Source organism: Balaenoptera acutorostrata, chromosome 16, assembly GCF_949987535.1.
Source record: "Balaenoptera acutorostrata chromosome 16, mBalAcu1.1, whole genome shotgun sequence".
In the NCBI taxonomy this organism is placed as follows: domain Eukaryota; kingdom Metazoa; phylum Chordata; class Mammalia; order Artiodactyla; family Balaenopteridae; genus Balaenoptera; species Balaenoptera acutorostrata.
Window position 1 is genome coordinate 63,104,388 of NC_080079.1, and position 70,625 is coordinate 63,175,012.

The 70,625-nt window shown below is 50.3% G+C and overlaps 1 protein-coding gene across 1 annotated transcript; it reads left to right on the plus strand.

The window, feature by feature from the left end:
- Nucleotides 1-5,938: 5,938 nt before the first annotated feature.
- Nucleotides 5,939-31,982, plus strand: SPOCK2 (SPARC (osteonectin), cwcv and kazal like domains proteoglycan 2). Its single transcript, XM_007167713.3, has 12 exons — nucleotides 5,939-6,211; nucleotides 6,352-6,847; nucleotides 19,189-19,197; nucleotides 19,575-19,620; nucleotides 19,879-19,993; nucleotides 21,497-21,611; nucleotides 23,230-23,344; nucleotides 23,764-23,883; nucleotides 24,381-24,599; nucleotides 26,099-26,161; nucleotides 27,648-27,785; nucleotides 27,881-31,982. Exons 2-12 carry the CDS (start codon nucleotides 6,659-6,661, stop codon nucleotides 28,021-28,023), a joined length of 1,272 nt encoding a protein of 423 aa, XP_007167775.1. The 5' UTR covers nucleotides 5,939-6,211; nucleotides 6,352-6,658; the 3' UTR covers nucleotides 28,024-31,982.
- Nucleotides 31,983-70,625: the final 38,643 nt, after the last annotated feature.

Sequence of the window (70,625 nt, forward strand, 5' to 3'; positions counted from 1 at the left end):
TGAGGCACTGAATTCACCTTCAACTCCTCTAAGAGGAGAAGGGGAAAAAAATCTCTCACCATGATTATTACACAAGATCTGTGTTATTATATAAGGAACTTTGTTATGGAGAATAATATTGTTGTTTTTTTGAAGGGGCACAATGAGTTACCCCCAAATGAACTCCATACCCTTGGTAGAAACATGATAAATGTTTCTTATAATGGTTATTTACTTATTTTTGGCTGTATGGGTCTTCATTGCTGCACGTAGGCTTTTCTCTAGTTGCGGCGAGCAGGAGCTACTCTTCGTTGCGGTGCACGGGCTTCTCATTGCGGTGGCTTCTCTTGTTGCGGAGCATGGGCTCTAGGCACGTGGGCTTCAGTAGTTGCAGTGCGTTGGCTCAGTAGTTGCGGTGTGCAGGCTTCAGTAGTTGTGGGGCATGGGCTCAGTAGTTGTGGCTCGTGGGCTCTAGAGCGCAGGCTCAGTAGTTGTGGTGCACATGCTTAGTTGCCCCATGTCATGTGGGATCTTCCCGGACCAGGGTTTGAACCCGTGTCCCCTGCATTGGCGGATTCTTAACCACTGGACCACCAGGGAAGTCCTATAATGGTTATTTTTTAAGTGAACTTCAGAGTTTACTAAATTGGACTGATGAGAATCCAGCTTCATAATGACACAAAGCTTGGTTCAGGTTTGCTCTTGCACTGTGTGCTTTTCCTGGTGCCAAAGAGAACCTGATGGTACCAGAGGGGTATTGAGTTAAGGAACACCTCTCAGATTCTGTCTTGATGCTTACAGGGAGACGGATAGCAAAACCCAAGGATGCTATAGGTGAGAAAAGGGACTGCTGTTGTGGTTGTTTATCAATAACTTTTTTGTTGTTATTAATAAAATGATCTCTCAAACAAAGGTAAATTAAGATTACTGTGTGAAAAATCATCAAGCTATCTACTTTGTCTTATGCTTTTTCCAGTGTTATGCTTCAATTTAAATATTTGTTTAAAAAATAAATTTCCTCATCCAGAGGTTACTACTTCCTATGCATTTAAGCACATGTATCATGTTGCTAACTAATTTTTCACAAATGATAACAGCTAATATTAGCAGAATGCTCACATTTGTCATTTATTTGTGAATAATGTGTATTTATTCATTAAATCTTTACAAGCCCACTTAAGTTGGTTTTATCATTAACCTCATTTTAGAAACTGAAGTTTAACAAGGTTAAGAAATTTGCCTGAGGTCATAAAGCTTGTATCTGTGGTTCTTAAAATGTGGTCTTTGTACCCCTCAGAGTCTCTGAGATCCTTTGGAGAGGTGGGAAGGTCCTACTATTTTCATAAATATATTAAGGCATCATTAGCCTTTTTCACTCTGATTCTCTCCTGAGTGTACAGTGGAGTTTTCCAGAGGCTGTGTGATATGGTAACATCATCACACTGATGGTTAATAGAATATATGTTTGTATATTTTTGTGTTTTCTAGAATTTTGTAAGTTGGTAGGTTTAGGTTATAGAATCACGTGTTTAGAGGTAAACTCAGTTTGCTCTCAGTACTTCTGCTGTGCTTTTACTAGCTACTTCCCATTATAGCTACTATTATGGGCTGAATTGTGTCCCCTGAGAATTCATGTGTTGAAGCCCTCACCCCCTAGTACCTCAGAACGTGACTGTTTGGAGATAAGGCCTTTAAAGAGGTGATTAAGTTAAAATAAGGCTGAGGCTGTTAGGGTGGGCCCTAAGCCAGTCTGACTGATGTCCTTATAAGTAGAGGAAATTTGGACACACAAAGAAACATTGGACCCCTGACTACTGAGATCAGCTCCCTGGGTCTGTCTCCAAAAAAGTTTGGTTGATGATATTGCCTAGTAACTGGTGATTGGAAGGGTCCGAGAATGACAATGAAACTGACCAATTCAGAACAGACAGGGGCAGACTGAGGAAGTTCCTTCTGCCTCTGCCCTGATCATCAAAGCCCTCAAGGAATGGCCAAGAGACAGAAAGAAGCAGAACATTAAGCACAGTGGATATACAATTTTTGATGATATTGTCAACATTGCCCAACAGATGTGGCACTTATTTTTAGCTCAAGAACTATCTGGAACCATTAAAGAGATCCCAGGGACTGCCCAGTCTGTGGACTGCAGTGTTGATGGCTGCCACCCTCATGACATCATGGATGACATCAACAGTGGTGCAGTGGAATGCCCAGCTAGTTAAGGACAGCAAAGGAAAATATTTCAATAAAGGATCATTTGACAACCAAAAAAGAAAGAAAGAAAAACATCAGATATGTGCATGCACAGAGGAAAGACCATGTATGACAGCAAGAAGGCAGCCATCTGCAAGCCAGGAGGAGACAGGAGAAACCAAGTCTACCAACACCTTTTTTTTCTTTTTTTTTTTTTGGCCTTGCTTTGCTGCTTGTGGGATCTTAGTTCCCCAACCAGGGATTGAACCCAGGCCCTCGGCAGTGAAAGCAGGGAGTCTTAACCACTGAACCACCAGGGAATTCCCAAGTCTGCCAACACTTTAATCTTGGACTTCTAGCCTCCAGAATTTATTGAAAAAATAAATGCTGTTGTTTAAGCCACCCAGTCTGTGGTATTTTGTTATGGCAGCCCTAACAAACTAATACACTTGCTATAATGCAGAAGGTAATCTACCTTTCTTCTGAGCCAGACATTAAAGAGATTTGCCAAAGTGTAAAACAGTAACAATACTACTACTCTTATTAATTTGGTGTGTGGGGGGGTGGGGAATATAATTTTTTTCATAAAATATGTTATTTTGTTAATATGGGTTAGGTATTGTTATTTTTAAATAGACTTCTTTTTAATTAAGTTTTTTTAATCACTAAATTTTTATTGATAGACTTTACAACAATAATCCCTTATTTAGATAACCACATTTATACTCCCAATAAATTCCACACCACTGTCAGTTCTTCCCCATGTCCAAATAAAAACAAAATTCCTTGAAGCTCTCATCAATTTCACAGGACATTGCTGAAACAAATGCTAGAGCCAGAATAGTTATAAAAATTAACTGTATATTTAATTAATTGTGCCCAAGTTAGTAAGTTGTCTGCTTAAAATGCAGCTTTAGTTTAAAAATAGACTATTCTTACTTGTCAGTAATGCAGGCTCAGAAAGATGGATTTTCTTGTGTAGGCAAAACATTTTACCATAGCTAGCTAGCTAGCTGGCTGGGGTCTGCTGGCCAACTGAGCCCTGGGCTTCTGATCAAGCAGGAAGGCCTCCTCTTCCAAAGACCTAATCACTTGATGCTAACAAAGCAAAAAAAAAAAAAAGTAGGCAAACTTGCAAACCCCTGAGAATCAGAATTACAATAGATATTAGAGTCTACCAAGATATTAAAGAAATCCTGGGTTTCAATTCAGATTTACTGATTCCAACAAAGTTGTTTTCAAGTTTGTAGGTGGTTCATCATTTCACTCTCTTGACCATTTCACTGCTTGTTTGCAAACTCTTTTGAGGCAAAGATTGAAATCACTGTACTTTTTACAAACTGTTGACAGTTCTTGTAAAACCTTTTTCTCCCAAGACAAATTCTAAAATTTATTGGCTAAAGGGATATTTGCGTGTTATCAATGATCTATCAAATCCTGACCTCAGGATCATCTTCTGCAACAAGCCTCCCTTCATTATTTGGGAGAGAAATTTCCATTTAAGCATGTATCTTCCTTTAATTAAGTTTTTTTAAAAAGATTTTTTAGAGCAGTTTTAGGTTCACAGAAAAATTGAGAGGCAGGCTTAGTTTTATTTTCAAGTACAGTATATCAATGTCTATACTGTATATCTCACATAAACAAATACAAAAGTTCTTTGGGATCCTCAGTAATCTTTCAGTGTACAGGACTCCTGAGACCAGAAAGTTTGAGAACTGCTGCACTATACTGTCACTTCCTACCAAATGGGATCAAGTGATAACATGGTTTTCTATAATGAGCTTTTCTTACCCAGTAATATGTAGTGGATCACATTAGTTGTCAGTAGATACAGATCTACATTATTTTTAATGTCTGTACCATAGCCTGTTGTATGTATTATAATTTAACTAGTTGATCCCTAACTAATGGACCTTGATTTGGTTTCCAGGTTTGGCTATTATAAATAATTCTGGATTGAACATCTTTGTGTGTTTGTCTTTTTATGTCTGTGAGGTCATCTAGAAATGAGATTAAATGGTTTTAAGATGTGGTTAAATTTAAGTTTCTTATTTGGAAACTGAGTTTCCTTCCTCCATTTTGTATTGCTAAATATTAAATACAAACAGAAGAAAAGCATGAAACATATGTACCATTTATCAGATACACCCAGGAGCTTTGGGGCCCCGTTCATTTGAAAAGGCTGACCTGCCAGTAAGTCCCTCAAAATTTAGGAAAACCTTTTCTTCTTTATAAACAGTAGTTATTGTCCATTTTCTACAGCTCTTTTCTCCCTCATCTGGAAATTTGGATTTTCCCTCCTAAATAGCTTTACTATTGGATTAACTAACAGTCCTGGACTGTTATTGATTTGCTTTAAGCCCAGGGCTAATATTGACCCAGCTTGAAGGTGCTACAGAAGGCGGGTCCCATTGGAGGAGTGTGGGAAACATTTTGACCTTCAGGGGTCTGGAAAGAGCTATTGTCTTAGAGATGGGCATCTTGTTAGTGCCTTTCCAAACTCTTTATTGGGCAACTGCAGTAATTTCAGAAGACCAGGGACTTCATAAGATAGTATTAGAATGGGAGAGCTATGACATCTAGGATCTACCTCCTCAGTGTCTTGGAGACATGTAATTAGGTTTGCTAAAAGACGAGGATTGAAATGGAAAAAGTTGGCAAATGTTAGTAAGTATTCAGAACTATGGGACATCATAGCCACCTCTTCCCAACCTGAGGGAAGAAGACCTAACATTTCAAAAATGTTCACTATGCCCAGGCACTTAGTATGTAATTTTGCATGGGTTTCACAGCAATCTTCTGAGATGGGTGGTATCATCATTAATTTATAGATAGAAGATAGATTAGGTATTTTGCCCAAGAACCCAGCTAGTAAGAGGGATTCCATCCCCAGTCTATATGACAATAGATTGCTCTTCCATTATACACTGTGGCTGTGTACAACTGGGCAAGGCAAGCCAGCTTTATTTACTGTGAGATGAAGACATCAATGGCCAGGGCCTCATTGCAGCACCGCCTCTAAATCTGACTGCAAAGAAAAAGAAAACATGGAAAGGGAGCTGTTGTTTTCTGTTTTCCCAAGGGACCCCAACCCAAGCCATTGATGCATTCAGAATTCCCAGGCAAGCCAGACTCAGGGTGACTATGAACCCCTTTCAACCTGTGTTTCTTTCCTACTGATTAAGATCATGTTATTCATTGCCTTTGATTTTTTATTTTTTTTAACATCACAGCAGCCAAGTTTTTTGTTTGTTTGTTTTTTTAAATAAAAACACAATCTAGGGCTTGGGTCCCAAAAGTTTAATATGTTTTGTCCTGTCAGATTATCTGTTTCCTCTTCAATTTATTTGTGATGTAAACCTCACCCCATTTCTGCTCTGATCCTGGGACTGTGCCCAGAAATGTGTATGTCAACACATTTCTAAAGGCAATGATAAGGATCACAATTTTAACAAAAACTTAAACACCTCAAACAAACCCAGCCTCCCCACACCCCTTTCCCCAGTGGCTTATTAAAATCAACTGAAGTCAAAACCATAGCAAATGTGCCTTTTTCAAATTTACCTCAAGGCAGATGAAATGGCCAGACATTTGCCTTTTAGGGTTGCCCTAAGAAGAGCTAACAAAAAGGGTGACAGCCCTTAAACAGTTGCTTAGGGAGGAGTACATCTGCCTCTGTTTTACCAGCTATTCAGTGCTCAGGCCTTGCCTTGAAAAGAGCATGTGGGGCTGGGCAGCAATAGTTCTCAGGCAGCCAGTTGTTATATGGCTTTTGTCTTAACGAAGCCACCCATTACTGTAGAGCCATAACTCGCAGGAAGCCAGCTGTCAGGGCTATGGCGCAGGCCCCTCTGGGTGGGAGGCAAGGGGAGAGAAAGAGTGTCTGTGGCCAAATTCCCTTTTAGACACCTGAGCCTGGCTATGTAACCAGAGAGTTTCGTCTTTTCCTCACTCCCATCTTCCCTGAGGAGACCCGGCACCCTTCTTCCTCTCCAGCCTTGGAGAGACAGCAGGGACATTTCCAGATCTGGATTCCAAGGTTTGCAACTCCCTAAGTGCTGGGCTGGGCTGGGCTGGGCTCTGCGGCGGCGGCGGCTGGCTGGCGTTTGGCGCTCTGATCTAGCGCTTCCCTTTGAAATCTACCCCCTCCTTTTTTTTTTTTTTTTTTTTTTAAACCAGGTATGATGATGTCAAACGTGATGCTGATGCTACAGTTACAGACACGGCCCCTGCTGGCGCAGCCTCTCTGATTCTCTCTTCCTCTCTACGTTCGGCGCTGGGCTTTTTTCAGACAAGTGCATCTCCTAACCAGGTCACATTTCAGCTGCGACCCACTATCCGTCTGTCACCGAAGTCAGACCGCAGGAGGAGGGCTGAGGAAGACGACGGCGTTTGCTCCCCCAACTGCGGGGTGGGAAGAAGGACATTAAAATACTGCAGAAGTCAAGACCCCCACTCCCCCACCCCAGGTCGAATTCAGACCACGATGCACGCTCCGGGCTGCGGGCGGCTGGCGCTGCCGCTGCTGCTCGTCACAGTAGCTGCCCTGGCCGAAGGCGACGCCAGAAGGCTCCAGGAGGGCGAGACCCCCGGCAATTTCATGGAGGACGAGCAATGGCTGTCGTCCATCTCGCAGTACAGCGGCAAGATCAAACACTGGAACCGCTTCCGAGACGTGAGTCTGCGGGGCCGAGAGGGCCGAGGGCTGGGGATGGGGGTTTGGGGAGGGAGCTTTGGAGCAGAGACCCTGGGGCCGGGAGTGGCGGCTGCACGTCGCAGCCACAGGCTCCCGCAGCCCAGCCAGTTAATTGCACCAAGAGTAAACAACGAGCACCCACCGGGCTCCTGAGACCCCTCCTCATGTACTCCCTAGTCCGGGAGCTGGCGGGCTTGGGACCCCCAGTCCCACACCCGCCCAGCGCGAGGAATTGCTCTGGGGGCGTGCGTAAGCGACGAGGTCTCCCCTTCAGGCTGGGAGCGGAGAGGGGTGCGGGTTGCAGTGGGGCGGGGGGAAGGGGGCGAAGGGGAGTAGGGAGGGGGGGGCGGAGGGGAGTAGGGAGGGAGGGGCGGGGACCCTGGCTTTGCCTGGGCCTCCGACCTGCTCCTCTCTTTTTTTTGGTGAGCCATCCCCAGGTGTCCCCCAGCTGGGTGGATGCTGCAGGTTCCACATACGGGCCACTGCAGAAGGGGCTGGTCTGGGTGGGGCCGGCGGGGACGGTAGCATCGTCTTGCGCTTGCCTTCTATTCTCATCTTGGGCTTTGGGGAAGGGAGAGACAGAAGGGGACAGGGCCCTTGGTTGGCGCTTTGAGTTGGGGTCGGGGGGCACTCTTAGCAATCCTCCTAAGGCGAGATGGTGAAAGGCGTGTCCGTGATGGGGGGGGCTGGTGAAGGCAGTGAAAATACCGGAGGCCACCTCTGGGTGGCCCCCAGAGCCAGGTCTGGGGTCCCCATGCTGAGGGACGCGAGCACTTATGGAGGCTGGTTTTCCAGGACCAACCTTTCATGGGGGAGCGCAGCCCAGAAGTTGGGGAGCTCCAACCTGGAGGGAAGACTCCCTAGCCCAGTGGACTTGAAAAGCAGAGGGGAGAGCCCAGTAGCTGGGTATGGGAGCCCTTCGGGGACGCCCGATGGAACCCAGGCTTAACCTTGTGCCGGACTTTGCGGGGTAGGGGGTGGGGAGGCGGCTGCGGAGGAGCGGGCGTCGATGCAGCACTTTGTTTACGGGCACCTGTAGATCAGAGGGGAAACTGAAGGCTGCAGTGTTCGCAGAAGGGGAAGTAGGAGTGAGGAGGGGCGGGCAGAGGGCGTGGCTGGGACCCAGAGAAGGGTCGGGGCGGGGGTGTGAGGTGCAGGATGGGCCCGGATGCTCCGGAGGAGAGGAACGATGGTACCCCGCGATCTGGTGCTTTCCAACACCCTGTCCCCAGAAAATCTCTCCTACGACCCCAATTCTTGCTCCTCATTCCCCAGATTCTCTCATCAGACCCACATAGTATAACACAGGCCACACCGTGACCTTTCTCATCTTAAATTGTGTGCATCCAGAAGTTCCTTAGCAATGTGTTTAAAACACACATGCTTCATATGATATCCAGCCAAATGATGGAAACTGGCAGAAATATGCATCTTTTTGTTACCCTGAAACAAGTGACTGTTTATCTCCAAAGTCAAACGGGTAGGTTGTAATTCATTAGGACTCGCATGCTGCCTGGTCCTCAGGGCTGAGTGGCCTGGGCCCGAGTGGGCGGTTTGCCCCACCCCACGGCTGGTCCGGTGACAGGAGCCTGGAGCTCCAGCAAGACCTTTTCCACGTCCCCTGCAGGCCCAGCACAGATTAGCTGCAGTCTCCTGCCGCTGCCTGGGAAGCAGCCCGGCCACAGCAGCGAGAGGGTGGCAGCAGGCTGGCCCATCCTGAATCCATGTGTCACTTGTCCAGGCCTCCTTCTGACTCGTTGGCAGTTTGATCTTCCAAAATGGGCCTAGTGAAGGTCAGAGGGAAAAGAAATGCTTAATCAGAACAGTACAGGTTTAAAAATAAAAGGTTCCTACCCACCTCCCTTCCTCCACTGACTTCCAATAGCCAACTCTGTGGGTGAGGATAGATGACTGACTGCATGACCCCCTGGCACAGGGCTGCCCACCTGTCTCCCTGTACTGATGCCAATCACTTCCCCCTTCCTCCCATGCTCATCAGAAGAAAGCCACCAGAATGAAATTCTGCAGGACCTGCCCCCATAGGATTCATGGAAAACTTCAAAGCATGTGTTGGTTTGCGTGGCCTCAGGCATTTATAGGGTAGATTTCCTCTAAAACCCCATTTAAGGTAGCCCTGGCTATAGGAGAACGGGGTCAGGGAGAGAAGGAAGACAAGGAAGGCTGGGCAGGAGGACCTGGCTATAGGGATCCTTTGGCAGCTTCTGCAGAAATGCAGGAGGCTGCTAGCTCAGAGCCACTGCATTGCATAACTCTAGGGGTGCCATAGTGTGACTGGTGCCCCCTGGAGTTGTGCAGTGCACAGACCGTGCACAGGGGCTCTGCCAGGACTGCATACAGTTCTCATTCCTCCCCTGTTAGCAGAGGCCCCACTTCCCACCCTAAGGACTGCAGGCCCTCTAGTTGGACACAGTAACATCAGCTTTATGTACATTTCATCAGGCAAGCTTTCTTGAAAATATGCTCCTTCGCTTCTCAAAAGAGAGGTAGGAGTTTCTTTTGAACCTCTGAGGCATTGCCAGATGGAGTCAGAACCTTGTTGATAATCAGTCACAAAATGGTGCAGGGCCCCCACTCTGCCTCAGTGGAAGGGAGGCAAGCAAGCAAGCAGGGGGAGTGGAATATTCTTGGGGAATAGGATCAAGGAGTCGATAGTGTGGGTGAGGGAAATGTCTCCATTTAATGGTTGGACTGAATTGAGGGGGGAGATTGAGGGAATCATGTCTAAGTGGTCAGGAGAACGAAGAAGAGAAGGAAAGCGTGGGCCGTTGCTCCAGTGTGGAATTGGTCTGAGCTGGTTAGTGGGGAGTTCAGCTTAGCATTCTTCCTCTGAGCGCTAGGATTATTAGGGGGGTCGGGTGTTGTGAAGGATTTACTGGCAGAGTAATCCTCCCCTCCAGTGGGCGCGGGGCTCTCACATGTGTCAGGATAGATCTCTGCCCTGCTGCCGGGAGGAGGGAATTTCAAGTCAGAGGAGATGGGGATCTAGCTGTGCCCTGCTCTGTGCAGGCCTGGGCTTTTCGGAGCCCTACTCCCTAGTGCTACTATCTCCGAATTCACTCCCTGCAGAAGTGGGTGGATTTTACCGCAGTCTTTGGAACAGAGCATCCAGAGCCTGGTAGATAGAGATGGACACTTGAGAGGAGACAGGCCCATTACGCAGCATTCTTCCTGCATTCTTCCTGGCAGCTTCCAAGAGCTGGCTGGACAGCACTGACCGTTCTTTTTCTTCTTGGCTCTTCTCTGCTTTGTACTCCACTTCCATTACATTTTAATGATATTTATGAGTGTCCAGCACAGTGCTGGGCACCCGGGAGGCACGCAGTTAGCACGTGTTGAATCACTGGTTGCAGGGAGTGCTTACATCTGCCAGTCCCTGCAGTCAGCGCTTCATCCCTGTGGCCTCTTGTGCCCTCCAACAACCTGTGAGATAGTTACCGTTACCTTATAGTCCACCCTACATAGGACACAGAGGCACAGAGAAGCTGAGTAACTTATCCACGGTCAAATAGCTAGTAAGCAGCAGAGCTGGGATTTGAACCCAGGTCCTCTAACTCAACTTTGCTTTTTAGAGAACTCTAAGCCTAACCCTTAGTGGAGATGGAAAAGAAGAGTCTACCCTGGCTTGTGCCCTATGGGCTCAAGGATGCCTGGGCAGGAGGAGCACCTCCTAGGAAGGGGGGGGCCAAGGCTCTCAGTGTCTTTGGCAGCCTGCCACCAGCCTGGCCTAGCGACCCTCCAGAGCAGCTCTCTACCCAGGAGAGGCATGAGGCCTGGGTTCAGGTTCTGACTCTGCCACTGCCTGGCGACATTATGCCAGGTAAGTCACATAACCTCTCTGAACTTCAGTTTCAGTCTAGGAGACTGAAACGGACACGTAAACATGAAGACATCTTGTCAGAGGGCTGGGGGGGGGCATCCATTTCAGGCAATATAGAAAGAAACTCCAACCCCATGGAAAAACCACCAGATGGATCAGTGTTTCTGGGGCTAGCCCACACCATGCCTCATGAGAATGACACCGATGTATGTTTACTAATTCACTCATTCACTGCAGATCTGAGCACCTCCTCTAGGCCTGTGTTCACCATGAACCTGGGGTCTGGCCCAGGGAAACATCGCCTGCTGGCTACTTAGGATTCTCATGTTTTTATGAACACCAAGTAGGCCAGTAGCAAGTTTCAGCCACAAAGGGGCTCCCTTGTTACCACCCCTCCCCTCTCCCCATCCCATACTACTGAACCAGTGCAAGTGTGGGAATGAGCTGCACAGGTGTTCGTGGATAAGTGTGGGTGTGTGAGAAGAACCCCAAACTGGGTCAGGATGGATTCCATCATTGGGATTTGGGGATGGGAGGCTGGGTCCTGCCCTGGCCTCCTCCTCCTCCACCTCCACTTTGGTTTCAAATCCTGTCCCACACTGGAGGGGCTGGCGTCGCCCAGAGCAGTGTAGTGCAGTGAGAGACTCTTGAACACCCAGCGGGGCTCCAGGCCTTGGGAAGAGAGGGAGAGAAGAGCACTCTTTGCCTAGAGAGGCCATCTCAGTCTCCTCTCAACTTCCAGGCAGTCTGCAGAGGATGGCCAGCCAACACCACCCCCTCCATTCTCCAGAAGGTCAGAGGGCTGTCTGGAGGAGTGGAAGAGCTCTATCCTACCCTGAGCCCCAAAGGCCCTGGGAGGGTACTCAGCTTGTCTTCCTCCCTGGGGGAACCACTTCCAGTTTCTGGCCCTTGATTTTTCCCTTGGTTTAATGGGCAGCCCTTGTCATTCTGTGACTCCGGAAGATGGCGCTAGAGCCCGTCCACGGCCCTCCACCTGCACACATCCCCCACCCCCCCTAACCCCCCACCACCCCCTTGCCACAAGCTGAGCAGCAGGACTTTGGGTTTAGGAAAAGGATTTTCTTTTTGCTCCTGAGGAGGTATCTGTGGCCAGGTCAGGGTTGAGTATGTATTAACCAGAGACCAAGAAACCTGAGAAATGAGGCCTAATGGCATGCTGGGGCAAACACCAGGCTGAGGATGGCCATACCGCCACTGTGTAGGTTCCCTTGTAAGTGTAATGTGGGTCTTCTTAGGGCTATAGACAGGGAAAATGTGTCTAACCTTGGCAGGCAGACCCAGGCCCAGCTGCAAGCTGTAGGGTGATGTGATTCCTGAAATGTCACAGCCTCTGACCCCCTGAGGGCTCAGCCAGTGTTCAGTTGTACGTGTAGCCCCTTCCTTGGGGTTGCTGCAGCATTTATTGGTCATAAACACATTTGGCACATTGTTGGTGCTGCTTTGCGTCATCACTTACGCTGTGGGCTTGTATCTCAAGAGTCCTCCTGCTGGTGTTTATCACATTCCTCCCAAGGCAGGTCCCTGAGGGTGGGGTCTGGGGATAGACTGCTTTGTGACCTTACCACCCCGTCCTCAGAGCATTGCATGGGGTTTTTGTGCACACAGTAGGTGCTCAGTATGAGTATATGCACCGTGGAATAGGAGAGCCAGGAAGGGTCTCAACTAACCTGTCCTCGGCCCCTCCCTCTTTTCCCCAGGGAGCAGCACTGTGGATTCAGGTGGTAGAGGGCAAAGGGAGAGCTGGGGCTCTGGGCTGAGCCATGCTGACTATTGGGGGTGATCTCTTCCTCTTTCTGGACCCTGAAGGGTTGGGATAGTCACAACTAGAACCTCGGCACGCTGACTCCAATGATTCATTTGTAGGATAAGGGAGTAAATGCTGCCGTGAAGGAACATTATCCCGCAGGCCTCCCTGTTCTCCCCTGTGTCTGTGGGCCTGGACCTGGCTGCAGCCAGCCTTCCCCTTTCTCCTGGGAAGGAGGGGGCTCAAAATTTCCCCCCACCTCAGTGGGCCCACCGAGCAGGTGACCCACCCATCAGACCTGTGGGTGAGTGAGCACAGGGCTTCCTCAGGTGGTGACCAGGTTCCCTGAGGCAGGGCATCCTGCCCCTGTGGCTCTCTTCCCTGACATCTGAGAAGAGGTCAAGGCTGCACACAGCAGGAAGGACAAGCCAGGCCGGGCCAGTGTCTTACTCCTGCTTGGACGCAAGCTGCTGGCTCCTTCCCTGATCCCTTGCTCCCTTGCACAGGTTAGAGGACGTGGAAGAGTCTGAACTTGTTCAGCCTCCTTTTCCCCTCTTCTCAAAGTTCTCAGTTTAGGAGAGTGGGGGAGCAGAACTGCGGGGCCTCAGCAGCATTAAGCACTGAGCGCTGAGCCTCCACGTTTTACAGATAAAGGAACCGAGCACACCCAAGCCCATGTGCTCTTTCACAACCCCATGTCTGTGTTTTCTCAGCTCCAGTGTCTGGCCCTCCTCAGAGATCCCTGGGATTTAAATCCTGCCCCCCACTCATGTTCCAGAAAGGAAACAGAGGTCCTGAGGCAGCTCAGAACAGAACTCCAGGCCCACACTCCCCTATACCTCTCTCTTGTTATCTGCCCTCTATGGACCCCTGGGGCCACTGCCTGAACCAGAAACCCAAGGACTGGGGCCGAGATGCCCCTAGAGCAGTGGAGAGCTCAGGCCCCTCGGAATGTGGGGATGGGGGGTCAGCGCGGGCATACCTGAGGCCAGGTGGAGCTCCTGGCATGCGGGCAGTGATAAGCACATTTTTGTCCTCCAAGGAAATTGCTCCGAGCAGAGAGGAGGTGGGAGGCGGGGAGTCTGCCAGATGCCTGACTCCGTCTGTTTGTCCAGGCCCAACAGCCTCTGCCGCTCCCTCCGAGAGAGGGGCAAATATTTAATGACTGCCCCCCTCCCAGCCTCCTCCATGTGGAGGGTGCCGCCTCCTCAAGATGCCTTCCGCCTGGGCCTGTGACAGGGGTGTCAGGCCTCAGCTGAGAAGGAGCCAGGCGGGCCCCACTTCACCCCTGCTTGTTCCTTTCTGGGTCCCTCCCTCTGTGCTCCCCGGCTCTTTGCAGGGAGAGGTAGGAGGGGCCCCCAACTACAACTTCCCCACTCCTGGGCCTTCTCAGTGGACTGGGTTCCATCAGAGGTTCCCTCGCCTGAGGAATGAGGCCAAAATAATGCCGGCTACGGGGCCTTTCAGAGGTTGAGAGAGGCCTGGCCCACTTCCATTTTTAGAGGTTCTCGATCTATTAAAAAATGAAGAAATGCCATAATAGGGTTACAGAAGTTGTGGTTTCTTTAAAGTCTCATGATGCACATCTTTCGGTCCTGTCGGTGTGCCTCTGGCTGTAGCGCCTCAATTGGAAACGTCAGAAGTCTGCGTTTGGGGCTCCTTGTGACTGTGAGACCCAGAAATGCCTCTCGTCCACCTTGTCCCCCAGACTCCCACCGTATGTGCCGAAGAACCCAGCTTCAGTGCTCCTGTTTCGTGAGTTTTGCAAGTATAGAGCTTCACAGTTTACAGAGTGCTCTCACAGCCGTTATCGCACTGGGTCCCTCCGCAGCTCAGGGAGGAAGGCAAGGGAGTCACCCTTACTTTATAGGCGAGGGAAGGGGCTCCAGCGAGGGCAAGGCTCTCTAGGCCACAGTCTTGTTGGCAGTCAGAGGGCAGGCCAGGCCAGTACCCAGTGCCCTGATTCCACGCCAGGGCGAGGGTGGGGGGTGTCTGTCTCTCCATCACACTGTGCTGCAAAGAGGCACGTGGAGATTTGCCCAGGTGGTTTTTAGCCCTGGGGCGCTGCTCTTCTTTTGCTTGATTCACTGCTGTGTCCCATCCTCCCCACCAGATGGAGAGGCTGGGGGAGATTGGGTTAATTCAAGCTGTGAAGTGAGCGGGTGATTTGGGTGCTAATTAAAATGACAGGAAGTAAACAGCGCTTGGAAACACCCAGCATGTGCCCCCTAAGCCCGACTAGGCTTGCGCACTCACTGCCGTTTCTCCCCCAGCTTGGCACAGTGGGCCCTGTCTCCATGGCAACCGGGCTGAGCTGCTGAGATCAAAGCAGGAGATGGGTTAGCTCCAAACCAGCCAAACCAGGGGTGTGTGAAGAGGGTTCTGGAAATGCCTGGAGAAGGGGTGCCCCCAGGTGTCTTCCCCCACCACTGCCAGTCTCTCTACTCTGCTACAAGACTCCCTGCCTAGGGGTTGGAGCAGAGCTGGTGTGGTGGGAGAAACCACCCATGGGCTGGGATTGGGCCTCCTGGGTCCAGTCCTGGCCTGGGACTTTCTTTATATGTGAAAATTTATGGAGCAATACAGAGTCCTGGTTATAGGGGCACAGATTCTGGAATCCCAGTTCTGGGGGTACCAATACTCTCCTGCTGTGCTCTTGATGTGTGATCCTGTATAAGTCACTTAAACCTCTCCAAACCTCAATTTTATCACCTGAGAAATAGGATGATAATAGTGATTTTCTCTTAAATTCTCATGAAGAGTAAAATGAGCCAATGAGTGCAAAGTGCGCAGCGCAATGCCTGTCACACAGTAATTGCTCAGAAGACATTAGCTATTATTAGGGTATTTTTGCTATTGCTAGGTGCTGGGCGTAGAAAGGTGAACTTTATATGGTCTCTGCCCTCAAGGAACTGGCCACCTAAATAGGGCAGAAGCAGTGGCATTGCTTGGTGTAACCAGAGCAGTAATAAACTTCTACTAGGTGCAGTCCACCTGAAGGAAAACTAGATACGGGGCGAGGTTAGGGAAGATGAAGTGTGAAAGCCAGGTTTTGAAAGATAAATAGAAGTTCAGGGGCTGGACGCAAACATACATTCCAGAGGGGGAAGAAGGCTGTGCCGAGGCCTGGCCAGAGTGAAACATCCACTGGAAGGACATGGGGACAGGAAGAGACTCAGAGAAGATGGACTTTCTTCTATAGGAGACAGGGAACCCTGGGAGGGTTTTTAAATATAATATTTATTGTGGTTTTTTTTCCCCCTTCATTACAAAAGTAATACATGTTCATTGTAGAAATTTTAGAAACTTGGAAAAAGGCAGAAAGATGCCCAAATTCTCTATTCCTCTCCCCCAGAGGAAACCACTATTAACATTTTGATATGAATCCTTTTTACCTAATCATCTTTAAACATTTTTTTTCAAAATGAGAGCAAGCTATATATTTAGCGAAGAGTTTTAAGGCGGGAGAAACATGATCAGAATTATCTTCTAGACAGATTCCTGTGGCTGCAGGGGTGTGGAAGGTGGGCGGGGTCAGGGAGAGCCCAGAGGAGATGCTGCAGTAAGCGAGGCCGGGGTTGCTAGGGTGGGACCAGTGGGCATGGTGAGGGGAAGGCAGGCTGGAGAGAGAGCAGGAGGTGGAGTGGACAGGACTTGCTCCTCTCACTGAGACCCCTTGGGGGCAACTCTCCTCACACCCCACTGCTCTCTTGCTCTCCCAGTGGTGGCCGCTCTCTTCTCCATTTGCAGGGGCCCCTCATGTGGCCTCTCCCTGACCATTTCCTGTCCCTCCACCATTTTTTCCACCTGAAGTCTCTGGTCTCTTCTGCTGTAACAGCTTTTATTTGTTGAGTATTTTGTGGACACCAGGCACCCTTCAGATACCATCTCCTTTAATCTCTGAGTGGTCCAGGCGATAGGTGCTGAGCTCCTACAGGCCAAGGTGCTTGCCCAAGGTACGCTGGTAAGGGAGCGTGGGCTTCTGTGTGACTCCAGGGCCCTCTCTCCTCCTCATCCCCCTCTTTGGCTGGCTGCTCCCATTCTCCTGGAAGTGAGGGTCCTGGGATCCAGAACCACTTAGGCCTCCCCCAACCTCATCCACCACAGCGGAGACAAGGAGCTTAGCTAGAACCCAGGGCAACCCTTGTATACAAAAGGGGCTCAATCCCTGTATCCTGAATCAGGGGGAGTCTTAGCCTCACTTGGGTTGGGGTAGGTGGAGATGGCTCCCCACCAGGGCTCTCACAGAGCAGCTAGATGGTGAAATAGCCCTTTCTTAGAACTCTCTCTTCCCCCAGCCCACTCCCCCCTGGATTTCTAATCAGAAATTCTTGGTATTGACCTTTGAGAACCTTCTTTGTTCTGAGTCCCAAAGGCTTCTGCTCACAGCCTGGTTGGAGGTTAAGGCATCAGGTTAGGTCCAGAGTGAGGGAGGGAATGAGCAGGCATCGAGGCCCTTGGCTAACACCCCTCTCTGCTCCAGTTCAGGTGTGGGTCGGTTCTGGGGCACACAGACCTTGTTGGTGTGCACACAACCTCATGCCCACTCCCCTTCCAGAGGATGATGGAGCAGATGGGAAGACCCCAACTCCATGAAGGCCAGTCCCTACTTTTGCCCCAACTTGTAACCCTGGCCTCAACCACTTGGCCATGCTCAGCCTCATTTCCCATCTGTGGTGAGTGGACACCAGGGGAGGGACCCCTCCACCCTGATGAGTTCCTGGAGAAGAAGGGCTGGGTCTGGGCTAGCTTCCTTTGGCCCTGACATAAAGGGAAATTATGCCACAGTTCCCTGTCGGCTGCCTGGCGGTCTTCTTAGAAGCTTGCCCAGGGGCTCAAGAGGGTTCCAGCCACGTCCTGTGGAATTGGGTGGGTGCCTGAGCCAGGAGCCTGGGCTGGTCTGTGCAGTGTCCAGGGGGCCGCCCAGGCCAGGTTCTCCAGAAGCCCCTCCTGTGGCTTTCCTCCTGCTGCTCCTGGGTCCAAGGACTGCAGGACACTTGGCTGCTTGGACACATATGTGGGTTGTTACTTAGTTTCTAGATAAAAATCAACTGGCATTGGGTGAACTGTCTTGAAGTGTCCTTTCCTACAAACACCCAGCACACATTGTTGCTTCAGGTGTGTGCATGGGTACAGATGCTCACAGACGAGGACACGCATGCCTGCACACACAGGTGCTTTGGGACACACGCCCATGAGTGTGCACGTGTGAAGACCCAAATGAATGAACACACATGTGCGTGTGCAGAAGCACACACTCAGGTTTGACCCCAGCGTGCTCTACCTGGGTCTGATGCCAACCGCTTGATCGGCATGGCCCCTCTCTGGCCTTTGCCCAGGAGGCTGTGTTGATAAGGGCTCTTGCCCCTGCCTGTTCCTGATGCTTGTCAACTTCCAGGGGACACATCAGAGGCCTCAGAGCCCTTGGGCTTTCAAGGCCCTGTGGGTGCCCTCTGGTGCAGGACCCCCATGTCCTCTTCCCCAGGCCTGACAGGAGTCTGGTCCCTTCCCACCCCTACCGCACAGTGTGGCCTCTGCCCTCATCCTTGCATAGTTTTGATCCTTGGGTGGGACTCAGGACGAGGAGGCAGCTGCACGTGGCTTCTCCTGCCCCCTGTCCTCCAGCACCCGGAGCCCCATGCAGAGGAGGCTGGCAGCTGGCTCCTTGGCACTGCCAGCCTCCAGTCCTGAGAAGCCCTCTCCTGCCTGCCTGGTAGAGCTGCTACCGGGAGCACCTTGGGAGCTATTTACTGGTTTTCAGCTGCTGCCTCTGCCCCACAGGGGAAAGTGGGGAAACCAGAAGGAGCTGGGGTTTTATTCCAGTGAGCTAGGCTGGGTGGGAGCTGCTCTGCCTCTGGCCACTGTGGGGTCCACAGGCCCAGGGGAGAGACTTGTGGCCGGAGGAGGGTGAGGAGAGAGCTCCCGTGTGCCCTGGGTGCCCGACAGTGTGCGGTATCCAGAAGAGAGGTCTGTGCTGGGCGTTGGGTGACCTGGGTTCTGAGATGGTGGGACCTGGGTCAGGTCATTTCTTGTCTCTGGACTTCCCGGCCTCCCCTGCACATAGAAGGGGCTGGGACAGATGACCTCAGAGGGCCTTTTCAGGATCTTCTGAGTCTGAGGATTTGCAGCTGGACGATGGTAACTGAGGAAGCTGTTGGGAGGGGCCATGGTCCCCCTTTCTCTCAGTGCACCATCTGAGTTCTGCACGCAAGTCAGACCTTGACTGAAAAACAGGTGTCAGGGGAGGGGACTGCCTAGTGAGGGAGGGACCCTGGTAGAAGGAGAGAGGGTGTTTCTGGAACAGCCAGGGCATAGGCATGAGAATCACTTCCCAGGCAGTATGGGCCCCTCAGACATCTGTCCTGATGTCAGGGCTGGTTCCTTTGGGACCAGCTTCAGGGCCTGAAGTAGAGGGATGGGGCCTCACCCTTAAAGCCATGGGCCTCACCTCTACTGCTCCTAAGGCCAGCCCTGAGTGGACCCAGGCCTTAAGCTCTCTTTTGTAAAGACATAGAAGTACTATCCTCCAGTTGGAGGCCATAGAGGTCAGAGGACAGTAGCAATCAAAGACCATTGCCCAGCATCCACAGTCACGTGATGAGGCCTGGGGAGCCCTGACCACATGGTCTGAGGGTAGGCCTCACCCTAAAATCCTCATCTCTCCCTCTCTCCTCCTGCTCCGGTTCCCATGGCCTGCTGCTGCTTCCCGATCCCCAGGAGGTGGAGGTGAGTACTGCCTGGGGCTCCACTGCGTATGTATCTGCAGCTACACACCCCACTCTCTTCTCTTCTCCCTTGCACACTTACCCCAATTTCTCCTCCCCTGCGTCATCCAGTGTGGGATGGGGGTTGTGGAATAAGGAACTTAGGGGAGAGGCCGGAAGAGATTCTGGACATGGGTTTAGGGGGATAGAGGTCTGGGGGAGGCAGCTGTCAGGGCCTAGGTGGACAGGGGTCATCTGGGAAACCACGAGGATGGTGGCAGTTGGCATGTGGAAGCAGTGGCCCAGCCTTCTCCTCTGTTGGCCCTGGAGTTGAACTTCGGCTCTAGGATGTAAATCTTAGCCCTTCCCTTCTCCCTCACCCCCTCTGTCCTTCCCTAGGACGACTACATCAAGAGCTGGGAGGACAATCAGCAAGGAGATGAAGGTAACATGCCCCTCCCACGTTGGGGAAGGTGACTGACACCCGTGAGGACTTGAGACCAGAGGGCAAGTCCTGATCATGGCTTTGGATGCTCCTTGGGGAGCCAGACCAAATGGGGATGGAACTTCCAAGCCGAGGAGCTCTAGTTATCAAGGGCTGATAGAGAGAGGGGCTTCCCAGCTCAGAAGTAGGGCTGGGGGCTCCTGGACTCTCTAACAGTCAGTCCCAGGTGACCTGTGTCCTAACTCTGTGTACCTGCAGCCCTGGATACCACCAAGGACCCCTGCCAGAAGGTGAAGTGCAGCCGTCACAAAGTGTGCATTGCCCAGGGCTACCAGCGGGCAATGTGCATCAGCCGCAAGAAGCTGGAGCACAGGTGAGGGCCTTGGGGAGGTGGGAGGCCTGGAGGGGGTTTGCTTAAAGAGCAAGGGGTTAACTAATACATAGGAGAGGATCAGTTATCTTTTGCTTCGGAACAAACTACTCCAAAGCTTAGTGGCTTAAAACAACAAATGTGTGTTATCTCACACAGTTTCTGAGGGTCAGGAATCAGATGTGGTTCTATTGGATGGTTCTGGCTTAGGGACTGTCAGGAGGTTACAGTCAAGATGCTGGCTGAGGCTGCATCATCTGAAGGCAGCACTCAGGCTGGAGGATCCACTTCCAAGCTCACTCACTTGGCTGTTGGCCCTAGTCAAGGGGACCTCTCCATAGGGATGCTTGAGTGTCCTCACAGCATGGCAGCTGGCTTCCTGTAAGGCAAGTCATTCAAGGGAGAGAGAGCAAGGAGGAAGCCACATTTATGACCTAGTCTTAGAAGTCACACACTGTTACTTCTGCCACCTCTATTTGTTAGGAGCGAGTCTTAAGTACTGCCACACTCTAGGGGAGGGGAATTAGGTTCCATGTTTTGAAGGGAGGAGTGTCAAAGAATCTCTGGACATATTTCAAAACCACCACACTGTATGAGATCAGACACCAAACTGTGGGACCCAGGGAAAAGCACATTTCCTCTCTGGGCCTCGGTGTCCATATCCGTAAGACAAATGGGTTGGCCCAGATAGTTTGAGGTTCCTTCCAGCTCTGACATGGAACAACTTCATGAAATATTTAAGGTTGTAGCTTCTGAGGCTTGCAGAGGAGGGAAGGAGTGAGGGGCATTTGAGGCCTTAGCTCCAGCCCAAGGAGAAGACCCTGCCTGACTCCAAGACCCCTTGGAGAAGGTTCCATTTCCCTCCCCTTTCTCCTTAATCATAGAATCAGAGACCAGAAACTTGGAGTTGCAATCTTAGATGCCTGTAGGGGCCTGGCAGGTAATGTAAATGCATGAAGAGAGCTTGGTGACAGACCACTCTGGTGAGCCCAGGCCTTGTGGAAATGCAAGACCAGGACTCCCATATCTTCCATTTTAACTAGGCCAGAAATCCAGGTTTTTTTATGTGAACTCTTCCATTTTGCAAATGTTCATGAATAACCCAATTAAAAACAAAAACCCTTAGTGGTCAAACAAAATGATCCTACATTCCAGATGTGACCCATGGGCCATCAGTTTGCGACCTTTGATTTGGTCTTACCCCTTACGCAAGTGTGAGTCCCTTTTACATCTTACACTTGGACCTGGAGTTGCAACCTGAGGGCCCTGCTGGAAAGGGGAAGCTGGGGGTCTGTACCCTGCCCTGTTGGTTCCACCTTTATGAGCTAGAAGAGGGTCTGGCTGGGGGTGATGGGAGGGTGGGCAGGGGCAGGGAGGCAGCTGCATCTACTGTAGATCACCAAGAGCAACTTCTTTTTGGAAACAGTCTCCTGAACCCTCCCTTGCCCTGTCCGTCTCTCATTTTTGCTTCCATCCCTGTGCCCTCCCATTCCGTTCCTCCTGTAGGATCAAGCAGCCTGCCCTGAAACTCCATGGAAACAAAGACACCATGTGTAAGCCCTGTCACATGGCCCACCTCGCCTCCGTCTGCGGCTCTGATGGCCACACTTACAGCTCAGTGGTGAGGAGCCCTGGCCCCAGGTGGGGTGGGGGTGGGGTGCACTGGAGTCCACAGGGAGCAGAGAGGACAGCTCAGCTGGGCCTTCTGTGGGGCTCCCAGTGCTGCTGTGGGGCCGGATGCACTTGTCAGTGCATTCAGCGTGGCCGACCACAGCAGGGCCACCAAGCCCAGGAGTCTGAGCCAGACCCTGCCCCTGACCTGGGCAGGTGTAGGTGGGGGCTGGGGCCTGGAGGAGGCCGGTAACTGCAAGTCAGAGTAAGTGAGGGAAGGGCCTCATGAAAGTATGGAGGGCAATGGAAGGAAGGAGCTCCGTCGTCCAGGTGCTGGGGGTTGAAATCTTCCCATGGGTGGTATCCACGTGGACAGGATGGTTCACCAGCAAGCACCAGGCATTCTGGGGCAGGAGGAAGTAACCTCTGTGAGATGACAGTGTGGGAGGGAACGGTGGTTGGGTGAATGAATTCCAGCTTGTTGGGATTTTTGTGAGGGTTAAATGAGACAGGACTTGTGAAAGCATTTTATAAACTTTAAAGTACTGTAGAAATGCGGGTGCTAATTGTGAATGCTTCTGCTAGCTGTGAGGAGTTGCTTGGTGTTTGGAGGGCATGGACTGTTAGCTGGAGTTGGGTTCTGGGGCTTAGGAACCCTTTTGGGGTGAGATGCGGATTTAAGAGTCACCCGTTGTGGGTGATGATTGAAGTTGGGGAGGGGATGAGGTCACCCGGGGAGAATAAGGCAGAGAGAGAGAATAAGCAAAGGGGCAGAAGCTGCATGGAGGAGGGGTACAGAGGACGTAGGCGGAGCTGGTAGAGAGAGAAGGAGAGCGCTGAGGGCAAAGCGGGGTTTGGGCAGGAGGCTGTGGTCTGAGGCTCCCAGCGCTGCCCTGTGGGGAGGTGGAGGTCATCGGGAGGTCTGGCTTCCAGCCCAGCCCCGTGGCCTTGGCTGAGTCACTGGGCTTCTCTGAGCTTCCGTGTTCTCTGCTGAGCACGAGAAACACAATTCCTCCCTCACAGCGCTGTCGGGGGCCAGGTGAGATCACATTGTAAAATGCTACGAGGACCCGCTTCTCATGAGCGGTCATCCCATGGGGAGAAACCAGACACGACCAGGGGAAAACACTTGAAGGGCGAGGAATGGATGAACCCCTCTCGAAACTGTAAAGGCCAGGGAATTAGCAGATGTTCAATAGCCAGTAGCTGTTTGTTATCAAGAGAGCCCATGGAGGTGACTGTGGGAAGGCCATGAGGGAGGGGCCCACAGCCGGTTACCTAGGGGCCAAGGGACTGTAGGGAGGAAGAGGAGAGGCCAAGAGGGCAAGGAGGGGTGGGTGAGTGGGGGTGAGGGGATGGGGGTTTCCTGGGAAGGACAAATGTGCAGAGAGGCAGGCTGGTGCGGAGTGGGGATCCTGGGAACCTTTGATTCCCCCACTTCTTGGGCCTGCTGCCCCTGACCACTGTACACCTGTGGCCTCCAGGGGGATTAGGAGGGCCGCTCCAGGCTGTCCGTGGGTCTGTCCCTCCCATCTCCAAGGGGGAAGGCCGATGTGGCTGCCGTGGTTGGCTGGAGGGTGCCCCTAGCAGTGCCCCCGTCACCCAGCCCGACCTTTCTTTTCGTGCAGTGTAAGCTGGAGCAGCAGGCGTGCCTGAGCAGCAAGCAGCTGACGGTGAGATGCGACGGCCCCTGCCCCTGCCCCACGGAGCAGGCTGCCACCTCCTCCACAGATGGCAAACCAGGTAATGAGTGCTGGGCCACAGCCAGGCTGGGGCTGGGGGCGGCTCACTGCCAGGGCCCCGGGGCGCCTCCTTCAGGGCTCTGGGATGGCAAGAGAGGTTTGCAGTGGGCAGGGAGAAGTAGCAAAGACAGGGACAGGCCTGAGGGACCTGTGGGTCTGGAGGTCTGCTTTACACGGAGCAGGAGGGCTCCGGCCTCATCACAGGGAGACTGCGCTGTGTGTTTTTAGTGCTAGGGAGTGAGGCGGAGGAGGAAGGTGGGAGAGGAGGAGAGAGAGCCTCTGATTTCTAACTCCCCTTCCCTCTGGCATCCCACTGCCCAGCCGCCAGGCCTGTAGGGCAGCACCCCCAGCTGAGACCATGCTTGCTGCTTCACCCCACCTTCACCCTCCACCCCCTTCTCCCTGTTCTGCCGACTGCAGAGACCTGCACGGGCCAGGACCTGGCTGACTTGGGCGATCGGCTGCGGGACTGGTTCCAGCTCCTTCATGAGAACTCCAAGCAGAACGGCTCAGCCGGCAGTGGGGCCCGCCCGGCCAGGGGTACAGGAGCTGGTGGCTCTGTAGGGGAGGAGGTGGGAGATGGGGAGACAGGGGCACGCTGGGCCACCTGGCTGCACTGGGGAGCACCCACTTCTGCTCCCTCCTGCCAGACCCTGAACCCCTAAAAGAACCTAAACCTCAGAACAAGGGGAGGGAGGCTTGATCAGACAGGAGGGATTTGGGATAGCTAACAGGAAGAACTTCTTAAAATGGGTGGGAGGAAGCTAAACCCTGAAATGGGTAGCCAAGGGAAGGTAAGGAGTTATTTTCCCTGAAGGGCTTTCGAAACAGGGTTCTGACTGGTTTGGGTGCAGTCCTATGCAGAGGCAGAGGGATGGGCCTTCAGCCATTCTTGAATTTCTCAACGCCATGGTTGGATCCTGAGCTGTCCTGACCCTGAACAGAGGGCTGGGGCTGACAGAGAGGTGGAGGGATGGATGGACAGATGGATGGAGCGATTTACCTTGAGCAGGTCTGAACCATGGCCTTCTCCCCAGGGCTGGACAAGAGCCTGGGGGCCAGCTGCAAGGACTCCATCGGCTGGATGTTCTCCAAGCTGGACACCAGTGCCGACCTCTTCCTGGACCAGACAGAGCTGGCTGCCGTCAACCTGGACAAGTACGAGGTCTGCATCCGCCCCTTCTTCAACTCCTGCGACACCTACAAGGATGGCCGTGTTTCTACCGCCGAGTGGTGCTTCTGCTTCTGGAGGGAGAGTGAGTGTGGCCCCTCCCCGGCCCCGGGCCCCGGGCCCCCGGCCCTGCTGTGCGGGCTCTGCGCCTTGCTCCAGGCTGTCTTTGGGAGTCGGGGTGGCTCGCTCTTGGCTACCTCCCCATGCCCAGAACTTTTCCTGCTCCCCCGCTTCCTGCACTCTCTCAGCACCTCATCTCTTGGAGCCCAGGGAAGCCAGCACTTGAACTCCCTTCCTTGGCAGCCTCCAAGGTGGATTTTGTGGGTCCTGAAGCTTATGCACTTTCAGAGGCCTGCTTTAAGGAAGAGTATTAAAAACTACAAATGTAAAATTTCTAGGGCCCCTTGGAGGGCTTGGAAGGGGCTGAGGGTTCCGGAAGCTGAAGCTAAGTTGGCTTCTCAGTGATTCCACCTTTAGGCCCATCTCACAGTACTTGCCCCAAATATGTGATTATGCATGTGATCATGAGCCTTAGAAATATAACGTCATTTGTCAGCTTTATATCTCCTGAGCCAGAGCGGGACATGTGCTTAGAGATCATCTAGGCCAAGTGATAACCATCATCGATGGTTAAACTGAGGTTCCGAGGGGTCAGCTGACCAGCCAGGGTGGGGTAGCCCGTGCTCTGCCTCTGGTGTTTGGCCTGGTCCCCACTGTGGTCGTGTGATGGGAGTATACAGCAGCTGTGGCCCGAGGCTGGGGCTTCCTCTAGGGTTCCGCCATAAGCTGGTTTGGGACGCTGGGCAGGCAAATGAATCTTTCCGAGTTCAGTTTCTTCGTCCGAATGGGGAGATAACAATACCTCAGAGACTGTTGTGAAGGTGAAGTGAGAAAATCTGCGTGCAGAGCACCATGTAAATCACAAATCCCTCTGCCAGTGTGGGGTATTTTGACCAGTTTTACTGCCCGTAACTGCCCAGCCTTCCTGCGCTCTCTGCAGAGCTCCAGCACTTTTACTTCCCAGGCCTTTGGAGCTCGTGCTGTCCATTCTGTGCAGTAGCCTTCTTGGGCAGGAGGCTGGGAGCTGATCTCATTTTACAGCTAGCCACGCCCCCGCTGGGAAGGGCTAGGGGACTTCTCAAGGTCACAGACAAGTTAGATTTGGCTGCCAGTTATTTTCAGCCTTCCATCTAATGTTCCCTCCAGTCTTATGTTGCCCCCCGGGCCCTCTCACCCTGGGGAATCTGTGCATTCACCTCCTCTTCTGAATCCTGTTTACTCATCCCATGAGTCGCCAATACCCTCAGAGAGCCCTGGGCTTCTTGGGGGGCCTCAGCGCGTCCCACAGCCATGGAACAGCCTCTCCCAGTTGGAGCCTGTATGTTCTTATCTGGCAGAGCCCCTGTGCCAGTTTTGGAGTCCTTAGGTGGATCAGTGCATCCCACTGTGGGGCAGCCCTGTGTCAGAGCCTGGGTATTTTCATCTTGCAGAGCCCTCTGACTGGCAGAGAGCCTTGAGGGGGCTCAGTGAGTCCCATCAGCACCTTGGGACAGCCCCCATCAGAGGCTGATTCTCTCCCTGCAGAGCCCCCCTGCCTGGCAGAGCTGGAGCGTATCCAGATCCAGGAGGCTGCCAAGAAGAAGCCAGGTGAGGGGGCTGGGCTGGGCTCAGAGGAGGAGTCAGGTGCCCCGGGGTCCCTCTGAGGCCCAGAGGCTCTAGCCCCTGGGTATCATGGAAGACACTGAGTTCAGAGGAGGCCCTGGCTTAGGAAGACAGGAGAGGGAAACCCCCTCCTGTCTTTATCCTCGAGGTGGGGAAAGGTCTCCCAACCAGCCCCTCAGTAAGTGTGTTTTAAGCACTAATTTTGTGTCCATTCCTGCCGGGGCTGGAAGTAGGGATACAGAAGTTTCCTAGAACCCTCTGTTCAATTTACTTCAGCCAGGGTGTGTGCAAAGCTCGAGGGAGGCCCCGCCATAGCAGATGCTCGTGTTCTCAGCAAACATTTGAGTGCCAGCCCTGGAGAGACAACAGCAAACCCAGCCTAGGTCAGAACTGATGGGCAAGACAGTAGTGGTCCCTGGCCTCATAAAGCACACAGGCTACTTGGGGAAACACAACCCACAAGGTGACACACCAGAAAGGCAGAGCGACCGGTTGTGGCGCCTGTATGTATGGTGCTGAGGGAGAGCTCAGTGGACAGAAGTCGGCCTGGGGTCAGCGAAGGCCTCTCTGGGGAGCTGGTGTTCAAGAGGAGACCTGAGGGATGAGAACGAGGTAGCCAGGAGCAGAGCTGAGGGCAGGAAAACGTTCTTGGGACACAGAAAGGACCCGTGTGGCTGAGCGTGGTGGTTGAGGGGACAGAGGTCCGAGGGGCAGATCCCATGGGGCCTTATAGCTCCTGGTGCAGCTTGGCCTTTAACTGGGCAGTGAGACCAACTCATATGAAACCAAACACTGGAACCTCCCTGCAAAGCCGTATTGACTGAGAACCCAGTGGCCTTTGGGGGCAGGCACTAGTGCCACTTCTGCCAGGAAGCCAGGATCTTCCTCCTGGAAGCAATCCTCTCTGGTCTGCATTCCCCGAGCATGTGCGCTGGGCCTTAGGGCACATGTCCTGGGGTGCCTGGTGTTAACATTTCTATGTATCTCACCCCTACTAAGTGGGCAGAGTCTATCACCGGGTCCCCGGAGTGGGGATGTCAGCAGGTGTCTGTTAAGTGAACAGAGGAGCAGCCTGAGGGCAGGTCAGAATCAGAGGGCTGGGAGGAGAGGCTGGCGTTGCCGGCAGGAGACAGCCAGGCAGAGGGGCCGCTGTAGGATCGAGGGCGTCTGGCACAACGAGGTCAGACTGGCCATCCTGCAGGACTTGGGAACTGTGGAGGCAGATGGGAGCCATTGCAGGGGCTGAGCAGGTGGTTTAGAAAGGCAGGTTTTCTTGTTCCTGGCCAGTCAAGCTGGAATAAATGCTGGCGTCCAACCCTGGACGTCTGAGCTTGTTGGGTGGTCAGTACCTGGGCTGGCTGGGATCTGGTGGGGTCTGGGCCCCTGTGAACCCAAGGTCCCAGGGCCACCTCTGGGAAGAGCCCTCACCCCGAGGCCCCTGCTCTGACCCTGCGGGGCGTGCCCCATTCAGGAGTCTTCATCCCGAGCTGTGACGAGGATGGCTACTACCGGAAGATGCAGTGCGACCAGAGCGGCGGCGACTGCTGGTGTGTGGACCAGCTGGGCCTGGAGCTGACTGGCACCCGCATGCACGGGAGCCCTGACTGCGGTAAGGGCCGGACAGCAGCCGGAGGCCCAGCTCGGTGTGGCAAGGTTTCCTGCTAGCAGGATGCTAACGTGCCCCTTGGCTTGTTCCCCTCACAGACGACATCGTGGGCTTCTCAGGGGACTTTGGGAGCGGTGTCGGCTGGGAGGACGAGGAGGAGAAGGAGACAGAGGAAGCAGGCGAGGAGGCGGAGGAGGAGGGCGAGGCGGGCGAGGCGGATGACGGAGGCTACATCTGGTAGATGGCCCGCGGGGAGCTGGGGCAGGCCAGGGTGCTGACAGCCAGGGAGACAGGCCTGCAGAGACCTGGACAGAAGCAGGCAGATTGCGAACGGATCCAGAAAATACAGTCTGAAGCTACCCTGGCTCCAACGGGGAGGACCAGAAGTGTGAGTGTGCATGGCACGTGTGTGGCATGTATGGCCGGGATGTGTGAATGTGTGTGTGTGTGTGTGTGTGTGTGTGTGTGTGTGTGGCATGCACTGAAAAACGTGTCCCTGGTCCACACTGCTACTGGCAGAGTGAGTCACCCAAAGGCCCCTTCGGCCTCCTTGTAGTTGTTTTCTTCCCATTTTAGTTTTAAAATACACACATACACACACTGCAAGGTCAAAACTGATTAAATGAGATGCCCCCTTGCCAGTCCCCCAGCCCCATCCAGGCCCACCCTGACACCCTGGGATTCCTTGTCCTGATTTGCTACCCTCACCTCAATCAGTCCTCCCTCCTCCTGCCCCTGCCCTTCTCTCTTTCCCTTCTGGAGTCAAGCCCTGGCCTGTGGGATGAGGCCTAGGGACCATCCCTGGGGGCAGAGGGGAGGGAGGGCAGGGAGCTGTCTGCTGGCCAGTTTGGCTGTGACGCACCCACCAGACTCAGATGAGAGGGGCTGGGACACCCGCCTCAGTGAGCGCTTTCCCTTTGCTGGACTCTCCTCCTAACCCAAGCCAGTGTGACCAGAGGTGGCAGAGAAAGAGCTGGGGGCAGAAGCTGAGAGGTGAGGGAGGAAAAGGCCTTGGCAAGCTGCTGGGGAGGGGAGAGGTGGACCATGTGAGGAAGAGAAGGGGCCAGCTTGACAGGGAGAGTATGCCTTTGCAGATCCAGGTAGAGCTCTTAGGAGTGGAGACGGGGCACCCCTGAATGCCAGGCCCTGGAACAGCTCAGGCCCCTTTCTGTGGCTCTCAGGTGGGGGCCTGGTCTGGGCTGTTCTGTAGGGGCAGTGGGTGGTGGTTATGCAGGTGAGCTCCCCCTAGCCCTGAGGGAGGACCACACCTTCCCCTGTCTCCATTGCTGGGGTCCCCCACTCCAGGAACCTGAGGATCAGGCCACAGGTGAAGAGCCTGGGTCTTGCCCAGGGGTGTGTGTATGTACCCACGTCCTCCCTGACCCCTTAATAAATGCTCCCCTCCCATCCAGACCAACAGAAAGCATTGTCCCTGAGACCCTGTGAAGGAGGAGCAGTGGAAAGCTGCAAACTTCTGCCCTCAGAGACCAGGATGTTTCCCCATCTCTCCTTCTCAAGAGAGAGACACCCCTGGGCCATTTCCAGCCCCACTCCTCTCAGCCCCCGGGCTTGCCCTCCATCCCCTCTGAGGGTCCCCTAGGGCTGCTCTAGTGGAGGGCCTTTCAAGCTCTGAGGTGTTCAGGGTTGTGAAAAGTCAGAGGGGACAGGTCCAGGGCAACCAGAATCTGAGGCCATGCCTCACTGTTCCCCCAAATCTCCTTACCGTGTGGGAGCCAGCATGGATGAGAAAGTGCCCCATGTTTTTTTTTTTTCCTTACTCTATCCCGTTCTCTCCCTATTGAAGCAAATTTTTTAACACCTTTGGTGAAGAATTTCTTGCCTGGATTTGGGCCTCTGATGCCCTTTGGTGTGTGGTGAGTGCAGTGTGTGTGTGTGTGTGTGTGTGTTTGTGCGCGAGCGCGCGAGCCTAGGGACCACCCCTGGGGGCCTGGCATATGAGGAGGAGCGACCTGTGTGCTGGGTGGTGGCAGGGTGTGGGGTCCACGTGGTAAGGTTCCCTGGGCAAGCCTCCCAGCCTGGCTCCCCGGATTCTTTCCTTCCACCCCGGAATCCACATCTTACAAGCCCTCCCTAGGGGGAAATAACGAAACTCCAGTTAGCGCCGTGAACCGCTTCTCATTCCACGGCACAGTTCTGAGTGTTAAGGTGTCGCGCTGTTCCCGGTCCCCCTCGCCTGTCTCGCCCTCTCCCCTTCCTGTCCGCGCAGTCCTTCCTCTGGTCCCCGGCTCAGTTCAGGGAAACTCCGGTTCACGTCAGCCCTCTGCCGTCTGAGCACAGCTCCTCTCAGAGCTACTTGAAACTTCCTGCTCTCGCTAGGACTGGAGTCTGTCTGTCTCTCCCCTCTGCCCTGGCTCAGACTTCTGGAACCTTCTCCTGGGCGTGGCTGTTGAGGATGCTGGGGCGTTCTGGGGTGGGGAGGGGGCAGAGAGGGAGGGGTGCCCCTCTCCTCTTACCGTTGCCCTCCCCTCCTGAGGGGCATGCCCTCTCTGGGTCTTCTGGTTGTGCATGTTTTTATGACCTTGTAAATATGTTGTAGAGAGAAAGCAAAAGGCGCTGAACTAGACCCTGGTGGGACTCAGGGGTCCAGCATTGCCCTGTCTCTGAAACCCCTACACTGCTTTTCACCCCACTCTCTGGGACCGAGACACCCGCCCCCTGCAAAGTTAGTCCAAGCAGCTTGTGCCCAGTGGGCTGAAGGCCTCCAAGTCACTTCTTGTCAGACAAGGTGCAGGTTTCCTTGTGAGCAAGGTTGCAGGGTGGTCCTTCCTCAGCTCCTTGGATGTGTGCCCTTGACCAAGCTGTCTGCCACCTGGCCCCTCCCTTGTCCCTCTTCTCGGTGTCCTCTCTCTGTCCTGTCCCCACTCCCCTGGCTTAGGCAGGCAGCGGGATTCGGGCTGTGTTGGAAAGAGCTCAACCAAATTTTCAGAGAAGTTTCTTGCCTGGCCCTGGAGCTGCCCTTGGCCACCCCTGGCCTCCTTACCCACTGGCGCTGGGAGAGACGGGCATGTCTAAGATGGGGCAGGTTGGAGTTGGAGCGAACAAATGTGCCTTGAGAGACCACTCAGAGAGGGTTCAGGGCGATGGGGAAGGAGGTGTGGGAGCTCAGGAAGGAGGAGGAGGGAGGTGAAGCTGATGAGAGTGTGAGGGGGTGTGACTGCCCCCCGTTGTCCCACTGGGGCTGTGACCACATGTGGCCAGTGGTCACACTTCTGTCCTCACGCCAGCCTGCCTGGTTTTAGTGGGCAGGCCACCCACTCACCTCTCATGAGCTCCATCTGCTTTCAGCTTCACCTGAGTGGGTGGGGGTCCATTGGGATCAACATGGGAACCCTCCATTTCACCAAAGCCTCCCCCGCAGCCCTTGGGGAGAATGAATGGCTAATCAACCGACCCCCAGCATCATCGTGAGGCTGTGGGCTGGCAGGGGTCAAAGGGAAGAGACAGCGGGGGTGCCAAAGGAGACTGGAGACATCCGAGGAAGTCCCAAGCAGAGCAAATTGCTTTATAGCCTGAAGCCTACTTAAACTGTTATGTGCAATAACTGAGCTTAGAGTTAAGAATTGTGTTCAAGTGCTTGGATTTCCGTCTGTATATTTAAGTGCTGAAATCGTATCTCTCAGTAACTTTAGATGTCTTAAAAAAAAAATCGAAAAACAAAGTGTTAGACTGTGTCTGTGCATTGATGGGCACTCAAGCGTCCCGTGGGTCACCCCACCCTCTTCCTCTCCCCTGTGCCCCGCCTCCCCTCACATTCACCCCTGCGCCCCGCCTCCACTTGGGGACCCTGCCTCATGTTGTCTTTATCTGCCTATTAACTCAGCCTAAGGAAACAAGTACACTCCACACATGCATAAAGGAAATCAAATGTTATTTTTAAGAAAACGGAAAATAAAAACTTTATAAACACCACCTACTGGCACTACTCTGATTATTCTCCGCCTTGGTGTCATTTTTCACAAAACAAGGTCCCAGGGTTCAGGCTTGTGGTCAGCACGCTTCCCTTATTCACCTTCATATGTTAGACCTCCGAGAGGGTGGGGCTGTGAGGAGGGGCCTGATTTACTGAGGGGAGGACCAGAAGCAACTTAGAAACATTTTTGGTATTATTGCAAATGTATATGCAATGTATATTTGTAGATAGGCCAATAAATACATCTGTATCACAAAACAGAGATCAAACTCTGTGTCCTGCTTTTTTTATTCAGCCTATTATGAACCTTTCTCTATGTCATTAAAATTATTTGAAGACATGACTTAAAAAAAATTTATTGAAATATAGTTGATTTAAATGTTGTGTTAGTTTCAGGTGTACAGCAAAGTAATTCAGTTATATATATAGATTCTCTTCCATTATAGGTTATTACAAGATATTGAGTATTGTTGCCTGTGCTATACAGTAGGTCCTTGTTACTTATCTATTTTATATATAGTATTGTATATATTTTAATCCCAAACTCCTAATTTATCCCTCTCCCCCACCCCGACATAACTTTAATAGTTGCAGAGTATTCCACAATATGGATGTACTCTAATGAATTTAACTATTTCCCTATTTTTGGATATTTCTATTGTTTCCAATTTCTTGATACTCTCAACTCTAGCCCTAGAATTTGCTAACCGTGACCTTGGTCAAGTCATCTGCAGATGAGGAGAAGAAGTCATCTCACAAGGATCACGTAGAAGTGCTTTCTCAACATTGAAAACCCTGCATAAATGTCTGGTTATGCCTCCCATGCCAGCCCAGAGCCAGGGCAGACTCTGCCTGTCTGGCTAGAATGGATACTAAGGAAGGGTAGCTACCTCCTGGGTGGTGGGAGGCTGTGCGGGCTGGTTTTCTGCCCTTTGATGTTTCTCACTGTCACCTGCAAGGTCAGACTTGGAGGCTCAGGAGTCTTCCTGGAAGGAAGTGTGAGGATGGATGTGACTCGCCCAGGAGCTTCTCCCAGCACGCAGGATGCAGGAGAAAGTAGGTTGGAGATGCAGATGGAGATCCCTAGAAACTGGTGCACTCTCTGGGCTTGTGGGAACCTGTGGTTTTGGAAATAAAGGAGCCATGGGGGAGGTGTGGGGTCCTTGAGGTTGGATTGGTCAGTGGAAGCATCTTATGCCAGCCCATGAGGTAGGCACTATTATTAATGCCCATTTTGCAGATGAGGAAACTGAGTCTCAGGTTTGGTAACTTGACCAAGGATATGCAGCTAGTGTGGGGCAAAGCCTGAATTCTGTTTCCTAATTACCATCCCACAGAAAGCAGGCTGCCATCAGTGCCCAGTGACTGCTCCTTGCATGGCCCACAGGTCCTCAGAGGAGGATGATCACCTGCACAGGGGTAAGTCAGGAAGGCTTCCTGGAGGAATGGGACGTCAGCTAGGCTCCCTACATGGGTAAGAATCATCTAGTGGCTCAACCCTGGCCACACATCAGAATCATCTGGGGGAGTCCAGGCCCCCAGGCCCCACCCGCAGAGATTCTGATTTCATTGTTCTGGGTTGGGGCCATCACTAGGTGCTGCTGATGTGCAGCCAGATGTGTGCACCCAGGTTAAGCAGATAGAAGCAGGGTGTGTCCCGTAGGTGAGGGCAGGATGTGCAAGAGGCCAGGGCAGGAATAAGCTTGTGAGGAGCCAGGACTGGGCCCTCATCTCTGGGTGGGGACAGTGTGAGGCCTGCAGGCCAGTTCAAGGGCAGGAGCCAGGAGGTCCCGACAGGAGGGCTTCCATTTTATTGTTTCATCTAACATCTTATCAGTCACCAAGCCAGGCCTGGGTACTGGATCATCGAGGAGCCTGCAGCCTGCTGAGGGTGACTGCATCCACCCCTTGGGAAGCCTCTTCGTGAGTATCCTCAGCGTGCAGAGAAATATTGGCGTTTGCACTTCACGATCAGCATTTGTTCTGGCCATGGGGAGTTAGAGGCCAGTCAGGGCCCAGGCTTCTGGAACAATTCACCCATTGTCACCATATCCTGGCCACCTGGGTTTCCAGGGCCATCGACAAAGAGCATCACCCAGGACAGGCCCAAGTGCTGACGGCAGTAAGTGAGCTGCCTGGGATGCCCGCTGCCACTGCTCCTCCTGGATGTGATCCCTCAGCCTTGGTCCTCCCACCCTTTCCCTGTACTGTGGGAGCCACCTTGTTCTGGTGCCTCGTTTTTCCTCGGGATTTAGCCTCCTGGAGACAAGGACTGTATATTGACTGCTCTTAGGTGAACAGCCAGGACCTGAGAATAAATCTACAAACAAAAACACACGTAAACCCATACAGAACCAGCCTCCCCACGCCTGCCCTGTGGGCCCCGTGCCTTTGGCTGGTCTCACACCTTTTGTGGGGGGGTGGGTTCGGAGAGGGGGTGGGTTTGCCCAAGAACAAATAAGACAACAAACACAAAACAACAGCAACAAAAACCCCACTAACTTAAAAAAAATTATTATTAAATTATTTTTGAGCAACAAAGGTGAGGGAAAGGAGGAAAACACAAATGTTTCTATATTCCCATCAGCGTCCTATGTGCTTTTTACAGCATGTTGTTTAATCTTCCCAACAAACCCAAGAGACTAGTATCGTTACCCACCCACCCCCATTTATACAGGAAACAACTAAGCCTCCAGGGGAGTGACATTGGTTCACTCCTGTGGCCGCGATGTCACCCCAGCCTGGCCGACTCCAGTGTCAGCCTCCACGTTCCGCTGCCACTGCTCTGTGATTCCCACAGTGAGACAGTAAATAACGCAGAGATCCCGCATCTTCGGAAACAAGTCATGGGCGAACATGGATGGGAGCTTGAGTGCCGGGGAAGAGCACGGAAGAAGTGAGGACACCTGGGATTCACCTGGTCCTGGCTCCAAACTTGGGTCAGCACCTCTCCACGAGCCTTAGTTTTCCCAGCTGTGAGATGAAGGGGTTGGGCTAGACTGCCCAGTTTTGTGATTCTGTGCCAGCGTGAAAAGGCAGGAATCCTGACAGGCTCAAAATTTTCTTGCTCTCCCTCTCACATTCCACACTTCCTCTAATTAACCCCAAGGGCTCACACATTTGCAAAGCAAAATTAACTATGCTTTAAAAAGAACGCTGGAGAAGGGCTGTGAGCTATGGCAGCCATCTTTCTGAAGGCTCAAAGGACTGAGTTCTTCTGTTCGTGACATTTGGAGGTGGGTAAGGCTGGGGCCACCCTTTGGAGCAGGGTGTTTCCTACAGTTGGGGGAACAGGAAGGGAAAGGCAAGCACTGTCCCCTTCAGCCTGTGCACACTGCCACCTGACAGTGAGGAGGCCGAGGAGGTCCCGTGGCTGACACAGTTCCCCAGCCCGTGGCCAGGGCAGGCAGTGATCTCAGGCCCAGCCCGGCCAGAGCCTTCTCGTGCATGATTTCATCTAAGCCTTACAACAACCCTCATCATCTTATGGGTGAGGACACCGTCACACAACTGTCTGTGCCAAGTCCTCTCACTAGTCCCCCTTTATAGATGCTGAGGCTGAGGCACAGGAGGCAAAGGGCACAAGGCTGAGTGAGTGATGAAGGGTATCCATAGACTGTTGGGTATCGGGGGCTCCTGGGGGCTGTGACAGTTAGCCGGGCTAAGTTAGGAGGAGAGCAGAAACATGCTAAGTGAGGTGGAAGGAAACATGGATGCAGATGGCTTCCTTCACAGAGGGCTTCCTCTGCACCAGGCCCGGTGCCGTGGGAACAGCCACGTGGGCCATCTTCTTCACTCCTCACAGAATCCAAAGAGCGTGGGGAGCTCTGGGGGCCACTGGTATCCAGAGAGATGACACGGGGTGTGGAGTAGGATGGGAGGAGGCCTCCCCGGCCCCCAGGGGAGGAGGGCCTGGCATGTAGCCTGCAGGGCCTATGCCCAGGCAACAGATCCCAAAGCCCATGGGAGCCCTAGCAGTTCCTCAAACACAGGCGGGATCAGAGGCTGCAGGATGACACTACGTCCACTCTCCCCTTGTATAGCAACAGAACCCCCAATTTCTAGCTGGGCATCTGGCTGCCCAGACAAAGGCCACACCTCCCAGCCTCCCTTGCAGCTCCACATGGTCAGGTGACTCCCTGCTGGAAAGTTGGATGAGAGTAGAAGTGACAGATGCCACTTCCTGGTGGTGGCCTTCAGGAGAAGCAGCCATGCCCCCCCCCCAAACTCCTTCTGTCCCTTCCCACTTCCAGGAACACAGATACAGCAGCTCCATCTTGAGGTGACGTAACGAGGGGAAGGAGCCTGGGCCCCACTCACCCCGGAGTCACTGTTCCAGCCAGTGGAGAGAAACGTAGGTGTTTATTTTGTCTAAATCATTATTATTTTTAGTGTCTGATACAAGAGCCAAATCTATATCTGAATTCTGATGGTTCGAACTCTTTTGCCCTGACCACAGAAAGAGGTAGATTTTACGCTGGGATGTGTGTGTGTAACCAGAGCAAGGCTTCATGAAGCAATACCAACCCTTCCCACACACTCTTCATTCTAATATTTTAACTCTGTTTAATTTTTTAAAACATGCTTATTGTTGTGCTCACTAAATTGTCATGACCTGAAGTCTGAAAAACACCATCCAGACTATCACCCAGGCTGACACTTCTCCCCCCAGGCCACCAGCTTTCCCGCTTTTCTGTGACCACACACCACCTCTCACTATCTGCCTCATACCACTCTTTTTTCCCTCTTTCAGTCATTTATTCATAAAACATTTATGGAATATCCACTCTAGGCCAGAAACCACTCCAGTGGTCATCCTGGTAAAAGTAGCAGGGAGCTGAGAGAGGGAGAGATGAATCAGTGATCAGGGGAGGCTTCCTGGTGGAGGTGGCATTTACACTGGACCTTGAAGGGCAGAGATAAATGTGGATGAGCAATGCCCTGGCCCCAGCTCCACTGCAGCCTCAGTTTTAGCCTCTCCCAGCCTCCCAGTCATGAGGCTCTAGCCACACTGTTCTTCCTTCCCTGCCTGAAAAGAACCCAAATCTTTCCCACGTTAGGGCCCCCACATCCTGTTTCCTCCAGCTGGAATGCTCTTCCTCTGCCTCTCCTTCTATCGCCCAGCTTCTACCCACTGCTGAATCCCCAGCAGTGATCACCAGAGCTAGCGCCTGTCTCTAGACAGGTGGTGATCAATAAATATCTGTTGAATGAATAAATTCTAACTTAGCCCTGTTCATCTATTGCTTGGGCAACTGCAGCAGCCTCTACCCTGGTCTTATAGCCCCCTCCTTTCTAGCACTGTTGGTCCATCTTGGTCACAACTGCCATGGAGACAGGGTGATTTGCTTCCTCTACATAATACCTTCAGTGGCTCCCTATTACCCACAGAGTGAAAGTCAAATTCCTTTTGACTGGCTTTGTAGAAGCCTGGTGATTTGGATACCACACTCCTTTTGTTCCTCCTCATCTTCATCTTCCTCTCCACCTCCTGTGCCTCAGAACCTTAGTTTAGTCTGTACTTCCTGCCTGAAAATTTTCTCCATTCTCCTTCTTTACCTGGTGAACTCCTACACATCCTTCAAAACCCAACTCAAATATCATGTCTCCTTCTCACCTCCTCAGGCAGAGAGGACCAAGCTGCTTCTGTTCCTCATTGGCCTTGTGTAGGCCTATATTCTGTCCTAAGACCACTGGGCTGCATCTCCTTGATTCCCTGGGTTTCCCCCTGCTGGAGTTCCTTGAGGGCATGGGTCATGTCTTGTCACATGTGTATCCTTGAGTCCTGAGCCTGGCACAGGACAGGTAACCAGGATGTATATGTTAAATAAATGAGTGACTAGATGAATTATCTTGTCCCAGTTCAGCCTGACATCCACCTTTAAAATATCGTCACTCCTGATGCTGTTTATCATCATTAGAGATTCACTTCTCTTCAGGTGCGTAAACAATTTTACCCTTTCCGGTAGAAACTTTCTGCAAATTGCTGCCAAGCTAAAGTGTCCCAGTAATTTTATGTGGGAAACCAAAATGTCAACGTTTTATATGAAGTGCTGAAAATTAGATTTAGCTAAAAGAAAACAGTTTTTATATTTGGTTAAAATAAACAAGTTTTTATAATTTTTTAAATTTAGTGAATTTGGTGCATTCAGGTGTATAAATTTTTTGGCAAATTGGCCTACTTACTGCCTCCTGAACTACTCTCCCAGCTTATATTTCAAAAGGAGCCCTAGCCCAAAGGAATGACTCTCTAAGGATGGAAATTTGTGTCTTTTTGGGGTAGAGACATCACAGAGAGGCTTTCATTCATTATGTTATTTGCATTTTACTTGGATTTTACTTGGAGTCACAACCCTGTGCTTTTTCAGTGTCACCCTAACAGCACCAAGTGCTCACATGCTCACCAGAAAGTGCATGGGGTGACCTCTCTCGACTGGAGGGGGCGCTGCTGGCCTGGATGGGAACCACCCTCCTTTGCTCTCGTTGGCTGCTTGGCCAGTGGGGGTGGGAGAGTGTGGAAACAGGACCATATCAGCCAGGACCATTCAGTGCAAGCAACAGAAACTCAACTCATACTGGCCTAGGCAGAGAAGGAATTTACTGGCACTCATGAAGGGGGAGGATACTGGGGCCGCTCTTGGAAGTGAAGGAAAAAGTCTAGGAACCAGGGCCTCCAGGAGAGCGACTGTGAGGTGAATGCCCCCAGGGCTCTCCCCGGTGCTGCCCATCTTTCATCAACACTTTACTGTTTCTTTTCACCTGTTGGCCTCATTATCTCTGACTCCTGATGGGCGTTCTCCGCATGGCATAGAACTTGCTGCTCCAGCAGAGAGAGAGCTGCTTGCTCCCAGAGTCTGCACATCAGTGGCAGGGAAAGACTCCGACTGGACCCATCGCTGCTGCCAGGTGGGTGGGGTGCTGTGGGTGGCCAGCCTGGATCACGTAACTACCCTTTTGGCCAGAACATGGGCTGTGACCAGGGGAAGGGACACAGGGAAACTTCCTGGAAAGATACAAACCAGCAGTCCTCTATACAAGCGGCGAGTAGAGTAGTTTCGCCTGAAGAAAATAACCCAGGGATGTGGATAAATGTCACATATTTTAACTCTCTTGGTAGACCAGGACTTTTAAAGATTTAGACGCTTCACTATTAATTCCAACCTACTGACGCCACCCAGCCACACACCTCCCTTCCAACTAAGCTCACTACTCACTGCTCAGAGAATAAATATTCCTAGAAGGGAATGAATGAATCTATGGATCTGTACATGGCCCACTCTTTCCTACCTCTGGGCCATCCACTGCTCTGTCATCTGGAACATGGCCGCCACCACACCTGTTTCTGCTTGTTTCGATCATATCCATCCTTTAAGGCCCAGTTCAAGTGCTGCCTCCTCCATGAAACCCCTGAGCCCATAACCAGCAGGGATTTCTTTCTTCTTAGGCCTCACTCTTTATAGACTCTAACCTGATTTTATGTTGTTTGTATTATGTATTGGTTTAGCAGAAAGACTTTCCAACAATTAGTCCATCACACAGGTGGGAGGTAGTAAGTTCCCCGTCCCCGCAGGCTTTAGAGCAGAGGCCTGTTTGGGGGATGTTATAAATAGGTGAGGACCTCTTGGGAACTGTCAGCAGGCTCCCAGGGCTGCTGTAACAAATTACCACAAACGGTAGTTTTAAGCAACGGAAATTTATTCTCCCACAGTTCTGGAGGCCAAAGATCCAAACTTAATGTGTCAGTGGGGTAGTTACTTCTGGGGGCTGTGAGGGAGAATCCATTCCACGCCTCTCTCCTAGCTTCTGGTGTTTGCCAGCGATCCTTGGCGCTCCTGGGCTTGTAGATACATCATTCCAGTGTCTCTGTTTTCACATGATGGTCTCTGTGTCCTCTCCTGTTTTTTGTTGTTCATTTTGGTGGCGCCGTGTGGCTTGTGGGATCTTAGTTCCCAGACCAGGGATTGAACCTGCGTCCTCAGCAGTGAAAGTGCGGAGTCCTAACCACTGGACTACCAGGGAATTCCCCCTCTCCTCTTCTTATAATAAAGACATCAGTCATTGGATTTAGGATGATCTCAAGATCCTTAACTCACTGGATCCACAAAGACCCTATTTTTCAAATAAGATCACATTCTGAGGTTCCAGGTGGACATGTATATTTGGGAGACACTGTTCAACACACTACAGGGATTCTGTGTAGGACAAACTAACAGAAACCAAGGTGGCCACAGTAGAGGCCAGACAGATAACTGGAGAGCACAGGCCTCAGCCCCAGGCATCCTCAGATCCGGTTTTCAAAAGAAGCCAGAGATCAGACTTTGTATGTAAAACATCTGGGTTTTTTTTTTTTTTAAGATTTATTATTTATGTATTTTTGGCTGCATCACGTCTTAGTTGCAGCACGCGGGATCTTCGCTGAGGCATGCGGGATGTTTCATTGTGGCCTTTGGGCTTCTCTCTAGCTGTGGCGTGCGGGTTTTCTCTCTCTAGTTGTGAGGCTCAGGCTCCAGGGCGTGTGGGCTCTGTAGTTTGCAGCACACAGGCTCTCTAGTTGAGGCGTCCGAGCTCAGTAGTTGTGGCGCACGGGCTTAGTTGCCCTGTGGCACGTGGGATCTTAGTTCCCTGACCAGGGATCTAACCCGCGTCCCCTGCATTGTAAGGTGGATTCTTTACCACTGGACCACCAGGGAAGTCCCACATCTGGATTTTTAAATGTTGGCAACATATTAAAAACATGTAAAAGCATTGCGATCCATACATCTGTACATTTATAGACAGTACATCTGTATGTCAGGTTTGCCCTGTGGAGCATCAGTTTATGACCCCCAGTAGAAACTACAATTTTGCTTGTGAGCTCAGAAAAGAGCATGGCCTATGCACTTCTGCCAGAAGCCACCAGATGGCGCGCTGGTCATGGCATTGGGCAGGCCTGGGAGACGTCCTAGGGCTGAAATGGAACAACCGGGTTTTTTCAAGTCAGAGGTGGTGAGTGGGGGCAAAGTAGAGAAGTGGGATTAAGCTGATGACCAGAGTTTATTCCATTTAAAACTTTTGCATTATTCTCTCTTTATCTTTGATGCCTGTTATCTCTTTTTTTTTAAATTTATTTTATCCATTTATTTAATTTTTGGCTGCGTTGGGTCTTCGCTGCTGCACATGGGTTTTCCTCTAGTTGCTGAGAGTGGGGGCTACTCTTTGTTGTGGTGCACAGCCTTCTCACTGTGGTGGCTTCTCTTGTTGCAGAGCACAGGTTTTAGGTGCGCGGGCTTCAGTAGTTGTGGCACACGGGCTTCAGTAGTTGTGGCGCACAGGCTTAGTTGCTCCGCGGCATGTGAGGTCTTCCCAGACCAGGGCTCGAACCCATGTCCCCTGCATTGGCAGGCAGACTCTTAACCACTGCGCCACCAGGGAAGCCCAATGCCTGTTATCTCTTGTTTGCTAGTGATAACTACTCCCTTGGCAGACAAAACGAGTTCAAAAGTAGTAAAGATAATACCATAGGAAAAAGAAAGGAACAGCCAATAGTACCTATTCAACAGCTTTTTCTTATTCTAAATAAATCAATTAAGCTTGAAAAATTGACACATACACACAGCAAAAGGAAATTCAAACCATACAGAATATTCCTGCTCCCGCTGCCAACACCTGCTATCTCTGTTAATTAACACTCCCTCATTGCTTCAAGAGCTCTGAATTCAGGGATTGAGATTATTTTTGTTGTGGTTGCACATATATAATACCCTTCTCTTGCAAGGAAAATTCTGCATTGTTTGCGCAATGGAATTAAGTACATCAGTACAGATGGTTACTGACTTCTATATAAATATGACCCTGATAATCCTTGTGAAAAATCAGGACTTCCCTGGCGGTCCAGGGGTTAAGACTCTGTGCTTCCACTGCAGAGGGCACGGGTTCAATCCCTAGTCCGGGAACTAAGATCCCGCATGCTGCGGCCAAAAATAAAACAAAAATCATTAGTGTACAATAGTTGGGAGAGGACATTTTCAGGAATTTAGTTACACCTAATCACAGTTTGGCTTTTAGATGTGATGCTTAATGTTGTATTTTTAATATGTAATATAAATTTATATTTACTTTTTATTACGGAAATGATAAACATTCACAAAAATGGAAGGAATGGAATAATGAACCTCCATGCTTCAACAATTAGCAACTCATGACCAATCTTGCCCCCCCTTGTACTTTTTGTTTGTTTCTTGGAGCATGTCAAAGCAAATCCCAGACACTGTGTCATTTCATCCAAAATACTTTAGTAGTATACATTCTTCTATTTTGTTCCTTTGCTTTTGTTCTTTTTCTTCACAAGAGAACTCATGGCCAACTCGCTCAAGATTGATCACCATCCAACTCAGGCCAGTGGAGCCCCTCTTGACTCCATCTCAGCCTTAACTGGCCTGGGGTGGAAGCCCGTATCTTTTTCATCATTTCCATCAACAAGTTCACTTTTCTGTTTTCTACCTATTTTTTAAAAATCAAATATTATGGATAAAACTCAAAAGTATATTCAAATAATTGTCTAAAACTCAGAAAAAGATGGCCACTGCCCAAGTCCATTCCTTGGCTGACAGTACCCCTGTGCCGTCATAGCTCCAAGTGTTTGTGGGTCAACTGAGGCATGAAATGGCTGACTTTTGTGTGGATAAAAGATAGATAGACTAAGGGTGTCGATGTCAAATATACAGGGATCAAAGGTCATAGGGCTTCCATCTGCCTCAGGTTGTCCTGCCCGCCTGGGATATTGGTGATGGCTCTGTGTGATAACCACCGTGCTGTTAGGAAGCCCAGCTATCACACGTGAAGCAGTCACATGGAGAGGCCCTGAGACTACATGGAGAGAGAGAGAGATGCTTGGTCATCCCCCAGCCAGCCCAGTCCCATGCTGTTCCAACACCAGCTTCCATCTGACTACAACCTCATGAGATCCTGAGCCAGAACTACCCAACTGAGCCCATCCTTGATTTCCTGGCCCACAGTAACCATGAGAGATAATAAAACGGTTGTTGGTGCTTTGGGCCACTAAGTTTTAGGGTGATTTGTTGCTCAGCAATAGGTAAACAGAGCAATCTAAAATGTGTTCTGGGGATTTTCTCCTGGGGATAGGCAGTAAGAGCCTCCTAGCCTTGCGTGGAGTGAATAGCTTTCTGTGTGTTCTGATTTCAGTCACCTGCAAACATTCTGCTGCTTGTGCCAGAAAGTCCACCATTAGTGGCTGACTCTTTGGGATGTGTCACTGACTGTCCTCCTAAGAGGTGAACAGAGAGAGTTTCTGACCCCATCTCACCCTACCCCTCTGTGAGGGAATGAGTTGACTCCTTTCCTGAATGGGGCCAGTAGAGGGGCTGCAAGCCATTCCCCTTTGGGTCTATCCCCAGATGGATAGACCATTTGTACTGGTAGACCCCTCAGCCCCACATCAAAGTTGTCCTGCACCCTCAGGCTAGATAGCGGGGGACTTTGTAACACATACGTTTTATATACAACATAAATATCTAGTCATGGCATTACATGCCGCTCTATAGGATAGTGGCTCTTAATTTCCTGGGAGCCACAGTCATTTCAAGAAGCTCATGAGGCATATAGACATACAAATTTAGCATTAGGTTCTATAAATAAATAAACTATTTATAAATAAGTTAGGTTATCTAGCTATAAATTCAATTTTTATGACTGCATAATATTCTATCATGTAGCTATATTGTAATTTATTTAACTAGTCTCCTATGGTTGGACGTTAAGTGGCTTCTAAAGTTTCCATGTTTTAAACTATACCAAAAATCTCTGTCACAAGATTATTATGAGCATCTTCTGGTCTTAGTTTATGCTGGTTGCATCTTGTGTGTCCTTGTGGCTGTTTTATATTTTTGGAACAAGACAGGGCATGTTTAAATACATACGGTGTTTTAAAAATGAGAAATACACGAGTTGGAACTGCCCCCTGCTGTGGCCTTGGGGTGCAGTCAGGGGCTCCTGGCTCAGCCTCACCCAGGCCTCCTGGAGGGGAGAGGGCCGAGTGGAGGGGAGGTGCTGGGCCTGGTTTCCAGCTAGCAGGTTGTCAAGAACGCCTGTGATGTGGGCTGTGGGGGACCTGGCCTCGCTGCCTACCCAGGGAGCAATGATTTAAGTCGTGGGATGAAGAAGAACAGGAGCGGCGTGTTCCCTCCTGGAGCTGGGGTTGGGGGAGTGGGGCGGGAATGTGGCAGGAAGGTGGAAACAGCTGCCTTCCGAGGGCCTGGGTGCCCTGGAATCTTTATGTCCATAAAGCAAGCCTTCAGCAGCAGGCAAGGGCCTGTCCTGGTGCCACCAGCAGTGGCCAGAGGCTGCCCATGGAGGTGGGCAGGGCCCAACGAAAACAGCCAGCAGAGAAAGGGGCCTCTGTGGCGAGCGGAGGACGGCTGCCGGACTGGAGGGAGGTTGCCAGTGCTATGTGGCCAGGGAGGTGGCCGGCAGGTGCTGCCACCGGCTCACCCCTGTCTACTGGAGAAAAAATGCGCAACCTGAAAGTTACAAATTCAGTTTTATTCAGGGGTCTTACTGAGGACTATAGCGTGAGAGACAGCCTCTCCGATAGCTCTGAGGAACTGCTCCGAAGAGACAAGGGAGGAGGCCAGGAAAAAACCGTGGTGGAACATCAAAAGTTCACAAAGAACAGACATCTCCAGTTAATTATTTTAGCTCTCTACTATGCATGATGCAAGAATCTGGGTTCATTGAATTGGTTGCCTAGATATGCATCTTAACCATCTAGGGCCAGTATCCAAAGCACAGAATGTTTCCTGGTTTTCTCCATCCTGAATTCCCCTCAGGGTGTGCCGCCAGTGCGGTAGCTGCAGTGGCTAATGGCTTGATCCTTGTAGAACTGGGATGACGGCAATGTTCCCCGTCCACACCCCGATGATGCCGCACTGGCAGGGGCAGGGACTGTGTGTAGTGTATGTAGTGCTGGGGGGTGGGGGGGCTTTGGTCTCTAGAGCAGCCTCCCTCCCTCTCTTCCTTCCATTTTACTTTTGCTCTTGTTATTCTTTCATTATTTTTCTTTTAAAAGGTGTTTCTTGTCATTTGAAAAGATTAGAATTTAGTGATTTCTTATGCTATTTGGACAGCAGTGAGATGCTAGAGTGATGTTAGCAATTCTGACACCTTGAAGCTTGTTATAAACTTACTTTGTTCTGCATCAATATCCAAGACCCCTGGAGTTTTTAGAAATCAAAAGTGATACATTTTTGCCATTTGTAAGTCATAGACAAGTCAGTACAATCCTCTTGGTAATGAAAGTGGCCTTATACTTTTAGAGAATTATAGATCATGATGCTTACAAAGAAGCGGTTGTAAATTATCAAAGGAACAATAGATGGTTTAAAAATGTCTAAATGCTTATTAACTTGATTGTCAATAATGTCTCAGGTTGACTCAGATAGGTCAGTTTGCCAGTATGCTTTTAAAGATGTCAAGCTACATATTTGTGAATATACTATAGTGCTACTGTAACAATGTTTTCAAAATTGTGCATTTATGCATTTATTTCAGTGACCTTTTCTAGTGCATTTTCCGTTGGTTGTCTCCATTTTAAAGAAATGAGCGAAACTGATGAGCAAAGGATACAAGCTAACAAAGAAAAAGCATAAAAAAAGAAAGTGAAAAAAAAAAAAAAAAAAAAAAAAAAAGGTGTTTCTCCTTGGTGATTTTGGTAATTACAAGAGTGACCTGTGTCGCCTGGTGAATCCATACAAAAATGGAACCAGGCATAGGGATCTTCTCCCTCCCCCTTCCCCATTCCCGCAACAGCCAAGCACGAGGAAACTTCTATACAGCTAGGGTCTTGCTAATGTTCGTTAAAAACAAAAACAAAAACCCCACCCCAGGCCTCACCATCACTGGTTTTTAGCATGGGATATTTGGAAATATGTTAAGGCGTTTCTGCTGTTCTTTTTTTGACAATGAGAGGGCAGAGTTGGTGCGACCATGAAGGGATGAGAGATGCTGAACGTCCTGTAATGTGTGGGACAGTTTTACACATTGGATCGTCTCGCCTACAGTCTCCATGGTGTCCCAACTCTGCAACATGCTTTCTAAATTTAGCAGGATGTGCACAGCCCTTCAGACAATGGAGCTGTGCCTAATCCTTTTTTTTTTTTCAACAGACGCATAATATGCAGCAGCAAGAATCTACCATGTTCATTCAATAATTTCTCTTGTAGAGAAATGGCTCTTCACATACTTAGGGGTTTTTTTTCCCCCCAATATTTCAAACTATATCAGAAAACCACTCCTTTTTATAAATCCTTTTGGTGGGTGCTTCTGTTCCTCTAGGAAACTTGCCAGTTTGGGGGGCTGCTGGGCTAAAGTGAGTGTATTTTGTGTTTCAGAAGAAAATGTCAGATTATTTTCCGAAAGGGTGATGCAGCGTGTTCACAGAGAGCGCAGCTGCCTGTCCCAGGCGCCCTCAGTGTCCCTGGCTGTTGCTGTTTGATGTTTGAAATTCTTGACTATTCGCCGGTGAAAAATAGGATTTCAGTGTGGCTTTAATTTGCATTTTCCTGAACGCTCATGAGGCTGAGCGTCTTTTCAAATTTGTATTGGCCACTGGCTTTCCTCTTCTCAATTCCTGCTCCATAGTTGCCTCTGGGTAGGCGGTCCCTCAGAGAGTGGGGGGATCCCACAGCAGTAAAGTGCCCTTCTCGTCACGTCATATCAAAGTGTGTGGTCAACATGACTTACCACTGTTGATGTTAGTCTTGCTTAGTAAGCTTTGAACAAGGGCCCCGCATTTTCATGTCGGACCAGGCCGTACCTCTCATCTACACATCCTTCAGCACCTGCCCAGGCAGCGGCCTGGGCTCCTGCCTTCACAAACCGACTTCTCTGCTTTCCAGTATCCCAAACTCTTGGGGACACAGGGCAAACTCTCCTGAGAACCCCGCCTATGCTTCTGGGTCACCAGATGGCAGCCCCCGTGCTTGCAGGAACCCCCAAGTTTCCATGCAGAATTCTGAGAGTCCCCCCAACACTGGGCTGGGGGTGGTGACAGGGTGAGCCACCTTCCCACCATGGGGCCAGGTGGAAAGAGCTATTTGTCACCCGAATTTTTTCCCCTCAAGGGACCATCCTCCGCACTCTGTGACTAAGCGAGGGTGGGGACTGCTGGGGTGGGGTCAGTTCACCCGGCTCTGAGGGCTCTGGGGAGAGGTGTCTAGCCCCAGATGGGCTCTCTTAAATCCTGGGCCCCAATTCCCCTTAGAGGTCCTCTGCTTTGCTTCTCTGCTGCTTCTTGGAACCGTAGGACAAGTCCCTCACCCTCCTGTTATGCGATTAAATGGGCAGGTGCATCCTGGGCCCTGTTCATAGGGACCAAGCACGTGCTGCACGTCAGCCCGAGCTGGGCGCTGGGCGGCAGCGGTGAAGCAGAACCAGGCAAGGCCGAGACTCTGAGGGGCTCACAGGTGGTGGTCCAGGACGATGAATGTGAAATAAAGCAGAGAACCAACAGTCACTGGGCACCAACACCCAGCAGGTGGGGGTGAGGAGGGGGCTGCCCCACTCACGCAGGGCAGGGAGGCAGAAGGAGAGTTTAAACTGAGACCTGATGGGTGAGGGGCAGGAAGAGTCCCAGGCAGAACTAAATATGCACAACGTGAGAGCTGCGAGTTTCAGTTTTATTGGGGAAATTTCTCAGGACTGTAGGCCAGGAGACAGCCTCTTTCAGAGCCCTGCTCTGAAAAGGTAGAGCAGGAGGTCAGCATAGATGTGATTTTGATGAAGGGGGTACTTGCAGCCAAGCACATATCTCGGTAGAAGTTGCTGCTGGTCACGAGGGGCAGATGCCTGAGTTAGTGCTTTTAGTGCTTTTCTAAGTACAGCATGGGAAGTTGCAAGAATCCGGGTTCATAAAAAATTTCTCCTGAAAATGCCTACCTGTCTGAAGGCCTGTTCTCTCAGTTCTCCCAGAGCACAGAGTGCCTCATCCTCATCTCTGTCCTGAACGCCTGGGTGTGTTGAAGGTCAGCAGCTGCAGTGACTAATGACCTAATTCTTATGGAAACGGGTGGCAAGCGAAATTTTTTAGTTAGCAGGACAATAGCTCATCACCCTGCCGGGAAGGGGGTGAGGGGCATCCCCTGGGTCATCCCCACCCCGTGCCCGCCAGCCTCAGCTGGTGGAATTTTCCTGAGGTGGGTGCCCCCAGATATACCTGGCTGCAGGTGTCTGTCCCCACAGCTGCCAGCCGCCCCCGGGGAGGAAAGTGTGGGCATCAGGCCTGCTCGTCCCTCTTCTTCCGTCCTCCAGCCCCACCCTGGCCTCGCCACTAGCCACCTTACCCTGTAATTTCCCTTACCCTGTAATTTCCCGTCTGCCCTGGGAGCTTGTTTGGGACTTACCCGGGACTGTTCCCTCAGCTCCCTCCCTGAGACAGGGCCTCGGCCCACCTACCGGCCCACCTACCGGCCCACCTACCACCGTCACCTCCCTGCAGAGGCCTGGCCCGTGAGGTGTGGGTGACTGAGCATTGGCTTTGAGGCAGAGGGCTCAGACCGTGGCTGGCCCTGCTGTGGCTCACTGGGTGACTTTCGGCATGTCACGGATCCTCTCTGTGTCTTTCCAAACTAACAGCACACAGTTCATCTGAAGGCAACATAGAAACCCCTCAGGATCTCAGATGGTGAGAAGCCGGGTCTTGTCCCTATGCTGCAGAAGGGGAAACTGAGGCCATATCACAACCTGCTGGTTCAGAGGTTTGCAGTGTGGGGATAAGAAGCCAGGCCTACAGAGTGGGACCTTTGCCCTGCTCCCCACCAGCCATAAGGTCTGGCCATGTAATACTCTCAGGACCTCAGTTTGCCCACCTGCAAATGGAGATAAAGCTCTTTCTCTCAGGGCTGCCATGAGGTTAAACAACGTTAAAGGGCCTCATATAGAGCAGCTCCTGGGGAAGGGGACTTGCTGTCTGTAGGACAAGATCCCAGCCTCAGCCCTGCCCAAGCCTCTGAGTATATAAACCTTGTGCAACTTCAGACAGAGCTCAGAGGAGCAGATGTTGGAGATGTGTCTTCCTTGGTGACAAGGAGGAATTTGGGAGGGGCAAAGTGACAGGAGGCAGACGTTTCTTTAAGGGTGATATGTGACAGTGGCCAATTTTGCCAGCATCCCTGATCCCAGTCTCCCTATCTGTAAAGAAGAATCCTAATACCTCACAGATGCATGTATTAGCAACTCACCAAATTAGAAGCTATTATTATTACTGTTATTATTACTATTAATTGCTTTTTATTGATGAGGGAGATGTGAGGCAGACGTGTGTCCCCATTTTACAGATGAGGGCAGTAAGCAATAGAGGAACCTCGACGACAGACTTGGCCCCTCTCTGCGCCTCCTCCAGGCAGCGAGGAATGGCTCCAGAGACGAGAAGGTGGGTCAGGGGAGGCCTGAGAACCAGGGAGCAGGATCCAGCCTTCAAGTCTGAAAAATCAGATTAGGTCACCAGGGGACAGGGTGCTGGAGGAGACAAAAACAAGCCCAGACCATTTCCTGGTTGGGCGCTGAAAGCCAACACCAACTCTTTCTACTCCATAAATAAATTTCATGTTTAAATCAATATGGAATGGCATGAGATTATTTTCCTTCTGCAAAAGAAAAGAGCATTTATCCGGTCTCCAGAAGCTCATTCCTTATTTCCAGCTCCTCTCTAACGTCACCCAGGGGCAGCTGGAGAGGAATTTTCTTTTCTCATCCCCCTGGGGGAGTCAGGTCAGGAACGTGTGGGCAGTGCTTGGTCCCAAGCCACAGACAGGCTCTGTTCCTGCAGTTCTTCTGTAGGTCGTTGTTGGGAACTCAGAGTGGATTTTCCCTCTGAAGCAGTGTTGTCTGTGTTTCTTTGGTTACCAGGCTGGCCCAGCAGCCCATTTTGAAGGCAAGGAGGAAAAAGCAAGGGCGCTGGAGTCAGAGTACCTGGTGTAACCCCAGCTCTGCTGTGTCCTAGCTGTGTGACCCTGGGGAAGGAACTCAGCATCTCAGTGCCTCATCTCAGGCTGCCAGCGTTAGTTCTGGAGACAGTTCTCCAGAGGGCCTCTGGAATTTCTGGAGTCCCGTGACACCTTTTGCTCCGGACTATCTTTTCAAGGGTGTTTGTCTAGCAAACAGCCTTGGCAGATATAGTGTCTCCCTTGGGTAGAGGGCAGATTTGTTTGCTTTCCAGGAGAATAAAAACAATGTCTCCCTCCAAGGCAAAGATTGGACAGGTTTGCTAGAAGCCGCTTTATAAGATTGGGGGTTTCCTAATCTCAGGATTCCTCAGCCGTGACACAAACCCCCTATGGGCACAGTGTTTCCTCACGCCTGTCTCCCACTTGGCCCGTGAGACAAGGGAGCAAAGGGAACCAAGGCAAACATGGAGCTTGTGTCACCTGTTTTACCTAATAAGTCTGTTGTCTCTGTCCCAGAAGTCTTCTGCCAGCATTCATGGCACTGTCAGGCTGACTGCTGGCTTACAAGCAGAGGAAAAATCTCAGACCTGCCACTGTTCTTGGCAGTCCCTGCCTAACTCTAATACCCACCCTGTTGTGGGAGGGTGGGATGCCTGGCCCTTGGTGGGGAGTTAATACGTGATGTTTGGAACAATTTTGCTATCAGTGGATGGGAGGCTGGTTATTCACGAGCCAATCAGAATTTCCACCCAAGATGCCAGCAGTGCAGCATGGCCTTGGCCCTGGGGTTAGGAATTCCATCCTGGCAGGGTCTGGGACACGCTTGCAGGACCTGTGGCAAGGGCTCCAGAAGGGTGGACTTTAGGTCCTTTTTGACCACCCCTTCAGCGCCTCCCCTCTCAGAGGCAGCCTCTATGATCAACTTGAAATACATCTTTCCAGACCTTTCCCTGTGCAGAGATATGTTTAGAGAATGTATAGTTTATATTTACAGAAATGATTTACACTGTATATATTATCTTGCAATTTTCATTTTTCTCTTAAAAATACATCCTGGACACCTTTCTGTGTCATCCCACTTAGCTTTTTTTTTTTTTTTTGAAAATATTTTATTTATTTATTTATTTATGGCTGTGTTGGGTCTTCGTTTCTGTGCGAGGGCTTTCTCCAGTTGCGGCAAGTGGGGGCCATTCTTCATCGCGGTGCGCGGGCCTCTCACTATCGCGGCCTCTCTTGTTGCGGAGCACAGGCTCCAGACGCGCAGGCTCAGTAATTGTGCCTCACGGGCCCAGTCGCTCCGCGGCATGTGAGATCTTCCCAGACCAGGGCGCGAACCCGTGTCCCCTGCATTGGCAGGCAGATTCTCAACCACTGCGCCACCAGGGAAGCCCCCACTTAGCTTTTAAGAACTGCTGGATAACATTGCTAATACGACTGTGTCGACTGAAAAAAAAAAAAACCACACAACCTAAAAGCAGAGAGTTATGTTTTATTTGGCGGATTTTCTGAGGACTTCAAGCCCATGAGACAGCATCTCAGATAACCGTGAGAAAACTGTTCCGAAGAGGCAAGGCGGGGAGCCAGGAGTTTTCGCAGCAAAAGACCAGGTAGTCGGAACATCAAAAGATTACTGTTAATAAAAGAAAACCAGATATCTCAAGTTAAGGAGTTTAGTACTTTTCTATGTATAGGAAGATGCAAGAGCGTGGGCTCACTGAAATCATTCCTTTGGTATGCACCGCAGCTATCTGGGGCCGGTAGCCTGTGTTTTCTCATCCTGAGTTTCCTCAGGTGCACTGTTGGGGGTGGCTGCAGCAGCTGACTGCTAGATGGGCTCGGCAGTGGGCAGCCCTTTTGTCTCCATCCTGAGTTCTCTCAGGGCGGCTGTATTGTAATGGCTTGATGGCTGCAACATCCTTTGTTTACTGATATGGCAGGCAACGTTTTAGTTCTCAACTGCCATTTATTTACCGCTCCCCTCTGGATGGCCATTTGGTTGCTTCCACTCTTCATCAGGACAAAGATACACATTGTACATATTGAAACACCTTCCTGGGTGTATGGGTGAGGGCTTCGCCAGGGCAGACGTGAAGGTGCTCCCCCTGCGTGTTACAAATATGGCCATGGAGACCCTGAGGGGCTGCAGACTTCCCTCTGATCACGCTGGGGGTGGTGTGGTGGTCTCAGCCCTGATTCTCCCTTTTCCTCTCCGCTAGGAGTCTCCACCCTGAAACGGGTCGGGGTGGGGTGTGGGCCGTAGCACCAGGCTGGGGGAAAGGAAGGAAGGGGTGACTGGGCCACAGTGGCTCTTCTCCCTGCGATGCTGGCAGGCCCAGTGGAGATAATTGCTGAAGCAGCACAGAGGCCCCCGAGGGGCCACCATGTGGGTACCAGAGGGGAAATACGGGCCGCCAAGGGCCACTGGGCCCCAGGTTTCCTAAGAACCCTCTCCTGGGTGCCCCAGTTTGGAGAGAGGCTCTGTCAAGTGTGACACTGGACTTAAAAGCTATGAGGTCCTCTTGAGGGGCCCAGTCCTCTCAAGCTCAACCTAGAAATCATCCACCAGCCCTAGGGCCCCCTAGGTTGCTCTTACCTGTCACATATCCTTGTGGCTTAGGCATCGCAGACCAAATCAGTCAGGTCAGCCAGCAGGTCAAGGTCTGAGGGAGAGACCAGCCAAGACACCAAGCCAGTCTTCAGAAACACCAGCTCGTGTCCCCAAGAGCCCCTGCCAGGATCTGTGCTGGGCCTGCTGAGGACATCTACGGAAGGCACAGCTTGCTGAGATCAAGCTGGCAGAAGGATGTAACGTCAAATATAACAAGCAAAACAGAATGAACTCAGTTCATTAACAGACTACTTCCTGGGAGCTAATGTGACAGGCTCTGTGCTAAGCTCTTTATCTCATGGCCCCTATTGATGATGAAAGCTCGGCCTCTGTGCATCGGTGCTGAATAGAATCTCGAATCTCGGAGACAGAGTTTTGGGTGAAACAGAAAAGAATGGCTTTATTGTTTTGCCAGGCAAAGGGGGACACAGTGGGCTTGTGCCCCTCAAAGACTATGTGTGCCAACCCGGGAGGAATTGGTGAGGAGTTTTATAGCAATTGTTCAAGGGTGGGGTTGCTGATAAGGATTAGGGGGTATGCAGGGCTTGCCCTCTTCTAATCTGGTCTCAGGGAATCTTTTGATGAGCTTCTCTGGTTCCTTTAACCTGGTCTTTCCTGGAATAAAGAACGCTAACACCTTCCAATTGTTGGGGGTTTTAGTTCTGTAAAGAGCTCAGAAGATAACTGTTGTGTGTATCCCTTGAGGGGGAACCAGGGCCCTGCCCCAAGGCTGTGCTATTGTTTTTTGGCTGCCCCTCCCCTGTCTTTGCATCCCCTGCCTTCCCTTATTAGCAACTGTTGGAGAATCTGCCCTTTGGAACTCAGGGAAGGTCGTGGAGGCTGGAATCTGCTCCCTACAAACAAGGAATGGGGAACACCGAAAGGCTTCCTTGCCCAGGAGCCCCACAGGGTCCTGCTCAGTTTTACTATTGTCACACTAACCCTGTGAGGCAGGCTTTATTATAACCCTTATTTTACAGATGAGAAAATAGCTCAGGTTAAGGAACATGGTCCAGGTCCCACAGCTAGTAAACCAGGTGCCTGGGACCCAAACCCACGACTCTAACACCAGCCTTCTGCTACCAAATGGTTCTTAACCTTTAGAGGGTCATGGACCCCTTTGAGATTCTAACGAAAGCCCTGAGCCTTCTAATTAGAAAAGTGCCTGCAGTATAAACATACAACCCACTCTTGTGAGTGGGTCCCCCTTCCTGGGTGTGCAGCCTGTACGGTCACACGCAGCCTGTGCTCAGAAGGGGCCTGTGCTTGGTTTAATGTTTTGCTGTTGCCATCATGAAATTCCTAATACTTTTTGAACAATGGGTCCCACATTTTCATTCTGCACCGGGACCTGCATATTATGTTTTGCATAAGCCTGCACTTCATACGCACAAGTGTACACACACACCACAATTTGTAAATGACTTCAGATGTGCAGGAATCCCATGAGGCCATTCAAAGACTCAAGAAAGAGCCTTTTTGCTTTCCCCTGCTTCCTGGAAGGCTATGTACGTGCGCACGTGTGCGTGCGTGCGTGCGTTTGCAGGTATGTGTGTGTGTGAGTGTGAGTGTGCTGTGTATGTACATGGTACACTGTCAGGTAGAACCGTGTTTCCCAGGCAGGGAGCAGAGGTAGAGGTGGCGAGCTTAACATCACTCTCCACACATTTTGTGACTGCAACTTCTCCACCTCCGAGAGAGGAAACCCAGTCCTGATGATAAAGAGCCCAGTACTAAACCCATGTCCTTAAAAACCTGCCACCTCCTGGGACAGGACAAGGAAGTTTTGTCGGGATGGCAGCCTCAGGGTAAACACGGGAAGGTGGCCAGAGGCGGGTGCTTAGGCCATAGGGTTCTCTGTGCCCACCCCTGAGAGCAGAGACTCCTCGGCGAGGGATGGGCACTAGGATGGCCACATGTGTCCCTGAGGATGGAGAAGGCGCAGAGAGACTCCACAGTCAGGAGGGGGCTGCTGGGGGCCTTTATACAGTCCTAGCTCTGATCTATATCACCTTGAGCAAGTGGCTTAACTCCGTGACTCAGTTTTCCCATATGTTTAATGGGGATAACAATAATACCTACCCCTGAGGTTATTGTGAGCATTGAATTTAGTCGAATGTCCTCCCAGCAAAGCACAATGATAGCTATTATTATTATTATTATTAAAAACTGGATCGGAGGACAGGGCTTCAAGCATAACAGCTGTGCTTTTAGTTTGGGGTTTATCTTGTTGTTTTTAATCAGGTGCATGTGAGATATCACCGTGGGAGGCAGGATTCTGCTGCTAACAACTAGGGAACCAGTGCTGGGATGGGAGGTGCCCTGAGGGGAGACGAGGAGCTCAGGGGAGGCTCATCCCTCAGGACAGGGGTCCCAAGAGCCCAGGAGGGACCTGGACGGGCCCAGAGTCCGAGGCTGGGGCTGTCTGCAGGGGCTGGGTTTGAACAGGAGAATTTCTTTTCTTTTCAGTAACCACAGCAAAGGGCTCTTTCTTTGTCTTCAAGGTTCCCAGCCTTGCCCCCCACCCACACCCCCAGCCTCCCTCTGAGCCAAGTCACACGGTAGAGGCTGCCCTGGGCAGGCGTGTGTGGGAGCGGCCTCCTGCCTCAGAGCAGGGCAGGGTGTCCAGGGGCTGGAGGAGGCTGGCAGGGCGGCCCGGAAGGAGGTTCCACACTGGGGCTCCCTGGGGCTTGGAGGTGCACCTGCCCTGAGGCCCTGGCCTGGGGCTCTACAGGACCGGGTTGGGGGGTGGCATTTAGTCACCACTGTCCACCCTCCCCATCTCCCAGAGGAGATGTGATTTTGAAGTTCGTCCCTGCCATAGGTGTCAGCTAACATTTTTGAGGCTTTCTACATGCCAAGTTCTCTCCTAAGCTCTTTGTCTGTCTTATCTCATTAAACCTCACAGCCTTCATTTAACTCTAAGAGTTATTACAGATGAGGAAAATGAGACTAACAAGGCCAGGGTGCCCAGCTAACGAACGGTGAGCCTGGACTAGAGTCCAGCTCAGGGGACATCAGAGCTACCTTCTTCTTTTTTTTTTTTTAAGTAAATTTATTTATTTACTTATTTATTTTTGGCTGCATTGGGTCTTCGTTGCTGAGCGCGGGCTTTCTCTAGTTGCGGTGAGCGGGGCCTACTCTTCGTTGCGGTGCGCGGGCTTCTCATCGTGGTGGCTTCTCTTATTGCAGAGCACGGGCTCTAGGCGCACGGGCTCAGTAGTTGTGGCTCGTGGGCTCTAGAGCGCAGGCTCAGTAGTTGTGGCTCACGGGCTTAGTTGCCCCATGGCACGTGGGATCTTCCCAGACCAGGGCTCGAATATGTGTCCCCTGCATTGGCAGGCAGATTCTTAACCACTGTGCCACCAGGAAAGTCCCCAGAGCTACCTTCTTAACCACAGGTTGCCCAGACACTGGACCCCAAGCCCACAGCTTCACACTGACCTCTCTTCATAGGGCAGAAACCCAAGGAGACCAGCAGGGTCTGAGAGCTGAGAAGGAGCCCTCCTGTCTGCCCCCTTCATCCTCTGGCCAAGATGACTGACTTGACTCAATCTAAGTGGCCCACACATCTTGGTGGCAGAGGACTCTAAGCATTTTTACTGGCCTTTTGGTAAAAAAAATCAGGTGAAGTGCCTGGCCTTCATAAGTATTCATAAGCGTTGAATAACTGTCCACTGTTATCATTAGCTTCTGAACGGGGTCTCTGGCCTCCCCAACCCCCTTTTTAAAAAAATTTATTTATTATTATTATTTTTTTTAAAAAAGATCTTTATTGGAGTGTAATTGCTTTACAATGGTGTGTTAGTTTCTGCTTTATAACAAAGTGAATCAATTATACATACACATATGTCCCCATATCTCTTACCTCTTGCGTCTCCCTCCCTCCCACCCTCCCTATCCCACCCCTCTAGGTGGTCACAAAGCACCGAGCTGATCTCCCTGTGCTATATGGCTGCTTCCCCCTACCTATCTATTTTACGTTTGGTAGTGTATATATGTCCATGCCACTCTCTCGCTTTGTCTCAGCTTACCCTTCCCCCTCCCCGTGTCCTCAAGTCCATTCTCTAGTAGGTCTGCATCTTTTTTCCCGTCTTGCCCCTAGGTTCTTCATGACCTTTTTTTTTTTTTTTAGATTCCATATATATGTGTTAACATATGGTATTTCTTTTTCTCTTTCTGACTTACTTCACTCTGTATGACAGACTCTAGGTCCATCTATCTCACTACAAATAACTCAGTTTCGTTTCTTTTTATGGCTGAGTAGTATTCCATTGTATATATGTGCCACATCTTCTTTATCCATTCATCCGTGGATGGACACTTAGGTTGCTTCCATGTCCTGGCTATTGTAAATAGAGCTGCAATGAACATTTTGGTACATGACTCTTTTTGAATTATGGTTTTCTCAGGGTACATGCCCAGTAGTGGGATTGCTGAGTCATACGGTAGTTCTATTTGTAGTTTTTTAAGGAACCTCCATACTGTTCTCCATAGTGGCTGTATCAATTTACATTCCCACCAACAGTGCAAGACAGTTCCCTTTTCTCCACACCCTCTCCAGCATTTATTGTTTCTAGATTTTTTGATGATGGCCATTCTGACCAGTGTGAGATGATATCTCATTGTAGTTTTGACTTGCATTTCTCTAATGATTAGTGATGTTGAGCATCCTTTCATGTGTTTGTTGGCAACCTGTATATCTTCTTTGGAGAAATGTCTATTTAGGTCTTCTGCCCATTTTTGGATTGGGTTGTTTGTTTTTTTGATACTGAGCTGCGTGTGCTGCTTGTAAATTTTGGAGATTAATCCTTTGTCAGTTGCTTCATTTGCAAATATTTTCTCCCATTCTGAGGGTTGTCTTTTTGTCTTGTTTATGGTTTCCTTTGCTGTGCAAAAGCTTTTCAGTTTCATTAGGTCCCATTTGTTTATTTTTGTTTTTATTTCCATTTCTCTAGCCCAACCCCCTTTGAGGATGCACTATAATCCTCCATTGGAAGGGTAAGGACCCCGGCCTGAGGGTGGATAACTTGCTCAGGCCACTCTCTCGCCTCTTTCCTGGCAGCCTGACCCTCACAGACACGTTATCCTCCTGGCGGAGCCCTGAGCAGTGAGTGGGGGTGGGGTGGGGGTGATGTGAGTGGACAGACCCAGGGAGAGACACGGTAAGAAGCCAGAGAGACATGGCGAGGAACTCGGGAGGACAGGTATGGCTTCACCATTCACCAGGTATGTGGCCTTGAGTGGAATGCTGAACCACTTTCATGGAAGAAATGCAGAGAATGGTGGAAGTGACAGGGATTCTCTCCTTGACCCAACCCCAGCCAGGCTCCTCGGAGCTTCCTTCTGGACTAGGCCTCCACTTTGGCCTATAAAGACCTGAACAGACGCTAACATAGTTTCTAACAGCCCAGGGCCACATCCCTAGGATGATGCTGGCCCCTCTTAAAGTGCCTGAGTGGGAAAACTCGAGGCTGCCAAAAGAACTGACCGTTCCAGCCATCACCTGAAGAGGGGGCCCACCTCCCAGACTCCGCGGGAGGGGCAGAGCCTAACCTCCATAAGGCCAGTAAGCCAACCCCGAGGGGTTTCACGTGGACCAACACCTCCTTCCTGTTTGTAATTCTTCACTTCCCTGACTCTCCTGAGCCCCTGCTCACCACCCCCACATTCTCTCATTCTCCCTTTAAAATGCCCAGTCACCTCTGCACAAGTCCCAGTTGAGTATAGTTCACACTGGACTCTTCTCCCTACTGCAGTGGTTATCACTGATTAAAATCTGTCCTGACCACTCTAACTAGTGCCAGCCTCCTTCATCTTCCACAGAGGTATCTCAGGGCCTCTGTGAGTTTGGATGAGATGCTCAGCCCATTGCTGGGCGTGGCCTTGCGCACTGGGCGTCTCCACCAGGTGTGCTGTGCTGTCGCAGGTGGAAGGTGTTATGAAATGACATGCATGACCATTGACACCCAGACTCTAAAACCTTTGGATTGTTTTCTTCCTATCTGGGCTAAGCAGAATTCTACACCAATCCAACAGGAGACTCCTTGGGGGAGGCAATGGGCAGAGATGAAGACTTAAGAAAATAAAGATGGGATCTGGGTCCAGTGGGGCTGGGAGGAGTAAGGGGTAGGAACCTGGGGTAGAGGGTAGGAAGGTATGTGAATCAGCATACAAGCACACACACCCTTTCCTATGTCCAGCTTGTTTAATATCAGACCCTAAAAGGGGCAGTAGGTCAGCTATCACACCTCCCAGGTGGACGTTGGGACCAGGTCACCATTCCGGTTGGTAAAGATGGGAAAGGCAGAGATGTCTTCCTTCTAGACCAGGCCTATGGGTGGGACCGTGAGAGAAGAGAGCCTCACAGCTGTGTGTTCTAAGGAGAACACTGCATCCCATTTGAGTGGAGACAGTAGGTAGGGATAGGGATTTTAATTTCTTGGAGGTTTCCAACATCCTCTTTGAAGATTTTATTTAAAAGAATCCTTGTTTAAATGGGTTTCATGTTTCTTAAGGGCAAGTGTAAGAGTGGTTTTATAAGGTATGATCCCTGCTTTCGGAGACTGACAAGAATAACATGATTAATTCTCATCATCAACATGGCTCCAAATGTTTTATAGACCTCCCATTTCAGAGGAAGTAATTATCACCTTGGATGGAGAGTTAAAATTAGTCAGACAGACTGGGGTACAAGTTATTCACCTTATTGGCTCTGTGTGACCTTGAGCAAGAATTATGGGTTGAATTGTGTCCTCCATAATTCATATGTTGAACTCCTAACTCTCAGGGCCTCAGAATCCTATTTGGAAATAGGATTGTTGCAGATGAAATGAGTCAAAATCAGGTCATATTGGAGTAGGTTGGGCCCCTAATCCAATATGACTGATGTCCTTATACAGGGAAAACTTGGAGGCAGACCTACACAAGGAGAATACCAGGTGAAGATGAAGGCAGAGATTAGGGTGATGCTTCTACAAGCCAAGAAGCACCAAAGATGCCAGCAAACTACCAGGAACTAGGATAGAGGCATGGAACAGATTCTCCCTTACGCCCCACAGAAGGAACCAACCCTGCTGACACCTTGATCTCAGACTTCTAGCCTCCAGAACTCTGAGACAATAAATTTCTGTTGTTTAAGCCACTGAGTCTGTGGTGCTTTGCTATGGCAGCCCTAGCAAACTAATACAGCATTTCACCTCACCTCTCGGTCTCAGTTTTCTTGTTTGTAAAGTGAGGATGATAATATTACCTACTGGGAGGGGTAAGGGAAAATAAAAGCGTTATTATGGGATTATATGAAATCATGTGCATGAAACTTTTGAAAATTGTAAAGCACTACAGAATTTAAAGAATCTTTCATTCAATTTCATTCAATTAAAAAAATGATAAAGAGACTTCCCTGGTGGTTTGGTCCAGCGGTTAAAACTCCACGCTTCCCATGCAGGGGGCATGGGTTCAATCCCTGGTTGGGGAACTAAGATCCCACATGCTGTGGGGCGCAGCCAAAAAAAACAAAGGTAAAAAAAAAAATAGTACCTACTGTGGCAGAGATAGTGATAGTAACCAAACATTCTATTTGTTTCCCTATATTCCCCACCCACACTGCAATTGGGTAGGTGCCACGTGATTAGCAATGGCCAATGGTCTGTGGGCTGAAGTGACATGAGTCACTTCTGGGGAAAAGAACAGAAGAGCCAGCCCAAGACCCTAGAGTTGTCTTTTCCTCTGCCTCAGCACCAAGGCCTCCTGTTCAGTAGGCTGAGTGACAAGATCAAAGCTACCTGACTTGCTGGGTCACTGCATGAATGAAAGATGCCCCAGAGAGGTTCTTGGACCCACAGCCGACTTCATGTAGATAAGAAATAAACCTTTGTTATGTTAGGCCCTGAGACCTTGGGGGCTGTTTGTTACCACAGCAAAACCTAGCCTATGCAGACTAATAATCCTCTAGGATTGTTGTGAGGATTAAATGGGTCAATATGCGTAAAGCAACTGAAGCAGTGCCTGGCATATAGTAAGGACTCAATAAATGTTAGCTATCATACCACCTGTGTGACTGGGGGCAGGATGTGTGACCTCACTGAGCCTCTGTTTCCTAATCTTCAAAAGGGAAGCAATGACAGCATCTACTGTGGAGTTGTTGCAGGGATTAAATAAGGTACTACTTGTAAGTGCATGGCCCAGGGGAAGTGAAGTGTGTTCATTCTCCTCTCTCTGCTCCTCATTATGGCTGCCTGGTCAATGTGCTTACCTGCCTGTCTCTCTGAGGCTCCTCTGAGCAGGACTTGGCCAGCATCCACTGACCCTTCCCTTCCTGATGTAAATGTATTGGGCCTCATTCTGTAATGAAGTGATTACTCAAAGCATCTGCTCTTTGTTTTGTAAATCTTCCCACAGCGGGGCTGGAGGCCCAACCCTCCCTTGCTGCCAGGCCTGGGAGGGGGATTTATGCCCATGCAGACCAAGGATCAGCTCATCAGCTGTGTGCTGCTAGGCAGACTGCCCTTCCCAGAGACGGTCAAGGTCTTGAGCTCAGCGGACCTTGGCTTTTCCATGGATCAAGGTAAGTCAACTTTCCTTGAGCTGGGTCATAAGGAAGCCACGCCATAGGGGCTCTCTGTGCCATGTGCAAGGAGAGGGAACGTTTCTCTTGAACAAAGGTAAGAGGGAGAACGTTAAGACACCAACGAACCTGCAAACTGAGAGCTGGGAGCTGTGACAAAGTGCTGATGCCCCAAAGCTCAGCCAGAACCAGAAGCAGAGCAGGGACGTGCAGAAATGGCCTCTGCGAAGTTGCAGACGCCAAGTCAGAGAGAGATGTCAAGATTTGTCTTTGATGTAAAAAAGGAATAGAAGTTAGATAAGGCCATGATCGAGAACAGCTGGATTCTAGTAAGTACTTAACTGTTAACTGGCTATTTGTACTGATTTTTACAATGTGCTCTTGTAGTTGATCTCACCTTAATTGGCCCTTGTGGTGTTTGCAGTGGTTCTCCCAGGATCCCCTGGGCCCTGTTGCCGTATCCAGTACCTTGACACTAAATTAAATCTCGGAGACAGAATTTGGGGTGAAGTAGAAAAGGATAGCTTTATTGCTTTGCTAGGCAAAGGGGGCCACAGAGGACTAATGCTCTCAAAACTGTGTGTCCCGACCTGGAGGGGGTAGTGAGGAGTTTTATAGCAATGGTTCAAAGAGGAGGGCGTGATCAGCTCGTGGACATTCTTCTGATTGGTTGATGGTGAGGTAAGTGGGAAGCATCATCAACCTTCTGGTTCCAACAGTTCGGGGTCTCCGTGCTCTTGGGCAGCATACAGTTAACTTCTCCCACTTGATGGGGGTTTCAGTTTCTGCAAAACAGCTCAAAGATATTGTTATGTATGTCCCTTGAGGAGGAACCAGGACCCTGCCCCAAGGCTGCACTATTTTTTCTTGACTTTTCCTCCCTTGTCTCCAAATCCCCCTCCCTTCCCTAATTAGCGACTGTTTGAACCTGCCTGTCTGAACTCAAGGAAGGTCACGGAGGCTGAATGAAACCTATTTCCTGTAATCAAGAAATAGGGGGACACAGGCTTTTGTGCCCAGGAGCCCTACAGTGTCCTGCTCGGTTTCAGCCCCTTTAGATAGCGGATGTCCAGATCCCACTCCAAACCAACTGAGTCAGTCTTGGAGGACAGGGAGAGGCAGTGGCTCTCAAAGTGTGGACCGGAGGCTGGCAGCACCGGCAGCACCAGGGCACTGGTTAAAAGGCAAGTTCTCACGTGCCATCCCTGACCAACTGAATCAGAGACTCTGCGGTGAGGCCCAGAAATCTGTGTCTTAACAAGTCCTCCAGGAGATGCTGATGCACAGGAAAGTCTGAGCACCAGCTTGTGGTTTTAATGCATATCCAGAGTTGAAAACTACTGGGTTAGTTTAGGAAGTTCTGTGTTTTTAAAATAAGTAGTGGATGGGTGAGGGTTGAGTTTCACAGCCTCTTCAATGGTGGCTTATCTTCTCCCTGCTGAGGTTCAGAGTTCAGGTTGAGAGCAGCTGGGCTCTACTCCCTATAAGGGGAAAGGGAACAGTGACCTTCCCATTCTTTGAACATCTTCTACGTACATAAGCGAGAACAAGACAAAAATTATCTTCGCAATTAATACTGCTGCCCACTCTGCTCTATTACCAACACCAGTAACAGAGGAGGCCGGCCCCAAACCTGCTCAGGGCATCCTTGACAAACTGTATTTTGAGACTCTACTGAAATGTAAAGAAGTGGAGCCCAGACTCCCTTAGCTGGATCTTAGTGAGTTCCAGCTAAGCCCAGTTCACACCCTGCAAACATAAAGCCTTTTTCTTGGGTTTTGGCACATTCTTCACAACCCAAATCCTGGAGGAATTAATTTCTCATTTTGGAGTAACAGAATAGTTGTGGGAAGTGGGTGGAGTGGGAATTTCTAGGAATCACAGCTTTTTTTTTTCTTTTTTCTTCATTCACTTCTTTCTTTCATATTTAATGTTCTTGTCTGACGTTCCTGACGCTTCACCCAGCAACAGTTACTCTGCTTCGTCTTGGGGTCACTAGAATTTAGAATTTTTACGGGTGTATTGGTATTTTCAAGCAGAACGGAATGAAGTATGTGTCTGGGTTAAAGCAACTGGAGGATGGGGTCTGGCTGGAACTCCATACCCTCTGCTTTCCCAGCCTGGAAGGAGGTGTGGGCGTGTGTGTGTGTGTGTGTGTGTGTGTGTGTGTGGTGTGTGTGTGTATGTGTGTCTGTCTGTCTGTGTGTCTGTGTGTGTCTGTGTAGGGGAGCAACCACAACACGTCCCTCGATCTGGTTCTCCTACATCTGGCGAACTCTGTGACCCCTGTGAGCCAGCTCCTGCCTAGTGAGGGGCCACAGGAGAGGAGGGAAACCAAGGGCAGGTGGACGCTTGCCGGAAGGTGCTGTTGGCTCGAGGGGCCCATCTCTCTCTGGCTCATCCCTCTCGATCTCTGGACACATCAGCCTCGTGTACACACCTTGTGCCCCAGGCGCACCCTGGTCTTCCCTTAGTTTTTTTTTTTTTAAAGGATTTTCTTATTTATTTATTTATTTATTTATTTATTTTTGGCTGTGTTGGGTCTTCGGTTCGTGCGAGGGCTTTCTCCAGTTGCGGCAAGCGGGGGCCACTCTTCATCGCGGTGCGGGGACCGCTCTTCATCGCGGTGCGCGGGCCTTTCTCTATCGCGGCCCCTCCCGTCGCGGGGCACAGGCTCCAGACGCGCAGGCTCAGCAATTGTGGCTCACGGGCCCAGCTGCTCCGTGGCATGTGGGATCTTCCCAGACCAGGGCTCGAACCCGTGTCCCCTGCATTAGCAGGCAGATTCTCAACCACTGCGCCACCAGGGAAGCCCCTTCCCTTAGTTTTTAACCACCCTCCTCTTTCCTGTCTGTCTCTGCCTCTCAGGGCTTCTGCTGGCAACACTGTGGGGTTTCTCCTTGGCTTCTTCCAAGTTTCCTGGGCTAAGGGAGATGTCTTGGGTTTATTCAAATCAGCCCCATATTGGGGCCAGGTGCCTCAGAGAAAATGAGCTGGTCAGGATGAAGTGAAGAAACAAACAGGGGAAAGAAGGAGGCCCAGTGGTAAAGGGCAGTCTCCTCCAGGGCCTTCTGAAAAGTCTCTTTTCTCGGTGCAGCCTGTGCTCCTTCTCTCCTCCCAAACCAAACATTTGCTTATACATTTTTGTAAACTTCCACGTCTCACTCTGGGGCCAGCAGACCAGTGTTTGCTGGGCTGTTTCTTCCTCTTTGTGGACAGGGGTGAGGCGGACGGAACACGGGAGTCCTGGCAAGTGTGAGCTGAAAGCCTTGCAGGAAGTCGACAGGGAGCGCCAGCTCTGTGGGGGGCAGCTGGCAGGCATGGCTTTCTGAGGCAAATGCTCAGGCTTTTCTCCCTTCTAATTGCACAAGTTGTATTAGTAATCATAACCATAATTAGTCATAGTAATCATAGCAATGGTGATGATAAATTACCGTGAGGCATTGTACTGGGAACATCACACGTATCTTCTCATTTAGAGCCTCCCAACACCCCCTGAGCAGGTGCTTTGGCGTTGTTATTACCCCCATTTGTACTTGAAAACTGAAAGGTTTCAAGAGAGGTCTCCATGAATCAGGGATGGAGTTGAGATTTGAACTCAGGCAGCCTGACTCCAGAGGTTGCACTCTTAAACACTATGTGATGAATGCAAGGAATACATGTTGGTTTAAAAAGTTGTTTAAAATTTAGATAAGTAATTTACCGTCAAGAGCTTGGTTAATGTCTTTCCAATCATTTCTCTGTGCAAATATATTCACATTATAAACAATATTTTATATAAATGGAGTTTTATAGCCCTCTTTTATTATCTAATATATCCGGAACATCTTTAATTGTCATAAAAGGTCTTCTGCATGATTATTTTAATAGCTGCAGAGTTTCCCATCTTATGTGTAACCATAATTTGTTTGACCAATTCCTTATTATTCAACACTTAAGGGTTTTTTTTTTTTTGGTTTTTCACTATTATAAACAACATTTAATGTTCTAAAACATTAAATCTTAGCATTCAGCCACAGTTAATTCCTTAGAATAAATTTCTGTACTAGATTTGCTGGATGAAAGGTTATGAAAAATATTAAGGTGTTTGATGCATATTATCAAACTTTCCTCCCAGCAGATGAATGGATGTTTATCTACACCTTCACCAGCACTGGGTTTTACTATTTTAAAAAACTGTTGCTGGGAATTCCCTGGCAGTCCAGTGGTTAGGACTTTGCGCTTCCACTGCAGGGGGCACAGGTTCGATCCCTGCTCGGGGAACTAAGATCCCGCATGCTGCACGATGAGGCCAAAAAAAAAATTGTTGCCAATTTAAGAGGTCATTTTTGTTTTGGTTTGCATTTCTTGGCTGTCTGCTGAATTTGAGCTTTATGCCTATGTTTACTGTGGCCTTGTATCTGGAGGGCAGCTCCACGTGTGATGTTTCCCTGCCTTAGCTCTGCCCTGCTGGCATTGAAAGCCAAGTTCTAAAGAGAGTCTCTGGTCCCGCTGCCTCTTTCTTGGCCAGGATCCCATGAGCACTGTTCACAGAGGCAGACAACATCTGCAGGATTGACAACTGGGCTGACAGTTACCTGCCTTTTATTTATCCTGTCACCAAGGAAAGGGATGAGGGTATCACAGGCTCTGAGCACTCAGATGTCCCCACAGTGGTGTGGCACAGCTGTTCTGAGGTCAAGCTCTGGAGCAGAAAGACCTGGGTTTGCAACCTGGTCCACCCAGGGTCTATCTCTCCAAGGCTTAGTTTCCTCATCAATAAAATGGGGGATAATCAGTAAAATTATCAAATCAATCACCCATTTCACAGGGTTGGGAGGATCATCCAAGGAGATAATGCATGGAAGGTACTGGGCATGTACCTAGCACATAGTACATGCTCAATAAATCATCATCATTATGATTATTGATCAATTGTGAGTATCTGGAGGGTTTTGAGAGAGGTATTTTGAGTGAGTGGAGGTCCTGGGCCTCTTGAGGAGACTGATAAAGCTCAGGGAGCTGTTGCTACAGAAATGGACTGAGCGCTGTCTCATTGTAAAGGGCAGAAAGGAGCTGGTGACTTACACTTGAACCAGTGAGGCCCAAACCACTTCAAATTGGACAGTCCCATCAGTCATATACAGGGAGGGACTGACACAGACACGTGGTCTGATGGTGGGTTTTATTTTTCCCTGAGTGGGAAATTATTGGTACAGATGATTACAAATTAAGCCATACTGGAATTGTTGCTGATTTTCCAATGAAATGGAAAGTATAGAAGTAAGTGACACTGAGTCTGCCTGGCAAGTCTGGCATGGGATGTCTTTTATTGCACAGACAGGGACTGTACTCTTCACTTCTGTGCCCTGCAGCCTGGCAGGGGGGCTGCATACTGCGGCACACACCTGGCGGGTTTTTTTGTTTGTTTGTTTGTTTGTTTGTTTTTGGCTGCCTTCGGTCTTTGTTGCTGCACGGGGCTTTTGGCCAGCGGGGCTACTCTTCGTTGCAGTGCACGGGCTTCTCATTGCAGTGGCTTTTCTTGTTGCTGAGCACTGGCTCTAGGTGTGCAGGCTTCAGTAGTTGCAGCACGTGGGCTCAGTAGTTGCAGCACGCGGGCCCTAGAGCATACAGGCTTTAGTAGTTGCGGTGCGTGGGCTCAATAGTTGTGGCTCGTGGACTCTAGAGCGCAGGCTCAGTAGTTGTGGCGCACGAGCTTAGTGGCTCTGCCAGCCAGTGTTTGATGGGCTGAACTGTTTCTGCTACTTTCTATCTCAGCGAGTTCCTTAAACCTTGTCGAGCCTCAGTTCCTTTATATTCGAAATGGAGAAATAATTTCCAGCCAGTTGAGAGCAGTACTGAGGGTTCAATAATAGATAATGAGCAAGTCCCCAGAATGGTGCCAGGGTCATAGTAGGAGCTCAAGAAATGTTCATTAAGTGAAAGTGCTGCCAAAAGATGGAAACAACCCAAGTGTCCATCAGCTAATGAATTGATAAGCAAAATGTGGTATATCCATACAATGGACTATTATTCAGTCTTAAAAAGCAATGAAATTCAAATACATCCTACAGCATGGATGAATTCTGAAAACATTATGCTAAGTGAAAGAAGCCAGACACAAGAGGTCACATATTGTATGATTCCATTTATATGAAATGTCCAGAACAGACACATCCATAGAGACAGAAAGCAGATTTGTGGTTGCAGGGCATATGAGGGTTTCCTTTTAGGGTGATGAAAATGTTCTAAAACTAGATAGTGGTGATTGTTGCTTATTATGGATGTCCTAAATGTCACTAACAGTAAATTTTATGTCATGTGTATTTTACTACAATTGAAAAAAAATTGTTTATTCCAAGTGCCTTTTAAACTTCCTTACCATTCATTCATTCATTCATTTATTCAACCACCACTTGTGCTGTGTCAGGCATAGTGGGAGACAGTGTGAAGCCTTTCACTGAGGCTTAACCACCCGTGAAAGAGAACTTGAAGGGCACGACATCTAGAAGTAAGCTGTCGGGAGCATGTCCCTGTAATGGGGTCCTTGGATTCCTACTTCCAAGGGAAGTCTTTTTAAAAAAAAAAAAAAATTATTTATTTATTTATTTGGTTGTGCTGGGTCTCAGCTGCAGCAGGCGGGCCCTGCAGCCACTGCTCTCGGGCTCCTTTGTTGTGGCTCACCACTCCTTAGTTGCAGCATGTGGGCTTCTTAGTTGCGGCAGGAAGGCTCCTTAGTTGCAGCACGTGGGCTTCTTAGTTGCAGCTTGCCAGCTCCCCAGCTGTGGCACACGGGCTCTTTAGTTGCGGCACGTGAACTCCTAGTCGCTGCATGGAAGTGGAATCCAATTCCCCTCCCCGACCAGGGATCGAACCTGGGCCCCCTGCACTGGGAGCACAGAGTCTTCTCCACTGTGCCACCAGGGAAGTCCCTCCAAGGTGATGTCTTGACACATGTCTTCTCAGCTGTTGCTCTGCTCCCAGCCAAGTGAGACCTGCCTGCTTCAGGAAGCGGTAGGCTCCAGACCAAGTGTGAACACACCTCCATCTGGGCCAGCCAGAACCCTCCAGGGCCAGGGAAGGGGGGAGAAGTGCTGCCCATTGGACAATATTTTGACTGAATTGATTTAAACCCGGATCTTCTTGGTTCTCAAGAGTCAGTCTCTCCACTCATACAGACAGAAGGCAGAGGGCATTTTTTTTTTCCTGGAAAGGAAACTGCTTAAAGAAATCAAGTCAGAGGAAAGAGACTGCTGAAACACAGAAGTGGAATTAATGAAAGCTTCCAAAAGGAAAGAGATTAGTCCTACTCACTCACCCAAACTCTGGGAGTTGCCCTTTGCTCTGTGGGCCATCTCAAGGTCTGTCCCTGGAATCTCAGCACTGGTTTTCAGGATTTGTCCTGCAGGGGACAGCTTGACTGCCTGGGGCAGATGCTGAGGGACCTATTCTATTTGGCCCCAGGTTCCACTGTATGCTCTATTTAAGCTTCCCTATAGCCTTCAAAATACTTGCTGATTCGTTGATTAACTGAGAGGCATCCAGAAGAGGGTGAATAGGGTGAAGGGCCTCCATCTTCAAGTAACAGAAGCCACTGTTCATTTAGGGCTTACCATGAACCAGACACACTACATGCATCCCTGTCCTTCACATTGATATTATCCCCATTTTATACATGAGCAACCCAAGGCTCAGAGACGGCAATTCACTGGTCCAAGGTCACACAGCTATGACACCTTGCCGGAGAAGAGCAGACTCAGGCTGACTTTGAAAAGCTGGCACATAGGGGAGGGGTCAGACTTGTTCTGTATGATCTCAAAGGAAAGCCTTTCGTTCTGGTCCTCCACAGCCTTTTCGTGGCCTTTGGGGTTTCAACAGATCGAAGTGGGAGACTTGAGGCAAAAGATGGGACAGAAGGGTCTTCAAGGAGGAGGGATGTGGATTCATATCCTGACACTACCAGTCATGTCAGCTCTCTGTGCCTCTCTATTCTCATCTGTAAAATGGGACATAATTGATCAGGCCAGGCCACGCTGCTTCATTCTACCTTTCAACGGTTCCCTATAGCTCTTGGGATCAAGTCCAATCTCTTCTTATCATGGCTTAGAGGCTCCTGCATGCTTAGGTCCTAGCTTTCCTCTCCAGCCTCCTGTCTCATCATCACCTCAGCCAGAGCAAACTGTTTCCCGGTCCCCAAACTCTTCAAATTCTTTTCATCCTCCAGGCCTTTTTACACACTCTCCTTGGTCACCCTGTTGAACTTTCCTAGGTGGGCAAGAACGGGGTGGCATTTGAACTCAGGCACTGGAGATTGCCATGCTGATCTTCACAACAGCACACCCAAGGGATGTGTTGGGCCCCACAGGTGAGCATCGTCTACTATGTGCCTCAGAGCAGAAAGAAGTTGAAAACTTTCAAGGGAGGGTAGCTCTGGTATGGACTGGATGCCGGCTGGCTCTGTCCACCCTCCAGGTGGGAAAAGCACCTGTGCTCCTCCTCACTGCTTATTCTGTCTTCTCGCACAGGTGGGCAGCAGCTGTTTTGGGGTAGGGGTGGGCAGGAGAAATCCAGGTGGGTGTGGTAAGAGATGGTGAAGGGAAGGTTGAGTTCCATGGTGTTCTGACCAGGCAGACCTAGGCAGAGCCCATGGTTTCCAGACTAACCATGTTATTCCTAAGTTCTGAGCATTAAGGGTCCCCTGGTGAGCATTGTCGGGAAAGCCAGCCCAGACCCCAGCATTCCACCAGGACTTTAAGCTGTGGTTTGAAAACTCAAACACTCCAGGGCCTGGGGTGCTGTCCTAATGAATGGAGTCACAGCTGTGGCCCTCTGAACCTGCTGCTTTCTCACTTTGGATGGACATGGATTGACAGAGAGGATGTCTCTGTTGGAAGTAGAACATCAATGCAGATGCCGTGATCAGTGCTGCCTAGTATTGGAGAGACCAGAGGGAGACTGGGCCCCGCCCTTCTCCCAGCTGAGGCCCGCTGTTCCTGCTGGGATGAGAGCCCCAGGTGACCTACCACCCCAGGGAGCAGGTGCTGTCAGGCCCCTCCTCTCCCTCACACCTTTCATTGGAAACTTGCGCTGTGCTCTGGAGACTTTCAACCACTTGTATCTTCCTTCCTCTCTGGACCTGACAGCTTTTTCCAGAATTCTGAATGTTGTTCTGCCAGCAGGGCAAGTGCTGGGGAATGAATACTTCCCAGGAACAACCTTCAGCCAAAGACTGACAGGTCTTTTTTTTTTTTTTTTTACTGGCATAGGTAAATTTTAATATATACCTGGCATTTTCTAGATCCTGATAATTTAACAACTCTGAGATTTTGTACCAATATAATGTTTAATTCTTTTTTTAAGTATAAATATGAACAACTTTTTAAAATTTAATTTTATTTATTTACTTTTTATACAGCAGTTTCTTATTAGTTATCTATTTTATACATATTAGTGTATATATGTCAATCCCAATCTCCCAATTCATCCCACCACCACCACCCTGCCCCCCGCTTTCCCCCTTGGTGTCCATAGGTTTGTTCTCTACATCTGTGTCTCTATTTCTGCCCTGCAAACCGGTTCATCTGTATCATTTTTCTAGATTCCACATATATGCGTTAATATACAATATTTGTTTTTCTCTTTCTGACTTACTTCACTCTGTATGACAGTCTCTAGGTCCATCCACGTCTCTACAAATGACCCAATTTTGTTCCTTTTTATGGCTGAGTAATATTCCATTGTATATATGTACCACAACTTCTTTATCCATTTGTCTGTCGATGGGCATTTAGGTTGCTTCCATGACCTGGCTATTGTAAATAGT

Bases quoted from the DNA above. Each gene is read 5' to 3' on its own strand.
- SPOCK2 (XM_007167713.3), top strand. From the start codon at position 6,659: ATGCACGCTCCGGGCTGCGGGCGGCTGGCGCTGCCGCTGCTGCTCGTC. The intron at 19,621-19,878 runs GTAACATGCCCC...GTGTACCTGCAG, and splicing joins CAATCAGCAAGGAGATGAAG to CCCTGGATACCACCAAGGAC. The intron at 19,994-21,496 runs GTGAGGGCCTTG...TTCCTCCTGTAG, and splicing joins CGCAAGAAGCTGGAGCACAG to GATCAAGCAGCCTGCCCTGA.